This window comes from Sinohyriopsis cumingii, chromosome 6 (genome assembly GCF_028554795.1).
Source record: "Sinohyriopsis cumingii isolate HCF-2022 chromosome 6, ASM2855479v2, whole genome shotgun sequence".
NCBI classification, from domain to species: Eukaryota; Metazoa; Mollusca; class Bivalvia; order Unionida; family Unionidae; genus Sinohyriopsis; species Sinohyriopsis cumingii.
In genome coordinates, this window is record NC_142966.1 from 166,578,351 (window position 1) to 166,650,439 (window position 72,089).

Below are 72,089 nucleotides of genomic sequence, written 5' to 3' on the forward strand. Positions count from 1 at the left end.
GACAAGAAAACAGTCACTGTCAGCCGCGACTCCAAGCCGGGGTTGTTAACCGGAATTGACAAACCATACTATGAACGAGCGTATCCTGAAACAGCAGTTGTTTATGGAATATACCCGTTAAATAAGAAACCTGATATCGGAAAACAGAAACCGATGAAACAGTCAACGGGGATAAATTGTGTAGCAGAACGAATAATAGAGCATTTTACAAATGCATGTCGAGGAAACAAATTGACTGATTTACGACGTAGCAAAATCAACCAGTGGGAACTAACCGTAAAAGAGCGTGGAGCAACCATCAGCGACATAGCGAGATTAGAAACATCGCTGAGATTTCCAATAACCGTTACAACGATAACCGGTGAAGTATTATACGAATCGAAGTATAAATCGAAGGGAGCCCCAATCAAAATTATTGATCATAACGAACACGCATGGACGCCCGTGATCACAATATTTCCACGGGATAGAACAGTAAAGTATATACCCGAAGAATTCCTGGGAGAACAATTCTCCAAGGATGGTTTTCTTGCGGAGAGGAAACTATTTGATGCTATTGCCTACTTGTGTAAAAACGACCCTGTATCAGTGTGGTTACTTCGCAGCGCTGAAAACGATGCGGATACCTTTGATCAGTTTGTAAGACCAAACGGCGAATTATATCGCACTGAAGCATTTCACAACAGGATGAAAAAAACCGCCATAGAATTTGAGGAGCATGATGAACAACTGCTAACAAATTGTTTTACGATTCCATCGGTTGTAGCTCATGTTGCAGCAAGGAAAAATGCGTGGAGACCAACGCGCAGGGAATTTCTACCGGATGTACAATCCAGTTGTTTGGAATACTATCACGGTGGACTATGGAACACTGAATACAACCGCGACGCTATGATCTCGGTTGATATGGTTGCCTGTTATCCAGCGAGTTTTCTCGGGTATGGATCCGCCGCTGAGTATTTCAAACGATTTGGACACCCCAGTCATGAAATGACTCGTGTTGCTATTAATGGACCACTGCCTGATTTTGATTTAACCGGATTCGCTCGCATAGTATCATTTGAATTCGCGGCAGGACTCCATCGCTGTTGCTATATTTGGATCGGTAGACACATGGCTGAAAAGAAGTGGCTGCCAATAGCGCTGCTACGGTATATGATTGATTGTAGCATGCTAGTTTATATCATACCGGGCACAGACTGAAGTCTGGTTACCAGAACCGGAGCGTCTAGACAGCATAATTGACGAGTCCAGAAAAAACATTGATGCCGACGAGGAATATATCATCGAATGGTCCAGGAGGATATTTAACCAACGAAACCGCGAGGCAAAAGATCTCGGTAGAAGAATAATCGGTAAGTTCACACAAGGTGGAAAAAACTGCGACTACAAACGATATTGCTCACGGCTGATTATAGATGACGCAGAATATGATTTCGTAATCAAGGACGCAGTGGCAAAAAATAGATACGTGAACTGCAAAACAGCTTTCTTGTCCAATGGAACGAGGTTGGGTACAGTTGTTACCTACAGCGATGGAGACAGCCCGGCATACCCGCATTTGAGGGCGTCTATGCTGGGTTATGCCGCTATTAATTTATTCTCGATGATAAATAGATTTCCCGATACCGCGGTTAGAGTAGCCGTTGATTCATTTTATATTGACGTAGCGTATAAGGGAAACGTAGCCGAGTTTACTAGTCCGGACGAGAGTTGGGGTACATGGAGAATTAAAAATGAAATACGACGCGATTATTCCCCGTCAGCAGATGTCACCGTTGAGAACAACTACTTACGCGGTGATAAATTGTCAGAATGGTCTAATGCACCATCGTGTTCTGATCCAATTTGTAGACACAAGACGGTTTATTTAAGCGGCTGTGGCGGGTCGGGAAAGACGACTCGGGCAATTGAATTATTTCGAACGCGGGCAAGTATAATCGTGCTTACACCGACCCATAGACTAGCGCGAGAGATAAAACAACGAAATGTTGACGCCGTTACTTATCACAGCTTTTTTCGATACAGCGGCGGTGAGTGGACTCCTGATCGAATGGGTGAAAAATTTATTCCCGACATTATCATCTGGGATGAGATATGTACTGTTTCGTTAGATACTTTACAAATGTTTCTTGAGTGGTTGTTGCGCGCGAATACAGCGGTGATCATGTGTGGGGACCATGGCCAACCACCACCATTTGTCGGCGAGGGTCCACATGATTGGTTAAAGGGTTTTGTGGACTATTATGAAGAAACCGATACTGATTACCGAGCACTTGATGAACAACTGCGCGAGGTTAAAAAACTAATCAGATTACAGCCGGATAGAGTTCAATGTGAAATAATCCGCGAGGTGATTCCGGAAACGCCGTTGAATGAATTCTGGGAAACATGGAGACCAAACGATTTGATTGTAGCGAGTAGAAAGATAGTCAGAGACACACTTCAGCGGAAGTTGTTTACGTTGCATAAGGAAAAGTTTCCAACGCGCCCAGTGCCGTTATGTTATAGACCCGCGGACACACGGCGGCAGAACATTGAAGTTGAAATTCCACACCGGACAGAAAAACAAATTCTCGTGCTGAATGATATCGTGCTCGTTGATATCGGTGTCGTCGAGGACGCGCTACGTGCTGATAAATCCCCGTGGACGCTAGGATACGCAACAACAATACATTCCTCGCAGGGACTAACCATCACGGACACAATTGTTTGGATAGTTGATAATCGCATCGAATGGTCAAATCTAGTCTATCTTGCAGTGTCCAGAGTACGAAGGATAAATCAGCTTCGAAGAATTGTTATTGACGGAGCCGGTGACGAAGCCGGCGACAAGGTCACCATCGATGCAAGCGTCATTGATAGAAAACTCTCGGGTTACCGCCAACAGGATAAAAAAAAAACAGCGGCGTTTTGATATTGATGCCGAATTAATAATCTCGCTACGACAACAACAGAATAATCACTGCGCAAGTTGCAATTGTATAATGAGTTGGCGTTATTCGGATAAAGACACTCGCCAATTTACCGTGGATAGGATCGATAACAGTCTCGGTCATGTCAAAAACAATGTGAGGTTGACCTGTCTTGAGTGGAATAGACGCAACGGCGCTAGTTAAGACCACGTGGGGGTAATTGAGTATCGTTAGGTATCACTTGTAGTTGCTCGCGTGTAAATCCGCGCTGAGGAGCAGTTGAATCCAGTCTGTAGATCGGTGGTCTACCAGTTGGTGGTGTTATCGTTGATATGTTATGTGTGGTAACACTCCAAATAGGATCGGTAGCCCTTTTTTTACCGCCTTCAAGCTCTCCTGGTTCATATAGATATCTAACAGTGACATCGCCAAGAATCGGCTTGGAAACGCTATTTATTTTTGATTTTCCGGGTATATACTCGTATTTAATCGCGTCGCTGGGCTTCATGTTGATTGCTCGGGTAATCTCGTTATTTAACGCTGCAATTACACCTGGCAACCTTTTAACCCATTCACGAGATCGTTTTTCTTGGATGAATTCCTTCGCGTATTGATATCCAAATAACCGTTCAGCGAGAGTTCGATTGAATCGTTCAACAATTGCCTGATCACGATGTAGCGCAGTATGACCTCGTCGTATCGCGACGCTATGATGTTTCAGCGTTGATAAAACAGCGCCGCGAAATTCACTACCAGGATCAACTTGTAATAGATTTGGCCAGCGCAGAGGGCCTCTTCGATAAATTCTTTCAAACGCAGCGGCTACTTCAGTTGCCGACTTTGTTTTTAACGGCTCCGCTTGTTTGTATCGACTCGCAACATCAACTACGGTTAGCGCGTATTTGTAACCGTTGTCATGCGGCAGAAATAGTATATCAGCCTGATGAACTTCATTAGGCACGCCGACATCAAAGCGAGAGAAGTTGATTTGTTTAGGCGGTGGTAGATAAATTTGCCATATAGCCTGTTTGGATAACCAATTAGCCGCAGTGGTCTTTGTTACCTTTGAAGCGCTTGCAAGCTTACCAATTGCGGCCTTCCCCTTCCAGTATCCTCTCGGAGAATAATAGATGGAATCCATCGTTTTTCTTGGATGATTGTTATTAATTACCAGCGCCAATCATTAATTTACCTTTCATAGCCGATTTTACCAACCATGAGGCCAATTTTTCTTTGACGGATTTGTCAGGAATAGCATTTAGCGCGTGAATTAATTTTACATCCGCGATATGACGCTGTTGCAGATCGCTACTTTTGTAAGCAACATCATGAGCATGACACGCCTTATCGATAGCGTTTATTGGATACTCACCGGGTTTGGGCTGATTTTGATCATCGAGTCTAATATCTAATCGTGTTCCGGGGCCACAGTAGTTATATCCTGGGAGGTGTTTTTCTCCTGGATACTTTGCCCACGGTGTTCCGGGGAGTTTTGCCAATTTGGCTGCGATGTCACCTCCTCGCTTTTTTTTAAAACATCTCCGGGTCTAATAGAAATAAATCTAAATTTCTTTGTACCGCATTGTACACACTTGCCAGTAAGGGCCGATCTGTTATTTCTTGTCGTAACGGTTGTCATATCATTTGTGCCAGTACGTACTCTACACTTCACACAATATAGATCCATAATTTATGTATAGAGATATGAATATAATTGATTTTTCGGCGACTAAAACAAGAGAACCAGTTAAGCATGTTGCAGCGTTACCAAACTCGATCCGGATGATTATCATCGGACCATCTGGATCCGGCAAGACGCAATTGTTACTCAATTTAATAATGAGATGGATGAAGTGGGATAAGTTGTATTTGGTTGCTCCTAGCGTAGATGATCAACGATGCTACGAGGTGTTGAAAGATTTCAACGAGAATGCATCAGCGATCGCTAAAAAAAATGTTATTGAGTTTATTACGGATATCAATGATGCACCGGGTATTGATGATATTGATGGCGACGTTAACAATCTAGTCGTGTACGATGATGTTATGTTAGACAATCAAAAAAACCCAGCTAGGATATTTTCCAGAGGCAGGCATAAAAACACTGACGTGATATATGTCACTCAACGATACACTCAGATTCCAAAAGTAATTAGAGACAACTGTAATATTCTTGCTGTGTTCAACGGCGTTGATACACACACGCTACGAAATATTTGGCAGACATGGTGCGGCGGTGACATGGACTTTAATGTTTTTCGAAACTTTTTTAGTCATGCTCAGTCGACCCCACATGGATTCGTAACGATAAATTTACATGATCCTCGGACACGATATCGTATCGGACTTGACCAAATATTCGGTTAGTTGTAAATAATTTTCATTGTAAATAACCACTTAGCAGCAGAGGGGGGCGATGACATCGACGCGGTCGTCGACGTGCTTACCGGACGCTGACGACGCTGGGGATCGGCGCGCAGAAGGTGTTAATTAAACCAAATGACGACGCGACGATCCCCCAACGACGTCGTCGTTTTTTTTTTACCAGGCGCTGACGACACTAGATCGTTGAGTGCAGAAAGTAATAATTAAGCAAAATAACGATTGGACAAAATGTCCGATTCGCCCCCTCTGCTGCTAGGTAACCGATGCAACTGCTCAATAAAATGGTCCACAATTGTTTGTCTCCTTGTTGCAAACTTAGATTGGCAATGGCTGCCCCGATGACGCAATACACCACGAAGATTTGGCAGAAAAAGACGATTTGCGTTTTAGGCACACGTTCTCCACACCCCACCCACAAGGGTTGTTTTTGTAAATCTTGCACAGAAGAACTAGGGTAAGAAGGAGTGGTCGACGTAGCTGCGTCTGCTGTGTGAAAGGGCATGATGGTCACTTCTTCTTTTTATAGTCGATGACTTGCGAAGCGTCGATCCAAGAATCGAAACTTTGTGGATATCCTTTCCAACGTACTTTGACTTCTTTGACACGTCGTTTGCCCACTTTACGGGTTCTGCGTTCGAGAATGCTTTCGATGTCGTACACGTCGTCTTCTTTTTTGGTGACACGTTGTAACTCGGGTAAATAAAACGTTCCTTTGAGTACTTCTCCGTTCATGTCTTCCAATTTATAGACGGCAGGATGACGGCCATGCACTCGTCCAGTGACGCGAAACAATTCGGTCGTCCAGTTAGGTAAGTAACCTTTGTCGAAAGTGCGTTTGGTTTTGCCAATGCGCACCCAATCTCCTACGGTCAACTCTCCACTTTTCTTGGGGACAGCCCTCGTCGGGGATGTACCAAACAGACGCTCAAACACTAGCACTTCGTTGTCGAGAGTCACGTCTTGCGGGGCACGTCCGATGCTTCGATGGTAAGATTGGTTGTACGCTTGCACCAGGTGCGGTAAGATGTCGATGTACTTCAGAGTGTGGTGATGCGTAAAATATTTCCACATGCGTTCTTTCAAAGTGCGTTGAAAACGTTCCACGATGCTGGCTTTGGTTTCGGGATTCTCGGTGGTAAAAAAATGAATGTCACGTTTCTTTAATTCTTTTTGGAAAGCTTGGTTCAGAAATTCGGTGCCTTTGTCCGTTTGCCATCGAAGAGGGTGACGACCGCTTTGTTTCAACACCCGTTGTAGGGCTCGCACTAACTCGCTGCTCGATTTGGAAGTCAAGGGCACGACCCAGGCAAATTTGGAAAAGACGTCGATGACACAAAACAAATATTTGTAGCCACGGTTGTAGCTGGCCAAATGAGAGACATCGGCTAAATCGGCTTGCCATTGATGATCGATGCCTTCCACTCGGGTGCGACTTCTGGCAAACTTGCGTCGAATGGGTTTGTGTAAAGTGTAGGTAGCTTGTTCTTGTAACCATCGTTGATGCGAGTCATCGTAGTAAATGCTGGCTAAGACTTTTTCCATTTTTTGTGTTTGTGTGTTAATAAGGCACCCACTCTTGGAAGAGGCTACTCTTTTTCTCTTGGGGTATTTTCTTGGATTGCAAGGCTTTGCGTGTGCGACCGGCAATAGGTGTCGAAGAGGAGGAGGATGTCTGAGCAGGGGATATCGGTTCTTGTTTCACTTCTGTCTTCACTTTCTTTTTCTCTTGTGATGAAGAAGGGGTGGCCATCATCTTTTTAATCCATCCAATTCTGGAGGTAGGTGGTGTTGTTAACTTGTGTACTTTTTCTGGTGGAGTTAGAAACCCTTCCTCTTCTTCTTCTCCTTTTTCTGTCTTGACCACTGGTACTGGTACTGGTACTGGTGATGGTGCTGGACTTTTCATCAAGGTCTTAAAATCTTTCAAAGTGGGTAGAGCTGTTTCGTCTAAAGCTTTCTGGTGAAAGAGTTGCAGTCGTTGCAAGAGTTGACCGTACTTTTGCGATTTTTCTGTTTCGGACAAATCTTGGCCATCCATCAAAGACTGTAATTCGTGTTGTAACTGGGACATCTCGCTCAAATTGGGATTGGGAGGTAAATGCGGGGTGCGTTGTTCTTGCCACCGATGGTATTCCATCCATCGTTTGTAAGGCACTAAAGCTAGTTTTCGTCCTTCCATGGGGTTGTCAGGGGTCGATTCTGAGATCTTGGGACTTCCGAGGGCCTTTTTATCTTGCTCCCACCAGTCCTCCCAACATGGTTCCCAAGACTCCTTTCAGTATGGGGCCTAACAAGAGAGGCAAAATGCCTCCACGTTGGACCAACATCTTCTTTTTTTGACGAATGGGAATTTTTTTTCGAACCATTTGGCGAAGAACGTGACGATGCTTGCTTAAGCAATGTTTCTGGTGTTTGGACAAAGGGATCGTGCCTTTCAAGACGTTCAAACAACATTCGCACACGGTATCGATGACCTCTTTGGAAGCCGTTTGAATGAGTTTTTTTCGTAGGGGTGGAGAAGCTTTGGACAGGACAGATAACAGGTCCCCATGTTTGGCTAAACGTGGTGGCATTCCTTTCTTTTTCTTTCCTTGGGGTTTTCTGGAGGGTGACATCTTTGAGTCTTTAGAAGCACCAAAAAAAACACTGATACCCTACTTGGTCAGAGGCCTTTTTTATACTGGAACGCGTCGCCACTGATTGTCTTTACGTCGTATCAGTTTGAGGACAGGCATGACACGTCGTGCAGGGGTATGCAGCGGACTAAATCGAGCCAGTTCTTGCTTGGACAAATCCAGTAAACTTTGTAACATGCCCGATCTTTCATGGACTTTGATTTTGGGAGAAGGTACTTTGTGAGCAGCAGCCACTGCCGCTAAATTGGAAGGTCCTGCCACTGGGGAAGTTCTTTTGGGGGTCATCAACGGAGAAGTTCTTGGTGTGATCAACGTCTCCAAGTACTCTTCAGTTCCTGGTGACATCAACGGAGAAGTGGACAAACGTGAGGCTGCCGGAGACGCAGTCACTGCCGTGGCAGGTCGTGGTTTGCGAGTGTAAGGTTGCGTCCTGGCCGAGGTGCCTCTCTTGCGACTAGTTTTCTTCTGTGGACTTTTCTTTTTCTGGGGACTTTTTTTCTGTTTCTTTTTCTGGGGGCTTCTTTTCTTTTTCCGGGGTGGTGGTGTCTGGTAAGAGGAGGGTCCCGCCACTGGAGAAGTTATTCTTCTTGGGGACTTGGTCTTTTTCTTTTTCTTCTTGGGGCTTCGTTGGACTTTTGTCTTGGGGATAACTTTGGGGGCATTAGGATCCCATCTTAAGAGTGAGCGAATGATGACCCCTCCTAGAGTACCGCTCCCTCCAGGTTTCAAAATGATTTGTTTTTTGGTTTGAGTGTCGATGCGGGGATCGGCCAGTTGGACCAAAGCGACTTTGTTTCGATCGAAAAAGCATTGGGTTTGATGAGGAATCTGAATGATTCCTTGGAGTAATTGACGTGCCGTCACCGTGAACCATCGTAAGACTTCTTTGAGACTAGCTTCTAAGACACGAGCTCGTGTTTGTGGATCTTTTTCTCGACTGATGCCATACAAGGCACGAATCAATTTGACGGGAAGATGCGACTGAAGGGACGTCATGTTCACACTGTGTGAGGCAGACGAGAAAGGGTCTGAGGTTTTTATAGATTTTTTTTTTCATGGGGAGTGAAATGAAGTCGAGGACGGAGACGTGTATAGGACAGGCCCTCCGTCTTGGCACCAGTGGTGAAACAAGTGGGTACGAAATCGCAAATCCTTGGGAGTCGTAGGTTTCAAATCGACGAGTAAATAGGCGTGTGGAGTTTGAGTGGCATCGTCGTACGCCTGAGTCAGCCAAGGCGTTCCTAACTGTTTGGCTAAGACTTGCACTTGCGATTTATCTCGAGGGCTTTTAAACAAGACCACGTAATGCGCATTGAGACTGATGGTGCGATGGGCTTTACTTTGTTGAAACAAATTTTGGGTGATGTAAACGACACTGGCATTACGGTGATGCCCTTTGCGCGTGAACCACAGTTTAATTTCTTCTTCGTCTTCTCCTAACATGTCGTCGAAAATGACCAAATGGGTTTGACGGGAGTCAGAGACGATGCCATCGTCTTCTTTAGGAATGCCTTCCACAAACACGATGGAATCGCCTTGACTTTCTCGCAAGAGGCTGTACGCCGATTGCCACTCTTTGTAACACCACACGATTCGTTGAGGGGGCCGATCGATCAAATGATGTTTATGTTCGATCAAACGTTTGACGAATTCGGTTTTGCCTGAACCGCTAGGTCCAGCAATGAGCATGTTAAACGGATGGCGAAGATACAAAGCCTCCCAACTGGCACGATCTAAGTGTTCGTCGATGACTTTGACAGTAGAGGAAGAGGGAGCAGAGACAGCAGAGGTAGCCATGGTGTGAGAAATGTCACTTGTGACACGATAAAGAAACAAGACAAGAGTTTATATACTTTTTCAGAACACGTTTATTGAATGTTTTTTTTTCAAACATGAATACGAAAGACAAAAATACATAAAAGCCAAAGGCTTAAGTACAAGGATAAAAGGCACATGATAACTATGAACGTGGAATAAACACAAGTGTCTGTACAACATGTTTTGGGTAATGTTCTAACCAGTTCTATAGTAGGGGGTAAGGTCAAACAAGTGTCCTCCCGAAAGGGTCTTTCAGGCCTGTCCACGACAGTCCTGTCCTGGGTGACGGGTTCTTCTGGCACGGGTTGAAAAGTAACTTTTTTCCTTGAACAACTCTCGTGCATACTGGGCCACTTCTTGGGTCCAAGCCTCAAAACCCCATTCTTTCCAGGCACGGACATCTGTCCAATGGGGATGTAAGTCACAAGCTACACACACATCGTCATACACGTCTTGGGTAGCTAAAAGTTGACGAATCTTTTTTTCCTGTTGAGGTCGAGAAGTATCCAGATGAAAACGCAAGGCTTTGAGTAAAAGGAGTCTTTCGTGACCATTTAAGGCCATTGGGGTGGTAAGTACTATTTGTAAAGAGTCCACAAAGAATCGGCTGGTAAACGAAATCCCAGAAAACAAGTCACTAAGACACATTCCACTTGTCGTCCCAAATTGAATGGATACAGTTCTTGTAATAATCGATGGTAATGATCCACAGTTTGAATATGGTCATTGAGTTCCTTCCACGGAATCTGTTGGATTACTTACGACATAAGTCGTGGAATAGCAGCCTGTTTTTATAGTCTCTTTGTTTCGAAAAGAATACACGTACTTTCTAGCCAGAGATCTTCGTTCTTCAGTTGGGAATGTAAATCTTGCATACTGTAACCGAAACGTCAGTGTTCGATTAGAAGTTTCCTCTTCCGCTAAGTAGATTCCACGTAACAAATGTTGGTAATCCTTTACCTTGTCTTCCTCAATGGGTTGCTCTAGGTGAATCTCGAAGTAACCAAAATGATCAACACGTGAATCATCGGGGGCCTGGAAGTATTGAACAAGGTCTGACCACTGAAACAATTTCTGACGAATCAGTTCTCTTATACCATTCAGGTACCAGTGGTTAAAGATCTGGTGACGTAACGGATGCAGTTGTTCTTTACGTTTCACTTGTATTTTCACCAGCTCTCGGTAAATGCGTTCTCTCAACTCCACAGGCAAAGCACGAATGTTCTCTAGCAAAGTATCCATGAATAGGTCATACTAAATCCTCTTTGGTCTGACACAAGAAATGTACTCTTTGCACAAACATGGTTTCACTTCAGTGTCGAATTTAAATCGTTGAGTCACTAATCTACACGTTACAATTCGTTCAGAAGTTTCCTCTTTCACCAAGTTGACATTGTGTTCAAGATGTTGGTAATTCGTTAACTCTTCCTCTGGAATTCGATGCAGTACGTTTACAATGATGTAACTACAATCGTCCATACCAAACCAATCCTTTTTAAAACTAGAGGATCGTTGATCAATGTCTGTCCGATGGAACACTTTCAATTGAATCAATCCTTGTATAGCCTTCAGGTACCAGTGGTTCAAACACCGGTGACGTAACGGATGCAATTGTTCTTTACGTTTCACTTGTATTTTGACCAGCTCTCGGTAAATGCGTTCTCTCAACTCCACAGGCAAAGCACGAATGTTCTCTTGTAAAGTATCCATGAACAGATTATTATGGTAAGAAGTTACTTCAATGTCTCGGTCCCACTAAGGGTAAGTAATGACAATTCGGTGACCATCGAGCATGTTCAACGTAGGCCGAATCTTGCGGTTCCCAGTGGTGAAGTGACACACCGCAACTGAAGCACTTGACTTTATCTCCTTCGCCCAAGTAGAAAAATCCGGCTCTGGCTAATTCTTCGGGGGTCGGTCCTCCCAGATACTTAGGCCATTTTCCTTTGAACGATTGAAGACGATTTTCAAAGTCGCAGTATTCCGACAAACGCACAGGGAACGAATATTCGTCTTTCACAGGTTCGTTTCGATGAGGGTTGAGTGACATGGGCAGGAGTTTGTTCAGGGCTGGATGACATCCGTAGGGGGGTAGACGTGAAGGTGAACATTCCCCTTTAAAACGAAACCCAGTAAAATGTCCAAGAGGACGAGCGGCATCGCTTTCGCATCCCACAGGTTTGACACGCACAGCATCACTTTCCATGATAGGGGTAGGGACACTAAAGTTCCCATGATGCTTTACGGCATCGCTCAAGTCACAAGGTACAGCATCGTATCCATCGCAAGGCTCACAATCGCACTCATCTGCAAACTCCGTTACGCAATTACAATGGTAACCACATGGACAATCGCAGTTTCCTTCCGGACATTTTCCGTCGCAATGCATGGGTCTTATCCATCCAATATTAGTCACACTAGAGGAAGATACAACTTTTTTACAATCCCCAAACTGGAACGATGCCTCTTTCAAAGTATTCATCTTGTTCGCTCGGTCTTGGTAGTCACAATGAACTATCGATCTTGCCTAGGGTTCCTTTTTTATATACAGACCAATACCGACGTGACCGTACGGCAACGTAAAGTGATTGGGAAGTCGCACTCGCTTCTGGTACACGATTTGATAGACTTTTTCCAAGGGTCGACTGACGATGTGGTGAGTGGGTAAACGTACAATCTTGTTCGGTTGATAGGTGGTCACTTTAAAGTTTCCATCCTCTCCCGATTGCAAGGCTTCTTTCAATACCCCAAAGTTGACCACTCGACTGGTACGATAATTCAGAGTCAGTCCTTTCACTTTGCACGTCGTGTGCACTTCTCCTTGTTTGTCCCGGTATTCGTAGCCGTAATTTTTGGGACCACCACTGACGAAACTTAGAATCTTGTCGTCGGGATGCTCGTCTGTCCAGGCTCCTAAACGGTCTCCTTCGATGTCAGGGTGCTGTTGAATCGGGTGATGGATGTAAATGCAACTGTCCGTGTCAAAGTACAGGACGCGTTCCCCTAACAGTTCTAAAGCTTCGTACAATTTTAAGCGAGCATGGGCTGTCACGTAAGCCGCAATGATGACATTTCCAAAAGGGTCGTCTTGTACAAAGTCCAGATCTTCTTCGTAATTGACCAAGATCAAATCCTCACGAACGACGTCCACGTGTTTCATGTATTTGGTTTTGTCGTGAATCATTTGGAAGTAGCGGGAAGGTTCTGTCAAATATTCCGTCTTGGGTAAACACGGTCGTTGTGCCATTTTACCCCACAAGCAATTTAACATCACTTTGGCAAACGATCGCCTGCCTTCGTTTTTCTCGATGTGGTCTGAAGTGATGCCTTCTTGTTCGTAGTATTTCTCTTTGAATTGTATTTGGTCTTCGGGAGTGTGACACCAGGAAGGATAGCCGCTGGCTTCTTGTTTCAGTTTCAAAAAGGCATCCACGTAGTCGGCGAAAATGCCTTTCTGAGTAGGGTCACCCTTGCGGTACTGTTGTGTCTTGGGAAAGTGGCAAATTTCGTACACTTCTAACAGTTGGTATCCCATGTCCAGAGCTTTGAACAATTCTACGCTGACCCAGGTTCCCGTCAAGGCCCGTTCTTCCTGGCTGTGATGGCAAGGTTGGTCCTGGTTGCACGTTTCGGCACAAGTACGGCACAAGGGAAACATCAGTTTGCCTTGACAATGGTGAGGTAAGACGGGATGGTATAGGTTCGTGGGAGGCAAAACTTTACACTTGATCAAGCCTTCGTATTGTCGAATGTTTTTCTGGTCGATGTGTTCCGTCAGCAATTGCGGGTGCCCTACAGGAAAGCGACAATATTTGCACACGTAGGGATACAGCGAACACACGTCCAAGTATTTGATTTCTTCTCCTTTCTCTTCGTCGGCTTGGTACAGCAAACAGGTGGCATTGGTCCTTCCTCCGTACAAACTATCCCTCGGGTTCAGCGGGTCCATCAGCTTGTAACTTTCCACGGCACGTTTAAACTCGGGATCGATTTTCAAACGGTGATCGTATTCGTGTTCCCACATTTCCACCACTTGGTATCCTTGCTGTTCTAACTTCAAGCGTCGCTGACAAGTGTCCTGGTACAGGTCTTCCATGGTCCGTTGTAAAAACTGATTTTTAGTGTCACGGTCAGGGTAACAGACGGGACATCCGTGAAATAAGCAACCGTTAAACTCGTACACGATCTTGGGGTTTTCTAAGTCCCAGCCATCGACCGAACACGTTCCGATGGTCCTTTCGCCCCCTCCGTTGCGGGCATGCTGAATCCACTTGTCTTCCTTGTCGCACAAGTAATGTAACCAACGTAGGGCTTTGACCGAGTATTGACGTTTGACATAGTGGGTCGTTTGAGGACTGATGACAGCCACGGTCTTTTCAGGCATGAATCGTTGGCGGTACACTAAGGAACACGCTTTGGCAATGGTGCAAGCTTCTTTCAAAGGATCGACCCCTCCGTGTTCCATGAACAGTTCTCGAAATTTTCCACAGCAACGCCGTAAAATGTCCACGTCGGAACGACAATACTTTAGCATTTCTTCCTGAAATTCGAAAGGGTCCGAGACGTGAGCCTGGTACCAAGCGTAGAAAGCTTCTCGTTGTTCGGTACGCATGTTGTCGGGGTCGTAATAGTGAGCCTCTGGTAAATGGGGTAGAACGGCGTGTTGATTGGCTTCCGTATTGAAAAAGTGTGGAAAGTACCCTTTAGCCATTTCTGTCATTCCAAACGTTTTAGGCATTCGACTCAAAGGCATGGCCAAATAGCTCATCGAATCTTTAAACTGTACTTGTCCCACTTGCATGAAAATGATTTTGGCTCCGTTCAAAGTCACTTTAGGACGCTCGGTGCCTTGTTCCGTATAGTACCTCAAAAGAAACTGTCCATCGTATCCGGAGAAATTGTGAGCCATCACTGTGGCATGACGATGACAATCTCGGTAACATTCGATGTCCTCTTGGCTCCACGTCTTGTCGACGGGGTCTAAGACCCATTGGGCAAAATCGGCTAACGTGTTCGGTCCTCGAAAGACTTTTTCACGCCCTCCGGGAATCTTGCTGCAGTGAGGGCAATGACTGAAGATAGGTTCTTGAATGCACTTCTCGCACGCTCGATGAGCCACGCAGAAATTAGGAATGTGAATGCCAGTCTCTTGCATGCATTCGAAATCAAAAAAGATGAAATTGCCTTTCTGCTTGTGACCGTCCTCTTTCTCTGGTGGGGGTTGGTATTTTTGCACGTAACATTGGCGTTCCAAGTCCACGATGTGGTGACAAATGTGACATTTTTTCTTTCCTGAACATACCTGTGCCTTGACACTATTGGTACGTATGCCTTGTCCACACGCGGGGCACAATCTCAGCAGTTGACAAGCGCATTTCTTCTGTGAACCTTGCGTCTTCAAATGTTGTTGGTAACAGGTAGGGCTGACAAACGTGCGCAAACAAGTTGAACAAGGCACTGGTTCTTCGCTCAGACAGGGTGGAGAGGCCAAACATCCTCGGCATTTCGATCCACAATGTTTGTGTTGCTCTCGATTATTATAACCACGGTCACATTTCTCACAATAATAAACATATCCCAGGAATCCAGTGATACTGGTAATGGTATCGAAATGTTCATCGTGATAATAGACATGAATGTATTTTCCGTCCTTAAAGTCTTGGCCTCGAAACAACAGAGGTCCGCGCACTTCTTGAGGGTGCACTTTCAAGGTGTATCGTGGAGCTAGGACATCTTGCAATTTTTGCATTTCAGGAATGCCACAGGGTGCGTCTTTGGACAGGCCAGCTTGTTGCAACAGGAGTTCTGCTTCGTTTCGTTGTTTGGCTCGGTCCGATTGTCGAATAGTTTTCCAGGCTCTTTTCCATTCTGCCGTGTCGTTCTTGTTGGCATAGGTTTGTCCCACCACGATGGCACGGGCTAAACACATCTGGTCTTGAGGGTTGTGAATTTGGACGAGGCTCTTTTTGGTACTGCGAAGTTCGTTCACCAATAACACCTTATTGCGTTGTCCAGTCCCTTGAGGAAGAGAGACGTGAGCCATTTTCAGTGTGGCTTTACCATCGGTGATGTCAAACTGGTCATTAGATTGTTGTACGTGTTGAATCTTGTCCATGATTTTGGAAGGGGTTAGTTTTGCGGGTCTGCTAAACTCGATCCAAACAGGGGATTTCAAACCGTCGTGATCTATGGATAGTGTCAAGCGATCGTCTTCTTTGGGTTGACATTGTCGCTTGAGTGAAGTGAGCAAAGAATCCCACATCTCGGTGATGAACCCTTCTGCTTTCTCCAACGGTACGTCGGCCTTGAAATCTTTAAACTTCACCGTGTAGGTGTAAGCCGTGGTTCTAAATTTTCTAGAGGAGCGCTTTTCTGTCTCTCGAATGGAATAGTATTTTTCAGGGTTGAGTAAGGGTGACGAACTTGGTTTAGAGGGTTCGGATTCTGGTTCACTCATGTCCTCTTCAAAATCACTGGCATGAATTTGTGCCAAGATTTCAGCCCTGGTACGAGGCGATAGATCGCGTTTCTGCCTCTTACTTTCTTTTTCTTTCCTCTCAAATGAATAGGATCGTTTCATCTTGAGTGAAAAACGTCAAATGACTCAAGTTCAAACACCATAGACTAATTTATAGTCATGGCAGACTAGCGTATATAAAAGGGTGTGTGTCTTGTTCTTTCACTATTCATTTCACTCTCAAGCCGAGCACAACGATGGAAGAGACTAGCCAAATTGAACGTTTCGTCAGAGCTTTGCGAGGGGTCATTAGAAAATTCTCTTCAGACCAGCCTACGGACTACTCTCCTTCCTTTCGAGATAAAAGTCAGGATACTTGCTATATCTGTCAGAAGAAAGGGCATTGGTCTTCAGAATGTCCTGACCGTCAAAAAAGAAAAAAAAACAGGGGATAAAAAAGACAAAAGTCAAGATACCTGTTATCACTGTAAAGAAAAAGGACATTGGTCTCCAGATTGCCCAAAAAAGAAACAAGAGGAGTCAGAAGAAAAGAGGAATTCTTCAGAAGAAGAGAAGGATTCTTCAAAGGAAGAGAGGGATTCTTCAGAGGAAGAAGAGGAAGAAAAAAGACAATTCTATTTAAATGAGGCAAAGAAACACGAGAAGAAAAGAAGAAGGGAAGAAAATGAGAAGAAAGAAGAGGGAATGACGGTGAAGAAATTGAAAAAACAGAGAAACTAAAGAAGGAGAAAAGAAGAAGTCAATGAACTTTTAATTAAAGTGTTGTGTTATGAATTGTGAATTGGATTGTAACAATGGAGAAAAGAATAAATTAGGTATAAAAAGGTAAGTGTCTTTGAGTTATGATTTTAAAATAAGAACGTACACTCACGCACTCATACACAGACACGTACTATAGGGGTAAAATGGGCTGTTGAATATTTTTTTGAGTTATTGGCAATTTGAAATTGTATATCTTTTCGAGAAATGTGGCTGGCCCTGAAAAGGGCCTTTTTTTATTTGGTGCAGGGGTGAGTTTAACCAATCAACTTTAACTGCCTTATGCCTTTGCCACGGCCAAGGCCTACTTCTGAACTGCGTAATGTTGATGATTGGGTTGAAATCACTAAGGGTGGTACAGTAGGCTTAGTCACAGGGTTAACGTGTTTAGCTCGGGAAGGTCGTATTCTCTTCGGTCGTGATAAAGAAGTCTGATACATTTGTTTCAGACTTCTTAACTCCGCTAAAATGTCCAACAGTACCGTGACCGTTTGATTTTCACCCTCTTGTTTCTTTGCTGCTACTTCTTCTTGCTGTTGCTGCTGTTGTTTTTTTCTTACCTCTTCTTCTTGCTGCTGTTGCTGTAGGAGAAAAACTTGTTCGGCTTCCTTTTGTCGTTGTATAAATTTCTCCAATTCTTCTTTCTGTCTCTGTCTAAAATTCTCCACTTGCGGTAATGAAGAAGGTAACACAGGTTCCGGAACAAATTCTTGCGAGGAGAGAAAATCCACAAAATCCCAATTCACCTCTTCTGAAAGTAAGTCCGGGTTCCCTTGGGCGGTCTCCCCTGCTGGTGCACCCCATTGGATCGTTTTCTGTGTTTCCGTCATGTTGAATCACTGTCGCATAGATTGACTGCACACAAGCGCTAGCGAATCTATATTGACTACGTGACGTCACAGACTGCTCTCTTCGGATTGGATGCGGGCTGACTGAATTCTGTAACGCGTGTTCGGATTGGTGAATGAACTCAATCCGTTTCAATCCTTTCTGTCCCTATAAATAAGCGCAGTTCACTGCATTGATTCACCTATTCTCGGAGCCTCAACATGTGGACCGACGTTGAATCTTCAACCCTTGTGTCAACAATGATGTTCAGGACGGACATGCTCATGTATGTCCGATCCAAGTGGACCGTTGTCCACAGGACCAGCAGCAGCCTGTGGATAAGAAGAGTCTATATAGAGAAACAAGGTTGCCTCAAGAGGACTCTGATGTATGGCCCTGCTGTAAGACGAAGTTTGAGGAGAAGAAGATGTCGCAAATGCCCTTTATGTTAAGGGCATATTAACATAAACCAAAGGCCCTTTTCAGGGCCAGCCATATATCTCGAAAAGAGATAGCCTTTCCATTGCCTACCCCTTTTTTAAAAAAAAAAAAATCCCATGTTAATTTCCCTTGACGCTAATCAGACCCAAGATTTTTCTTCATGTTAAATTTCCCTTGAGGCTAATCTGACCCACAATTTTCTCCATGTTAATTTCCCTTGAGGCTAATCCGACCCACGATTTTTCTCCATGTTAAATTTCCCTTGAGGCTAATCGGACCCAAGGGTGTTTGTAATGCTAATTCCCATTGAGGCTAATCCTACCCCTCTTACTACTAATGTACATCTTCCATTTTTCCTTTCATAATAAGACTTCTATTAGCTCAGGGTTACTTTTTATCCTCAGTTGGAACAAAGAGTCGAACAGAATTGATACTACAATGATGTTTTTACAGCATTGAATGAAACTGGCTTCGAACCCCATTCATTTTTCTACAGGGTGGTGGCTTCATTTGTAGAACGAGCATACACAAATGTCTAAACTGCCAAACATATATATATAAATAAATAAATAAATAAATAAATATATATATATATATATATATATATATATATATATATATATATATATATATATATATATATATATATATACAATTTTATTATTATTATTATTGTTATTATTATCATTATTATTATTATTATTCAGCATCCGATTTACGTCGGTAACTCTCCACTCTTACATGGAAATGACATCGCAATCGTCCAGCTGAATGAAAGCGTCCTGGTAACCGAGCACGTGAAACCCATTCCCAGGGTGACAAACGATGTGGCCCAGGCTAAAGTTTCCCACCGCTGTTTTATGACAGGATGGGGTGTTTCTGATGTGGGTGAGTAATTTAATGTTGTGGATAGTGAAACTAAAGTATCACTTTTTGATCTTGACGATTATGTCAGCAGTATTTCTTTGAGAAATTGATAATTCTGAGTATTGCTGATTACGTATATCCTGTGTCATTATCGGCAGGAATTCGAAGAAAATGAAAACTTTGTTTATCCTGGAAAACCTATCCATCCGTCATATTTTTGTATTCAATTTTAATTAAATCGTGGGATAAAACATTCTTTTCTAAACGAAACTTGTATATTTTATAGAACAATACGCACGAGTACAACGTTGTGAAATAAGTTCCACTGTAATTTTAAATGACATACTATTATTTCATACTATATTTTTTCAATACAAAGCATCTAGCAAGTGAAAAAGACAGGCGGAGGTCCAGAGGGGCAACAACGATGATGATTATCTTTTTTATTAAACATTTGTATATTTCCTCCCTTGATGAAAATTCAGAATGAAACCTGTCCAAACCGACATCTGGTTTTGGTGGAAAACGAGCCATATTTATGTTACTGCATTTGTATAGCAACATATGAAAGAGGTTCTTTCCGCTTTTTGGAGTTCTACTGCATGACGTTAGGCCTTATGACGCCTTTTTACGCTCTTCTCTCCAGACTCGGAAAGCACGGTTCATAGTCGGAACAATTGATTTGCAAATGGTTATGAACATTCTGCCAAAAGTGTTTATATGATCAGGAATGAAATTTCCAACACAGTGTGTCTCACGTCTGTTATCGTTGATCTATTGATGGGAATTGCGGATATCACGTTCATTCGCATGCATGACTGAAAGATGATTTTAGGACTCAATAAACTCACACACATCATCAAATGTATCATCTCTACCTTAAAATTACTCAAATTTAGTAGATCCAAATACAGCTAAGCTAAATCAATAGCGTCAGCGTCTTCTACAAGGTCATCCGTTATTTGTTTAGAAGATTTGTTCCAGATCAAAGGAGGATATCCATGTTGTGTGTGTGGCCAAGTCACTCGTGAAACTACATTGTTTTCACATCATTGTTGAAACATTTCCTTATTTTCACTCAATAAACGTAGATTTATTTTATTAGATATTTTGAAGAGAAAAATCTTTGATTTGCATTGATTTGTGTCATCATTCTGTGCCAATACCAATTAACATCTGTTTTACTACATCGATAAAAAGATGTTCCGACATTTTATAATAACTTTAGGACAATGACATTTTACACATTCAGATTCTTCATACAATGCTTCACACTGTGCATTTGGTTAAATTAATGAATATTTCCACACGAAAATGAAAGCGTTTTTGTTTTCGTTAATGCAATTTGTTTCGCGGACTGATACAATGAACGATACTGAGGTGGAGGTCTTTAGCAACATGAAGAACTCTTCAACATACTTCAGGGCTTAACATCATTAAGCAGCATATTTTAATGATCATGGCTTCGCCTGTAAGGACTTTGGCAGTTCTTTTTACTGCGTGTTTTGTTTAAGTTTTTATTCTCAATGTTTAATCTTTTTTATTTATATTTTTTTTCCATTGCATTCAGATGTCAATTGTTTGTTTTGGCAGGCTTTCAGTCTATTTCGGTGACAGACGCTGTACCCAGGTTTCAGTTGTTAATTTAATTTCAGTTTGAAATCAACACTCATCAAAGCCTCATTTTCAGACATGATCATGATTATAATGACAGTTAAATAATTTATTACAACATGTATGCTAGAGCATTTATTAAAATGTGTAGCATTTGTCATTGAGTGTAACACGTATTCGATACTGTACAGGTGAAACAAAAGATCGAATAACAATTCAGTCACTTACAATTTGTATGATTCAAGTGGAAAACTAGTTATAAAGCATTAATACTTGATAACTTTTTGTTGTCATGAATTCATTATTATGCATTCTTAAAGGGGCCTTTTCATTAATTACATAAGCAAATACTAAAGGATCAACGATCTTACTCATTTTAATATATAGTGATCCTGAGGGTGGTGGGTGGTGGACAAACAAAAACAAATGAAATAGGCCTAAATATTGATATACTGGTTTTAAGAACAGCCATAAGAAAATATAAACTTCCAAAATGAAAAAGAAAGTAGTTCCAAAAGTGATATCACCAATGTCGTAATAACAGTGATTCACCACTTAGCGTTATTATTTTTCTCCCACTAATATTTGTCAATATTCATTATCAAATATATGATAAACTACTTAATGTTTTCAAAGGAGCAGTTTTATATAATTCCCTAGCACGTCGGTATTGATGTCAGAATGTTACGCTGGTGATACGAGCTGGCATCATAAAGAGGCATTTGTTGTGAATGATAAATTCCACTTTTGCTACCTACAGTTGTCTAGGAAAAGCGAAATGCGTTCATTTTATAATGAATCCTAGATATTAAAACGAGTATGGGAATTCGACTGGGAAGATGTGAGCGAATATGAAGCAAGCGATACTGTACTTCTACCGTCGTGTAGTATTGCTCAGAAAAACTCTTTTTTTTTCTCATTCAATTGTTTTTTCCCTTTCATATCGCATGAATCCGATGATGTAAATTAATGGAGTTAAATGTGTATCTGCCAAAAGACAGATTTTTGTATAATTTGTTTCTATGTGATATAAAATACTAATTTTTACATCATCTACCTAATTGTAGCAAGAAAGAATTAGTCTATCGAATGCCAGGAATGCAAAATATTGGTTCAGTGTGCGTTTTTGTTCTTCTCAGCGGACCTTGTGAAAATGTTTAGTAACTTTATTGTGCGTAGCTAAAAATGCAAAACTGGCGTTCTATTCTTGGAAACAAATTTGCCAGATGAACAACGTGCAACTTAAACGACATGCTGAAGATGCACTAATAAAATAAAAAGGAGAAATGTCAAATAGATCTCAAAAATATTATGTATTCTTTGGTAAAAAAAAAACAACCTGGAGGTGTACGACCGTTGAAATACGCCCAGTCCTTGTATGATTACTTGATCATTCACACATAGGAGGAAAATGGGACTAGCCAGGAGCAATTCATTATCATTTATGAGTCAGTTTATTGACATGCTGTCAATGAATGATCTCTGTTTCATATTTCAAAGTACACATGTTCCTTATTCAGCATCAGTAGGCAAAAGTAAGCAGCCCTTGCCGACTAAGCTGGTGGTAGCCGAGATGACGATTATCAGCAACAGAGAGTGCAATCGGCGGGATCAATGGGACGGCATTATTGTTCCAACCCAACTCTGTGCCACAAACAGACGGACGTCTGCATGTCTAGTAAGTCATCAGTAATTGACCTATCGACTAATACTCCACATGCCTTTATAAACTCAAATTGAAAATGATTGGAGCCTGTATCTTTAATTTTATTTTCGAAACTGTATACATAATACATAATTTACATATATTGGTAAATAGTTAAACTTTGCTCGGAATCGGATGAAACAGTAACAAACTTATAAAGATGTGAATTTTCACATATCGTATAGTAAAATGTTTTAAGATGTCAGAATGCTCTGTTTATAGTTTTCGTGGGTAAAACAATATGTAAACAGAAAATTACGCTAGGCGGCACAAGCAGTTATTATTTTGATTGGTGAGCCGCTCACGTGATCACTGATAAACCATAGTTGATTGACACTAGTGATAAGTCAGTTGACGTGGAACGCGTTTTGGCCGTCTGACCAAACGAACATGTTCTGACAGAGTTTGTGACCCAAACATGTTTCAGTTTTATGCATGAAAACAGGCTTAGTGGAATCAGATCGAACGTACAAATTTTAACAAAATATATTTCTATTTTAACTTCCTGTTTTTCTCCACGAATGAAAATAATATGTTTTGCAAGCATTATTGTTTATTTGAAGTGAAAACTTTTCTTTGGGTTTTGTATACAGGAACGCTAACCTATACAAAATCTTGCCAATATTTCAAAACCCAGTGAAATGCTCGATTGCACTTTGGCATGAACAATGATGTCATGCAACAAAGATCAGTTCGCTAAAACGACTGATCAATGATGAAAGGAGACAGGTTCACATTCAGAGCACGGCAACAACATAACCTTGACTTGTTACCTACACTTATTAGCATATCTTTTTTAAGGAGATACAAAGTGTTTTTGCACCTTCTTTGAAATTATGTTTTGTAATTAGAAAGCTTTATTTGGCATTATATATAAATGTCATTCACACTGAGCGAAAAAGAAAATGATCGCTTAGATCTGTGTACGTGATGTGTTGAACGCACTGGTACAAGGATCGAAGAGGTATTGCAGATGCGATTGCGCAAAAATTCACCTGTGGATTGGATGGTGTCTGAACCATCCTGCCAATATGACTGCTCATAGTGAACGCTGAGAAGAGGATCAGCACAGTCGAGTTGTCAAATGTACCATTAACAGGATGAATATTTCTCCCATAATAATCATTTATTTATATATTCTTTTTCCTAGGGTGACAGTGGCGGTCCCTTGTCATGCTGGATACAAGGTCAGTACCATTTAGTCGGTGTAATTTCATGGGGACCTAAGACATGCCGGGGAAAACCGTCCGTCTGTACGAGAGTGTCGGCGTTTAAGACATGGATAGAGGATACACTTTCTACTTTGCACACCACCAATGGAAGTAAACAACAAGGACATTTGTAACATTTGGCGAATTATGTTAAAGAACTGATATAGTTTTCGTTCAATTTATTGTCACAAATAAAAGACAAAGTACAGTATATGTACTGCAGTGTTAACATTTCCTTTGCATATATTATTAATATTCTTGTCTGTAAAAGCAAGTCACTCGTATATCACCCGACATGATCCACTCACCTTTCTCCGATGAGAAGATAAACACATGGCAAGTTAAATACACGTGCAAATCTTGAATGTGTGATTCATGCTCTCAGTCAAATTCGAGCCATGTCTATACTTCACACTTTCATTTCCTATCCAGAAATCAGAATTAAACATATGATATGCTATAACCATATTTACTCGTCATAATTAATTGAATGATAATGAACTGTTTTGATATATCAGGTGCACCGTTAAATGAAAGGAGACACAAAAGGCCTTCATATGGATCAGAATGTTTAGAATGGATCACCCATACATATTATGATTGTTGATTTAAACAGCTGAGGTGTTATTTAATTAGTTTGGGGACTGTTACACACTAATCACTATGTACCTTACAGTGTCTTGTGCTCAATCGAGAGCTTTGCCTCATGTAAGCAATGCATATTTTGACATGTCATGTAATCGTTCATATTTGAAAGAAAGAGAATCTGTCTATGAGATATAAATATATTCCTAAAGGTCTAAATAAACTAAAGTCTTATGCGGTACAGAGAGAACTATTTGTGTGTGTAAGAGTGTGTGTTGGCGTGTGTGTGTGTGTGTGTGTGTGTGTGTGTGTCTGTGTGTGTGTGTGTGAGAGAGAGAGAGAGAGAACACTTGACACGTTCTACGGAAATAAATCCATCATTCAGTACCTTCGTGAGTAATTGTTACATTTTAGTTGTAAAAAGGAACACTGTGGCGAACTGTCTTTGTTTCTATTTTTCTTCCATTCCTTTCTGTCGATATATGTATAGTATAGACAAAATGAAAAATGTCATCCCTTTTTCTTTGTTGCCAATTTTCTAATGCAGAGTCTCAGATCTATTTGTTGTAGACAAATATTTTACGTTCATGACATGGTCTGTTATGGTACACTCCACAACGTCACGACGGGCGCTGATTCCTTGTAACATTTATTTACCTGTTAAATCCTAGCAGAGTTTTTATTACTTGTACTCTATTCTAACTTGGGTTGCAAAATTTTATGTTTACTTCTGGGGCTGTCGTATTCTTTCACAAGAAGATGATAATATGTTATTACTCAATGGTCATAAACTACAGAAAGAAGCAAACCCATTAAGTTTTGTAAAACTTAACAAATAATTTAATTATAAAAGCTATAAATGAAAATGTGAAAGGAACATAGAATATTATGAAGTTAATCCAAAATAATCCTGAAAAGTTCTATTAAAGTCGAAAAGAATGAAATATTCAGTATAAACTTCAGAGCTGGAAATGTACTGGTGAGCCAAGAATCAAAATGGCGTTGTCTAGAACTCCTTTAAGTAATTCAAAATCGTTCAATAAAGTATAGTCCAATAAGCACTTTTTATTTCCACCGAACAATCCAGACAAATGTTTTTCATATCAAATAATATCGAAATACAACATAAAATACGTCTGCAGACACAATAGGAATTATTGTTGAGTTCTCTTCTTATATTCACATTCAAGAGTCTATTACGACTATATGACGCAATATACCCCACGTGACATCTCTTACTAATCAATATAATATTTGAAAATGCCTATTCATGTTACCTAACTCATCTAATAGGAATTAATTTTATTCTTCTAAAATATCGCCTGAACGACCTGTCCATAGAAAAAAACATTCGTAACATATTAAAATAAACCCTATGCATGTACATCCAAATCCAGCTATAGATAGTCACTACAATTTGCAGCCATGAATAAAATATACAAAAATTATATATATATATATATATATATATATATATATATATATATATATATATATATATATATATATATATATATATATACATAGCAACAAAATATGAGCGATTTATTGATTTGAAATTTTTAAATAACCCAATGTTTTGCTGCTTTTCTAATATTAATTCTTTTACGTTCTCTCATCCCTATAGGAGATGTAAAATCACAAAAGTACCAACCCTCCAACCCTCACAATATGTATGTAACTTTGGATTACTGTTGTCCTATACATAATGTGAAAACTCAGATATGAGTGGCACAATTTTGCGACCTTACTATTCGTAAGGCTTCCGAGATATCGAGAAAAATGTAAAGTACTGAAAGTAAAGTATTAAAAACTCTGTAACACGTCCGAGATCTAAAAAACGAGTTAACCAAGGAATACCTACGTGAGGCTGGCACGAGTCCGCTGTTTTCCATATTTGCAAAGACCTCATGACCTTAGCGGTTGTAAACTGAAGTTTACTTAACTCGCAAAAACCACAAATAATTGTCTTTTGCTCTCCCTAATGACAACACATTCACACTTATAATTATTTTTAAATTCTGCAGTAATTTTAGCATTTAAAATTGGTAATGCCTTATTTTTAAACATTTTGATTTTGTCGACTAAATCAGTGGTAGATAAAAAGCTGTTTTCATTCGTCCAATAATGGATTCATTTTTATTCATTTAGTTTTTGCTGCTATATGTATCTTGTGTGCAAAGTCTGGCCTAGACGCCCCGCTCGCCAAAGGAAAGTGAAGCGTCTCTCATAGCATCTCCTTTCCAGGTGTAGTGATCTTCGCGCTACCACTGTCTAGCTCTTCTGTGCAGGAGGTTACTTGCATATGGCCTCTCCTACACTATTGTGTCCACAGATGCACCTTCATGCTGGGCCCCCTGTTTTCACAGGGCTTGGTGTGTGACGCGACCGAGTGCTCGGCTTTATAAGTGGTGGGCAGACTGTGCTCGGCAGCCTTGGCAGGCAGCCAGTCTAAGAGAAGGAAAACCTGACTCCAAACCCGGGCAGGTGGAGCTCGTTAGCCTTGTCGGGCAGTTCATACAGGAGAATGAATCTCTGATGCCAAACCCACCAGGTCCGAGCCATTGGATGCCTTGTGGATATCTTCGCGAGAAGGAAAGGCTACGGACGTAAACTCAGACAGAAAATCCGGAGTAGAGCCTCTAAGGCGGCTGGGTGTCAACTACGACTTTCTTTCGGCAGCTTCTGGATCCGAACTGGTGCCAAATGCCATGCTCAGCATACCTTTGGACTCCACCAGCAAGAACGAGAGGGGAATCCTGATGTCGGGGCAGCCCAGGATCGCCATACTCCACGCCCAGGCTTGATCCCTGCAGTGGCCACTCCAGCCTTGCATCTGAGTGAGGAAACAACACGGAAGCTGGCAGTCTACGGGTTATAAATCCCACCTGATTGGCGTAGGGAACGGTCGCCACGGGTCAGCTCTGAAAGTGGGAGGGATCATCGCGTCTGACTGGCCGACTACTACCCGCATCAAGCCGGGCAGCCCCGGTCAATAAGGTGTTGGACCGCCAACGTCTGTCTACTCCAGTGGGTTCCTGGAGCTCTGTGTGTTGCTCAGCATGACAAGCAATCGAAAACCCCGCACCAGACAAAATAAACAAGAAACCAAGAAAGTAAACTTCAGCTCTTCGATTCGCAAGCAGGAACGTATGCACCATGCGCACACGCATATCTGACGACCTCATGGAGGTGGACGAAACCAGGAACACGGCTATTATTGACAGAGAGCTCACCAGACTAAATGTCAGAATAGCTCCACTCCAGGAAACAAGGCTCGCCTTCAGCGTCTCCCTCAAATAGGAAAACTACATCTTATTCTGGAAGGGTGGACAACCTGAGGGACCCCTCCATCAAGGAGGTGGCTTTGCTATCGAAAACACCCTCCTGGCATCAGTTGAGTCTCCATCAGGGGGCACTGAGCGTCTCTTGTCCATCCGCCGCAGCTCCTGTCAACATCTTTAATGTCTACGCCCCCACCCTATGTCTTCAGAAGACACAACTGATCAGTTATATGGGCAGATCAAAGATGCCCTAAAGATAAGCCACTATTCCTCCTCAGCGACTTTAATGCCAGAGAAGGTGCGGACAACGAGTCAAGGACTACCTGCCTCGGACATCATGGCACTGGCAAGACCAACGAAAACGGTCAGAGACTGCAGAAGCTGTGCACCTACCATGACATTACATTACAAACACATTCTTCAAGCGTGTACCACAACACAAATTGTCATGGAAACACCCCAGGTCTCATCGCTGACACCAGCTCGTCTTGGTCATCACCAGGCGTTCTGCGCTGAACAGCGACCTCTCCACCAGAAACTACTATAGTGCAGACTACGATTCCGACCACGCCCTCTTGATCAGCATGATGCGCCTACAGCCACACGCTACACCGCTCATAACCAAAAGGTCGCCCTCGCATCAACACTGCGCAGACGTGGTCCCCTCCAAGGTGGAGGAGTATGTGTCCTCCCTGGACCAGGCTCTCCAGGACCTGCCAGAGCACAATGTCACAGCCAAGTGGAATGCCATGAATGGTGCCATCAACAGCACATCCATGTCCCCGTTTGACAAGAAGGAACGGCCCAGCCAGGACTGGTTCAACGATCACATTTCAAGGATGAAACCAAAAATCGAGGATAAACGAAACGCTTCATAGCATACAAAAATGCCCCAATGAACAGACGCTTTCTGCCATCAGAAGTACCCGAAGCATCACAAACCGCATCGCTAGACAGTACACAGACGAGTATTGACAACAACTGTGTTAAGGAAAGCAGCGCATTGCCTAGTCTAGTAACAACTAATGTATAACAGTGGCATCAAGAATGCTCTAGGCCGTACAGTGAAAGGGGTCTCCCTCATGAACTCTCTGACGGGAGAGAAGGTCACAGACGATGAGCAATAGTTAGCCAGAGATGTGGAGCACTACTCAGAGCTATACTACCGAGAAACGTCAGTACACCGTTGCGGACCTTAGCACCATACAGAAATCGCCCAAAATGGTGGAGCTGAAAAAAGTGCCAACGTTAGAGGAGCTCAGCAAAGCCATCGACTCCCTCCGAACGACAAAGCACCAGGTAGCGACAGCATCCCGCCTGAAGCTATCAAACGTAAGAAACCGACATTGCTTCAGCCGCTGAATAAGCTATTCTGCCTCTGTTAGAAGGAAGGAGCAGGCCCCCAAGACATGTAACAATTACAGAGAAATCTCGCTCCTGAGCATCGTTGGCAAAGTGTACCTACACATGATCATCAACAGGTTGCAGCTGCTGACGGACCATGTGTACCCGTAATCGCAGCATAGATTCAGAGCAGGCAGGTCGACAACAGATATGATCTCCTCCCTCTGACAACTCCAAGAGAAGAGCAAAGAGCATGGTGAGCTACTCTGCATGATGATCATCAACCTCACTAAGGTCTTCGCAGTGATCAGCAAGAAATGCCTATTTGAACTTCTCAGTAAGATCGGCTGCCCCCCCCCTAAACTCCACAGCATGATAATCTTTTTCCATGCCGATATGAAGTTAACAGTCCTGTACGATGAATCCTCCTCAGACTCCTTCCCCATCAACAGCGGCATGAAGCAGGGCTGCGTGCTGTGGACGAACTTTTTCGGGATGTTTTTCTCCCTTTTCCTTTCCTACGCTTTCGACTCGTACCCTGATGGCGTATATCTGCACACCAGGTCTGACGGGAGGCTGTTCAACCTGGCACGACTGCGCTGGAAGACCAAAGTGAGGTCGGTGCTCATCAGGGAGATACTCTTTGCAGATGACGCGGCTATTGTGAATCACACCGAGGATGCCCTCCAGAGACTGGGAGACCGTTTCGCTGATGCCTGGAAGAAGTTTGGGCTCACAATCTGTCTGAAGAAGACAAACAAGATGCCACCACTACCCTTTCCATCAAAATCGACGGTGTCACCCTGAAGCAGTCAACAACTTTACTTACCGGGGGTCAACCATCAGTAACACTCTCTCGCTCGATGTGGAGCTAGACAGAAGGCATGGAAAGGCAAACGCCATAATGGCGCGACTAACGAAGAGGGTGTGGGAAAACTACGCGCTGACAGAGCACACCAAAATCCAAGTCTACCAGGACTGCGATCTCAGCACCCTCCTATATGGATGCGAGACCTGAATCACCTATATGAGGCAAGAACAACTCCTTCCATATACGGTGCCTAAAACGCATCCTGAAAATCAGCTGACAAGAACGCGTCCCACACACTTTGATCCTGCAAACTGCAAGTATCTTAAACATGGCTGGGACACGTCCGACGCATGGAATATCGGAGGTTGACAAAAGACATCATATATGGACAGCTGGCCACTGGTATTAGAAGAGTGCGCCGCCCATCACTCCGTTTCAAGGATGTGTGCAAGAGGGACATGAAAGCATGCTACATTTCAGCCGACGGCTGTAAAGTGCAGGCCGAGGACCGAGGCACCTGGAGATAGCTGTCGCTGATGTGAGGAGAGGCCAGTTGGCGGCAGAGAAACATGAGAGAAAGAAGAGCTCGGCAGCAACCACAGCAACTCAGACTTTTCAGTACGTCTTCAACAACTGCAATAGGTTTTGTCACTCACGCATAGGCCTGCAAAGATACAGCAGACATTGCCAAAACCCCAGAGACAGACAACACTCCAAGGCACTACTCGCATGGTCTCTCGAGACGGAGCCGCCAAAGATGATGTATCTTGTCTATTATTTCGACTAATTCAGTTTTCTTTGGAAACTTTGAGAAAGTATTCGTGTTAGGAGTTTTCTTCGTTTTTAAATTGTACAACATTTAGTACGCTTGTTTTGTTGAATTTAATTATTTACGTATTTTCTTAACTCTCAAGTTGTGATTGTGATTTATGGTAATTGAATTGTAATTGTAATTTATGGTGATTGTAATTTATGGTGTTCTTCCTGAGATTTTTGTATCTTAATGCTTTTGTCTTTGCGTTAATATTTGGTTTAGTCGATTCCAGAATTGCTGAATGTTTAGGATATTAACTAAATGATAGATTTATTCTTCATTCACTTGTATGTTTCTGATATCATAATGCAAAATATTAAATCTTTGCATAGTAAAGACTTGTAGATCTCATATCTTATTTTGTCGTTGATCTTTATGTTGTCTCTCCAAGACATTATCTCTTCCAACTTCGTATCATCCATAGTCTAATGTTTTTGAATATCAACTCGTCTTTTGAATATCAACTCGTCTTTGTATAAACTGTTTAGGTACTGAATCAGAATATTTGTGGATAAGTTGATGCTGTAATACTTTTATTAAGTTAGTGTGTATTGATTGATCTAGTGCAGAATACTATCATCGTTTTGTCTCTCGATTTTATATTGAAATCACTAATTGTACTAAGCTAATCTCAATATGCATATATCTTATTATTTTCAATACAGCAGTTCACCGGTTTTAGATATAAGTAAAGTAATAGTGAACCGCTGTTTCATACCGTTTTATAGCATCGTTAATCCGGTATCGTTTAGAAGCGAACATGTATATAGTGGTTAATTTGTACAATGTCATTTAGCAACAATATTTGGAGTGAAAGTCATTATCTGGAAAAGGCTAATTGGTGCCGGCAATTTTAACCCTTTGTATACACTATTCATCAAAGTGAGGTTGGAGTATTAAAGAGAGTGTCCATAAATAGGCTGTTGATTATGTACAGGCGGGAGGCCATGACCGGTTATGAAACAATGAAGCACATAACTGGGGTAATGCTAATATTCACATGTAAAAGGATACTCCCAGTTTTATATACCATACGTCTTTATGCCGATGGTAGTACGAGAATGACATCTAAGGAGCTCACGTGTACTTGGTCAGATGGGTGCGTGGATTTCATTAGGGCTCCACTAGAGGCTTGCGTATGTACACGGACTAAGAACTAATACATGAAAGCCAATGAACGTAGTGCGTTTAGAAGAAGTTTGCGAATCTCGAGTATATGCACAGATACCGACAAAGACGATAGCTCTACAAAATATAAGTATATATTCTGTCATAAGGCTTGTATTGCTGTAGCATAATGCAACGATGGATATTTCCTGACATTCGAGAACTACAACAGTTTCCACTCATGCTGCGAAAGGCGATATGGTTATCCTTCAGCGGGTATGTGATCGTTTTAGGTATATCTCATAAGAATATACACATTCGATATGTTTAAAACTATCTTGATATTCTATTCTACAATGGTTTTCGAATTAAACGAGAGTATACTAAATGATTATATTAAAAAGTAGATCCGTGTAAAATCGTCATCAAAATATTCGTGACAAGTATTGCAACGAAGTTTTAATTAAAAACCTACGGTCTTGGTAGCAATTACATTATCGGCCTTGTAAATATCTGAAGCAAGCAAATTTAGAGTCTTTGTCTTCTAGTGATGTAGCAAATTTCTTTCCAGGTCATTGAAGCAAGAAATGTTCTTTATCACGCTGCATCAGGTCAACTTTAACAGAGAATCCACATTTACCAAGAACGTACTTGCACAGGTGTCACTCACTGGTAATGTACTAGGGGTATAATAATACAATATGTTGATGTTGATCATTATTTTAATTATCACACTTGGAACATGTATATCTGACATTGGTTTTGCAAATCTAGCCTTGAAAAGAAATGCAAGAAGATCAAAGTTTGTTCCTTGTAAGTTTTAGGGAAGACAAACGTAAGGTGGAACAGCGCTGTTACTTTTGCAGGTATCTAAACGGAGAAAAGGTCCTAGTGCATTCTTAACAGACAACAGTGATTTTTATATTGAATGATATAGTTGTTAACTAATAGTTTCCATAATAGGGAACAAACAGGTATTGATGTAAATTTATATAGTTGAGAGAAGATGTATTGGCAATTATTCTATTAAAGGAGAAACAAAAGAAAACAAAACCAAAATCTTGAATTAAAAGAAATATATTGTTCAGAAACGATGTGCCAAAGTAAATAAAAAATATAAAATTGTACAACTGACTGTCACGCGACATAAAAATTCTGGGTGAAAAATATATATTTTGAGTGAAAATGTATTGTTTTGATGTCCATGGCAATTTAGAACCAATAGATGTAAGTTTATGAAATTTAATAATATTGCAACAGAAAAGAGAAATAAGAGTCAGCTGAGGATACTACAAAAATGTGAAAATGAATTGCTTGACATCGCAACGAAGGAGAAAATTAAGGCAAAAAGAGCAGGCTTTTTTTAACAGAGAACATGTTAAATATTCTTGTGATTGGTGGCTATGGCTAGATCATGTATAAATTAGAGACCTTCCAACTTCATAGCATATTTGATGGAAAATGCTTGTATACACAGTACAAAGGCTTAAATTGTCTTATCTTCTAGTTTGTAGACAGAGGATGCGTAATGGAGGCTTGTTACAAAATTTTAATTATTACAATGATATACCTAACATTTGATAGTTACACAAGTACCGATTCGCGTGTTTTGTCTGCTTATTTGTGTTTTGGAGAATGTTTTGAAGGTTCAATGTATTGTACATAAGTTATTTCAAATTTGGTAAGATGTGACTGTAACTTGTTCATGGCTGTAATAGTGTGTGATAACACCTCAATACATTACTATTTTATCCAAATTAGTGTAAAATATTTATATAATTGGATGCAAAGTGCTATAAATTTATCTCTTTTTGTGCACAAAAATGTAGATGATGGTCACTGTTTTTCAAAGTCAAAGTCAATTAAATTAAAATGTATTGAAAAGATAAGTTAGATTCTTATAAACAAAAATGACAAATTATTAAATATTTGGATGAAAACATCTTTCAAATGGTTAATAAATCATTCAATACTTTAGTCAATCCTAATGATTATAACCAAAACATAAAAGGATATTGTCAAGTACAGTACTAAAGATAATAATTGGATCGCTATACGTATTCGATATCTTTTCTATTTTACAATACATATTGTCATTAAATAGGTTATAATCTTAATAACTTTGTTGCTTATTGACAGGTTTTAACACTGTTGACTTAAACACTTGACTAGTAGGTTTCTTTCGTAGTTTCAAACGCAATATAAAGCGGGCATTGTATTTAGCCTGTGGAAATGTCATCTATTAAATTAAAAGCAAAAGGAAAAAATCAGCATCTCGAATTTAGAAAAAAGATTGTCCAGGAAAGCTTTGCAGAAGCAGATTAAAAATGCAGATGTGTATAATTTAATATGTCACATACCTTTTTCTTGATCACATGATCACCAAATGTTCACATGAATATTTCGACATAGCAATCGGGCATCTTTTGAGGGTGTATTTTCCCCACCAAGGTTATTGCACCATGTATGTTGGCCATATGTTAATAATAAAAACTATAGACTGCAATTAATTCTACCGGCTTGAAGCACCTAAACTAACAAACGTATGCTGCTACATTTCTACATGCCCCTTGAAATTTATACAAGATATCACCTTGCACAGTTATTGCAGTTGTTTACTTACCCCAGCCAAGTGATACATATTGTTGTATAGCTGATTAGCTGTGCATCCTTGTACCTGACACATGGCCTATCTATATGACTCGGCTAGTGATACTCGATTTAGTTCAAGAACGTTAATCTAATCACGGGAAGACTTAAGTAACTTCATGTGTACCTTCGCCCATTCCTCTCGACTTTGATAGCAGAGGGAAGAGTAGCACCTAAGAGCTTAGTCGTAGACTGTATTCAGCAAAATTTGGTATTTCCTATTATTGCTGAGGGATATGTAAGGTAAGACTTTAAGCATGGACGTAGTAACATTTTCTTTGAATATCCATACAATCGTTTTTGAATCATTTCCTATTTGAACTATTAGCCACTTTAAGTATTTGAAAATATACGATTGGTAGATTTCTTTATTCCAAACAATTTGCTCGATTCATCTTAAAACATAATTCTTTGTTCTCCGCTTTAAATTCATCATGCGCAATAGGTGACAGGATTCTTTTCTCTACGTTTGTAGATAAAGAATAATCTCGCCATCATATGTATGTAAACATTTCGTGAAGTAACTAACGGAGTAATCTTTTTCTTTTATCAACATCATAGTGCCCATGCACAGATTCTCTATTCTTGTTCTAAGGTGTGTAGGAATAACTATTTGTATACCATAGACTTTTTTAAAAATATACAATAACGTGCAAATATGCATACAAATAATAAATATATGGTAAGTATTTACGTTTCCCGCATTTTAAAGGGAACTGTAAGTGAAATAATGCATATAATTTAATATCCCGTATTTAGCGTTTTATTTGAAAGGAACATGTATTGTCAAAGATACATTTATTCCATGTATTACCCGTATGTAAAGTTGCATGACCGTACACACAACTAAATGCAACGGAATAATTTTGACGTTAACATTACGAATAACTCCGTCGGAAATGTAATCCCTGTGGATGACATATGCATCGCAAAATAAGTCTACCGCTTCCGGAAAATTCGGTTGATGATTGTCATTTTATTCGTTTTCCTTCCTTGTCGCATGCAAAGCATAATCGGGACGTATTCTGGCATCGTCATTGGCGTGGAAGTCAGTAATGAAACCTAATGAGTATATTTACCTTGGAGGGTGCCACTCATCATGGATTAAAAGTTGTCGCAGCTTCTCTGAAACTGCTGTTTACATAACCATGAAACTTGGTTTATTTATCACAGAAGGTATTATTCATTATGGGCAAAACCAGGTCACAATGACTCATTCATAAGGATATTGATTATATCAATTTTTATTAAACATCGATTCGTGACATGGTCATATTCATGTCGCAGAGTGCTAATCAAAACAGATAAACGTATTTCACAGTGATTTTGTTTTAGTTTAAGTGCTTGCATTTACATTTATGTATCTGCCATTTTTAGCTTTTTGTCATTCCGCACTATACATAATTATGAATACGATACAAGATAATAAAGCCTAACTGGATGGATGGATTGTAAATTGCAAAGATTATGATATTTATCCATTTAAATGTTACACTATTAGGATAGTAAACAAGAACAACTCAAAAGATGAGTATTTTATGTATGTATAAGGGTCCCTATTTCTAAGAGTCATATTTTCACATAAGTTAGAATGAGACAGCGGGTAGTTTGGCTTCCACCCTGGATATCACAATAAATATCAAAATGAAAACTGATAACACTGTACAGTACCTTTGTCACTCTCTACATGTAATTGTATGTTTTAATTGAACACATGCACCATATTAAATAACTTTACGTTCAAAAGGGCCATCTGCGATATCGATCGAGAAACGTGCGTGGGAAAAAATTCAAACTTACATTCACGTAAAATTGCATTTCGGGAATGTGTAGAAAATGCCCATTCAGTGGCTTAACACTCTACCGAGAATACAATGTTTAGTGTTATTGTTATTATTATTATTATTATTATTATTATTATTAATGCAGCTGCTTCTGTTGTTTCAGTCTTTATATTCATATATTTTACCATGAAATTTTCTTTTGAAACAATTATCTTACAATAAATAATATATCAACATTGCTGATACTTTTTTCATGATGTCAAAAACTTGTACACGTATGCTAAGAGGTCAAAATGTAATATGTCAGTTCGACTCATTTACACATTGTTAGCTTCAATACCTATATGGTTCGGAGTGTTGTAGAAAAAAATAAAAATAGAATCTTATTCTATGACACATTTCATCATAGGAGTATTACTAGCTGCAAATTGTACGATGTCATGGGTACTTCTTACCCCGTAGATGATTTATTTGCTTGAAAAATATTCGCCCACTTTCATTGATGCCACCATTTTCCATAGGTATGGCGCCAAATGATATATGATAACAATACAAAAACGATTTATTAGCTTCAGAAAAATTTTCTTCGTCAATTTAACAAATAATACATTTAGTGCATGTATTATCATAGAATAGGTTTTGTACTCGTTGAAATCATAAACTTAGAAATTAAGACACACACACACACACACACACATACATACATATATATATATATATATATATATATATATATATATATATATATATATATATATATATATATATATATTCTAGCAGCAGTTTGCTGTAGTACTGCAACCACGTTATTCATTTGACAGCAGTTATCAGATCACGTATTTCGTGATTGCAGGACACTTAGTTATGGGCCACAATGCCAGCCTCCAGATATTTGAAAAACAAGAAAGAGCAACGAACAATGAAGACTCAGTATCTCCAGAAAAGTTTACAAGATTAGACTCATCAATTTACGTCATAGATGAAAGCAAGGCGAATCATCCAATCAATGCTGTTGTAAGTAATTAGGAACAACACTCTTTCTGATCAATATTTGTTCCTTGTAATTGAGATTAATTGCTATGCGGATATATTATTGTATCTAATTGTTACAATTATTCATTGTATTTGTCCTAGTTCCAAATGTTAAATGGGTTTGTCTGGGTCAAAATTATTCCATGTATATGTTTAAATTACAATTATTCAAAATGCGAATAACTTCCATGGTATCATAATATAATATAACGAAACTTCCAACCCAAAATGGTGATCAGTGGTTTATAATGTTGCACCTGTTTATTGAAAATGTTATTTTCATTCTAGGCTACGAAGCAGGCGAGCTCTCTGGAGAAATCAGACTTAAACGGGTATGTTCCTATATATTCATTCGCTTTATCTCGAGCCATGATGATAACTAAATGTTTGTACACATGAACACGGCGTGTTAATACTTCGTTAGTGTAACAGTGGGTCCTTTTACCGTATCATTGAGATGCTATGTATAACGGCTGTTAAACTGTTCATATACAATACCATACATTGACGAATTGATCTGAAATTCCACAAAGCTTAGCTCTGGTTACCTTTGTATGAGGTCTTGAGAAAGTTGTGTCAATATTAAACATCCATAATGACGAGGCTCATTTGATAAGATTAATGCAAACGTGACAGGCCATACAAAGGCAATTTTCTAAATGTTCATAATTTACTGCATTTCTGTATATGTTTTAACTGAAATGGTAAAAATCCTAAAATGCTAACGTCGTCATTTAAAAAATGACAGCTGTCATATTTACAAATGATATAAGAGTTTAATGTTGGACGAATACTGCTTAAAAGTGAATGCTTACTTAAATAATGCATTCCTTTAAGTATTTTTTCTTTCTTTCAAGATCTTTTACTTATGCTCGGTATGTTATGACCTTGTATGGAATAAATGTGAAGAAATAAATGCACATATTAACTCCAAATTACACATTGATAATTCGTTGACAGCCTGTTTATGCACCGATAACAAAAATGTAACATTAGCTACGATATTTATAATTAAAGTAGTAATTTACTGAAGTGCGAGTCTGAAGCACCGATAAACATTTCAATAATTTTTTCTATTGTAAGGATCTAGGGCCATTAAATAGACCCAGACTCAGTACTGTAAATGTAAGATAGCTGTAAATGTAAGATAGCTGTAAATGTAAGATAGTTCATTTCCATCTTGTGGGAGGTTTAAAATTCCCTATAACGACACAAATACATTATAAAGCCAAATTTCACAATTAAAATGTCTCCTACGCCAGCAATATCGCGAGGTGTACTTCCTTAACAACAATGAACGTGTAATTAGTTATTACCTTAAGGATTTTGCTCCTTGCCGGACTACCATGTCATGAACCAGGTAGATAATTTCACTTTTTGTTGTACATTTGTAAAAATTTTGCTTCAGACTACAGCAAACATCAATATTTTCGTACCAATACGAAATAGTTCATTCACTGGATCTGAATAAAATCGTAATTTATTAGTTGTTGTATTTGTTATAGTTTTAGATTTAAATGTTATTTTTCCAATTCTTAAGATAGTACTCTCTGCAAAAAGATACTGCACAATAACAACTATTTCTATTTGAGAACCGATTTAAAAGCTTAATTAAATTCAACAATTCTGCGTGCACGGGCCTTTCTATATGAATGTTAGAATGCAAGAACACCAGCAATTTTTAAGTATTGCTGACTACGCCCTACTTGCCGGATGACTATAGCATTGGAAAGATTTTCCGATATAGCTTAGAACCACTTCACGGTCGACAAGAAGAGTGTTTCATACCAATAGCTGATCCAACACAGTCGTTGATAAAGACAATATACATATTCCGCAATTAGAATCAGTTTTGTATGGCATTCAGTAGAATATATAATCGGCTATTTGAACACACGAAACCTATGGAGTCAGAAAGGTTTCAGGGAAAAAATAGTCTTGTTTGGGAATCATACCTTAAGTTATGTTGTTTTTCTTTTTCTTCAGTCTCAAAGCCCGTCTGGAAAAAATATCTAGAGAATAACGTATGGTTTATATATTGTCTTTTGTTGTTAAAAATTAACATACAAGGGTGGATGTCTGTAACATGCTTTACGTTTTATCAATTTGTTTATTCAAGTCTTTCAATCCCAGGAACGAACTCGGATTTATGTCAAAATGTTCCGTTCGTAGGGTTGAATCTCGAACATCTATTTCGTATCCTGAGTTAACATGTAACCGCTTAAATAATAACTTTCTGTTTCATAAATTCAATTTCGGTTAATACATTTGGAGGTTTTCTAGGTAAATCCTACAATATCTTTACTTTGTGCTGCGAATTTAGCCGAAAACAAGTGTATGTATTTACTCATATCACATTCGTAACCATCGTGCTATCAGGGTTGATGCTTTATGATGGTGGTTGTCGGAGTTCTTTTTAATTTTTACATTGTGTCATTATTGATAATAACTGAAAATATGTATCTATTTACGCGTTGAAGGATCTTATTTTATTTCCGAAGCTCAGAACTCAAACAGGTTTATTCTAGGGAATGCTTTCGATTTGCTTTATATTATTTTGGTTCACATATGAGGATTTTAAAATTTTGGTAAGGTATTTCATATTTAAGCTGTTTCTTATTTACACATAATATGTTCTCAACAATGATTAAAAGATTCTATTTAGTTTGTTGACATCCTGCGCTCTGTGAAATGCAGTATCATTCATTGATGTTTCTAGAGCAATGTATTCCAAACGTCCGTTTTCAAAAAGCATCACCACAGACACTGAGAAAATGTATTACGTAAGATATATTTCTTCATGCTTCAATTTTGAATTCCAGGTTTTTATATTCATGCTCATCAGAATATATTTAATTTCTAGGAGACACATAGAAAAATATATGACTGCAAGGTAAGATACATTACTAGTTTAAATATAACATTTTTTTTACAATTCATTCCTTAGAGTATTTATGTTCATTGAATAACAAACTTGAAGTTAAATTGAAAAAGCATCAGACTAAAATTTCGACACCAACTTACTGACCACATACATATTGGCTAGACTCCAAAGAATTTAATACACACTAATTTGCATATTCTCCAGTCATCAATTGTTCATTATTTTGATCTTCTAAAATTATATGATATTATATTGTCTGTTATTTATAACATTCATTTCTATGCAGTAAATAAAATAAGACAAAATACTTACAGTATTAACGTCGCCGTCAGCGGATATGATGATATTCTAAATGGTTCTTGAGCAAGTAGGTAAATTATGGAGAATACCCGTGTCGCTTTTACCTACAACTTTCAAAGGAAGCTATTAACTTGGATCCTTTTGTGAAAATATTGAATGATTGTAAAATATACTGAACAGCGTTAGTTCTGTAATCGATAGCTCCATGGTGATTTGTACAGAGCATGACCAAATCCTAGCATGTGGCACATGAAATAGTAAATTAAACCTGTTTGCAAAGAAAACCTTGACACTTATTTTCTATGATGTTGCTTTTTATGCCAGGGTCATACGTGCAAGTGGTTGTGACATAATTAATAGTAATAGCTTCATGACCCTTCATTCCAACTATAACCAAAATTCATCAAGAGAGTTTAAAAACATATACAAGTCACCAAAAAAGTAATGCAAACATTATTTACAGTGTCCTTGAACGAAAGTCAAAGGAGATGGTGATCATTTTGCAGAAATACCTTTTTTAGCTTCATAATAATTCATCTTTAGCACGAACAAAATGCATCAGTTGGCTTACAAATACATGCAAATTAAGATTATTTAAGCATTAAGTATTTTATGTTAATATGGCTTAGTAGCGCTATAGGGTTTGATATTTTTGCTCAGGGTTATAGTTTTAAAGAAATTAATTTGCGAGGTTTTCCTAACTGACGGTTTTCACCACGATAAGCTAAAAAACACATTAAATTCTTATAATTGCAATTCTTTATATGATATTTATTCTATTATTGTATGTGCTTTCTAAAATGACATTTCCTATTAGTTTTTAGCATTATTTAAGAGTATGAATTTTCGTATTCGGGCTTCCACGTGGATATTTATAGAGCAGTAGATTTTCTATCAACAACAGCAAACAAACTCCACCAATGGTAGGGGAATTAAGGTTTTGAACATTACACAGCATGGTCTTAATCTTTCATCTAAATTGACATAAGTGTTCTGAGTTGAAGTTCAATATTCATTTCAATGGATGTATTGTTTTGTTGGACATACACATGACTGTTGAACGTGATGCTTTCATGGACAAGTCAATGTGCACAGGCCGATTTATTATTGTCCAGACTTGTGAGTAACCAGTTTTCATTTCTGTAAATCTATTTCGTCTTCATTATTATGTTACTAATGTTTCTAATTACAATTTGAACTTATATTATTGGTAAATAGTTCTAGTCATGGGGTACCAAAAGTCAAATAAAGTAGGACATCGACCCTGAGAGTTACTCCCACCCCCACATCGTAACTGTCAGGGTCAGCGTCTTACCTTGTAGGACTAAGGGTCCAATTGTTATAATGCCAGTCTTTGAAACTCTCTTTCCAATCCCCATTTCCATTTACCAATAGTCTTATTTTCATTTGTAAGGAGCCGTAGTGAAAGTGTTCGTTGTATATTGTAAGTATGCCATCTCTGCGATAGGGTCGGTAAAATATGTCTGGCTGTTTTATTTCGTTTTCAGTATATAAATTCAGCGACATTTTTATTTCATTTTAAAGGCAAGCAGTGTGTATGCCTACTGTTTAATGTTTACATTGTTCTCTATTTATAAAAGCTGGTATAAAGTAGTTCTCTGTACATTTTATACAGAAATAAACACAGTTCGGCCTAATCACATTGTCATGTTCTGACCAATGGCAATCTTGACTATACCTAATACTGTAATTCTAATTATAGTTCAATACGTTTCGAAGAATGGAAGCGCGTGGAAAGATTTGCGTCCACAAAGCGTGGAAGACCCTTGAATCAAAGGTATATCAGTCAAGATATATTATTGTATGTAGCAAAATAAGATATTCATTTTTAATAATTACCAATCACACAGTATGCTTCTGAAAATGTATATCCTTTAAAGAGATATCACAGAAATACAAAATATTCTCAATAATACCACGAAAGTAATCCATATTCTCTGCGATTGAAAAAAACCCCAACACTATTTGATTTAAATGTAAATCCATTAACTTCTCTCTTTGGCCAGATTGTCAGTGTGGATTAGGTTTGCCACATATTGACTTGGGACGAATCCGAATTACAACCAAGAAATTGTCAAATATTAGTATTATTATTGTTCACTGAGATTTCGTGCTCGCATCATTAGAAACGTCCAGGTAGCTACATGTACAACAGAAACATCGCTATCATGTCTAGAAGAGTAGAATTATATTGAATCTGCACTCTGCTAAGACCGGATACAATACACTGACTTCAAGATTAAAGTGGAAAGGATTTGTAATCCTATCAATTAAATAAAGTATCAAATTATGTGTCAATTCTTGTAACCTGTTATTGCATTGACGGTTATGACTTTTCTCTGCTGAATTATACACCTCATCTATTTTCACAGTTCATAATTAAGTTTGTATTGCAATGTACCAGAATATCGATCATTGCAACTGGTTTTACTCTTGCAGATCAGAAAGGCAACATCCATCCATCCAGTCATCCATGCATACATGCATACATACAAACATGCATGCATGCATGCATGCATGCATGCATACATACATACATACATACATACATACATTACATACATACATTACATACATACATACATTACATTACATACATACATACATACATACATACATACATACATACATACATAGTGATTTCTTAATGCATTTCGTTTGATTGAAATGCATCCATAAGATAGTCAATGGAATACACCATTTGATGTACACAACGAGATTACACGACAACGAGTACTAGCAACACGTCAAAAGAAAATACAAGCAAAATAAATGTCTAGATTTAACTTAATATTATTAATACACTTACTTCAACACCCCGTATTATTCAAATTTGTTTTCTGACATTTCCTGGAAGATCTTTGTTAACTACATGAGGCTCAATATAACTGTGATAAAAATATTAATGCTATTGTCGGACGTTTCTTAGTTTTCGAAAGAGCATACACTGCATTGCACAAAAGGAATATGGGATAGTACTACCTCTACTACTACTACTAATAATAATAAAGTTTTCTTCAGTTACACAATTTATATTAAGTACAACGATGTCACCCGTTTTCTAATGTTGTGCATTCGCAAACTTGGAGAGTAATTTATTTACTAATTGATCTTTGCTGCTAATGCTGTTTTTTTTTTTTTTTGTTTTTTTTTTGGCATACTTTATGAATATTCCTTTTGTTATTCTGAAATTCCTGTCTGTAGTTTAAACTATAGAGCAGATGATGAAGACGGAACATGCAAGGAAGAATACGAACATAAAAAAGCAGCTTTGGAGGCCGAGAAAAAGCAATTAAGAGAAGAAATTGATCGGCTGACTGCAAGGTAAGCAATGTAATATAATTATATGTAATAAATTACAATAATGCGTATTCTTTAAATGACGATGAAATGTAAACAAAACATAATTCAAATACGACCCTTTACGGTTGTGGAATGAAAATAGCTCATACCTTGAAAAGGCACGGTCATCCACTTATTGCTTATTTCAGATCCACTAGTAATTTGGACAGACCCGAAAGCCGTGAACACAAGTTTAAAGGAAGAATAAACATTTTGGAAGCAGAGATTCAACAACTGAAAGACGAAAATCACAAACTGTTAACAAGGTAAAATATATTAGGGCTGAAAAGTTTTACTGCAAGGCTTGCACATGTTGCTAATCAGTTACATTATCTCTAATCTACAGAAAGGAGAATATGATATAAGTATATTTTATTCTTCCAATTCTTTAGATGCACTGCATATGTGTGATTTCGTTCTAGGCTATGGTTGACAAAAATGACTCGGGAAAGTACATCCATCCTTTTTTACTGCTCGAATGATTATATGTAAGTGGCTATGTGCATAGACCAGGTGAAAGTGCATCATCTAATATAGCTGCTAATTGGCTAACAAAAGTTGTATTCTAAGCTCTTGTTGTTATTAATAAGTTACCCTAATGTCTTAGTAAATATACTTCGCACCCGATGTTTCCATAACGTATCTGTTTAGGACATTATCTGTAGAACTTGTCAAAATTTGTACATGAATAGATTAAATTACACCTCACAACGTGGCAAAACTGCATTTATGAGAAACTTGAAAATAATGGTTTCCAATATCAGTGCAATTATTTTTGTAACCTGTCCAACACAGTCTAGGTAATTTCGGTAAAGCTTTTGCATCCTTGGAGTGTGGATATGAAATATGAATTAGACGTACTTAGTAAATGATTGGCATCGATTGGGATCGACATCAGATACAGGACTGATGATAAGCTATTCAATATGAGGATACAGCCGGCACAGACGAAGTTACAGGAAGTGACTGTTTGTATTTGCTGACGTCTTTTCCCTAAATGATAAGCCTGAGTCTGACATGCATCAAAGTATGGACCATTTCTCTGTATCCTATGATAATTTCGATATAACACATTCATTATCGAGAAGTCATCCTTAAAACAATTTACCATTGACCCTGGGGCATAGGGAGATCTCATCAAGGATAGTTAGACCTGGCGCTGTCCCATCCTTACTGGTTCTACAAATTATGAGCTGAGGAGAATTGCAGAGGCAGTATAGATGCGCAAGCGACATAAAAACTGGAAAAGCAGCATCTCCTGTTGTATTGTTCATTATACCACAGACAGTTCTGCACTCAAATTGGCCCTTTCAGACACTAATGTGCTCAAAGAACCCAAACTGGTAACGTCATGGTCATTTCCGAACTCGAAAGACGAACACAAACCATGGCTACAAAATGTTTACCTAACACTTCTAAAGGTCTCGCAGGATTATACTATTTGTACTTTAAAATAAATAATTCCGCAAACTAGTTTTGAGGACTGAGTATTCATCTGAAAGAAAAAACGTTTAGTGACTCTGGACGTTTCGTATCCACCCGTTTTCATCCATTGTTAGGAGAAACATGCTTGCCTTGGTTACCTCAAAATATTTAATTCTTTCCCACTCCCCAATATAATAGGATTGTGACTTATTCCGACCATGATGGTAACCTTAGGTTAAAATCGACGATATTCTTTCTTTACTGCGCCATTAAGGATAAGTTGTAAATTTAATTCCACAAAAATACTTTTAATTTAAGGCTTGTCAGTGCAATGTAGTTTAACTAACATTATGTGATTTATTCATATTTTACATCATTGTATACAATTAAATTTGAAATATGTAGTAAATGTGTTTAGCCTTGTACAAGGTGATTTGAAACATTATCTGTCACTGTTTAACAGCTTTCCCTCGAAAAGCCTGTTTTAAATTTAAACAATGCATGTGTTCCATAATTTTGAAAAACTATCATTTACATAAACTTTTTTTGCCATCACAATGAACCCTACGGAATTCTCCAGTCATTCTGTTTTATGATACATGGGCTGAGTTTACAGTATGATGAATGACACAAAAAATCGAAACCTTCACTCTACATGCCCAGTCTACCTTGAAAAGGTATACTGTTGTATATATTGCCGTATATGTGAGCAAAACAATTCCTTCAGATCACGGGCACAGTATGTATGTACCACATTATCTATTTTATGAGTGAATTAGACGTTGTTAACTATGCCACTGTGAGGCTTAACAGACAAACCATTCTTAATGGTATATACATTGAGAGGAAGCTATCTTAAATGACCAGAAGTATAATTTTTGTACGGCTCGCCCTTCAACCGTTTTGACTTCGCATGTGGAATTAATTATATATTGACACTAGAAAACGTATGTGTTCAGCCACACGCAGATCTAGTGGAATCACATTAAAATTCATGATAAAGTAAGATTTCCTACAAAGACCAGTATCAAATATTAAATACTGAAATGTCATTAGCAAACAAACGATGATTGATTATGTTACCTCTTCATTAATGAAGCTTTTAGCGATATGGCTCACACGTTCGTTTTAAGGGATGAATTGCGTTCATGGAAACGTCTGCTGTAACATTTTGATAATAATGTCTAAAATATACAACGCTTACATAATACATTCGATAAATTGGTTATGGACACATTGTCAAATATTAAACACAGATGTAATAATGGGTTATTGGAAGAGTCGAATAATTAATTTGAATCATTCCCAGACTTAATACTGGCACTGCAAATGAAACATTTATGATTATATATAAGCTGTACTGTACTAATTTTATTTGTTTAAGATTAATTAATCCGACAAATTACTTAATCCGTCCATTTTATTTTAATTTTATTTTGCTGACGTTCGTGCTTTAGGTCGGAGAACAAAACCTACGCAGTAATATTTATTTGCAATTAACGGTTTTCATATCTGACTTCATCATCCATCGTTTGTGGATCCGATTTTCCACATTGCTTGATCCAAGTCTTAATTATTCTGTTGAATTTTTGTGATAAAGGTTAAGTGAGATTGGTGCTGTTCGACTCACAAAAAACAATCCAAACATCGCGGATCTGAGTGATGCCAACAGACCTCTCAAGCTGGCAGAACAAATTTCAGAGCTCTACAACAATGAGTGGACTCATGCCTTCGAATACCTTACCCAAACTGAAGGCTTACATGATGAAGAGACAGTGAGGCGATTGTTAAACATATTAAAAGTAAGTCATAGCGGTCCCAAATTCATTCCTGGCGCTAAAACGCAATCATCCATTGTTTTATGTAATGGAAACATTTCATTCTGTATCTAGTAATATACAAAATATCGAAGACCAAAGATTAAAAAGCACATGCACGAAAATGTCAATGAGGTACCTTTAGCACAGTTATGTCTCTGTCCTTGTGGGGATAATGGAACTATATTTCTCATCCTTGCGACAGAAAACAAAACGTCAAGTACATTTGCTAACATTACTCTCTCAACCTGGTTGTCACAGCCCGGTTGTTTCAGTCATATTATTCCTTGCGTTAGAAACTTGTTAAGGGAAGAAACCTTTGTTGTTTTATGCTGTGTCTGACGGAGTTGATTTAAGGTCGAACAACACCAACAAGAGCTATATAAGAAAAAGATCACTCATAATCTTAAGGTCTCTACAACTTATACAACACACCATTCAACACATTTTGATATTGACAGACATACACACGCACACGAAGTCGAGCTATTGGCATATCTCATTAAATCAATCGTATCATATATACTTAAGTTAAAATATCTGACGACATCAGTGCGGATTACACGAATAAACTGTCTGAATCCTCGCTGGTGGGCTCTAACTCATTCTCATTTTTATTAAGCACTTTATGGCTTACAACTGTAGGGAGGGGGTGAAGAACACTGAAACATGAAGTGATATCATTTTAAGGTAAGATTGTTAATGTAATTTAGAATATTTAGAGTTTAACGAGAGACAGACGATGAAAAGAGCAGAGGAGAACGTACAAACACAAGGAATGAAAACCAAGAATTTACACTATCCTCAAATTTCCAGACTGGTGTAGTGTATCTACGAATGCTATTAGAACAAACGTCCCAATAACGTTTCATTACCTTACCATGCATTCTACGTGGCCATTGTAACTCCTGAGTTTGTTCCTTGGCCAAATGAGCAAGAGATTGTTACAGGCACCTGTTATGGCAAGAAAGCTAACTTTCTTAATGTTAAAAAAGGTTTTTAAAAAAAACCTTGTCCAAGTTGTCTTCTAAACACATCACATAAACTCAAGCGTGTGAAACATATTTATCCTAGACACTAAAAGAAAACACTGTTCTAGACACACATACTATTATACATTACTAGCTACAAAAGTCCAAACACTGTCAAGAGCTGCCGAAAAGCCGACAACAACCAGAAATGTGTTAGGTCGAAACCGCTTTCTTCACACATTGATAAACACACCCAATGCGCACCAGATGAAATGTGTGATGTGATTTGGATTTTTAACGTAGCTTTAACAATTTTTCAGTCATATCGCTACGATGTCTGCAATGTGGCAGTTTATAGTGATGTCTAGCATTGGGGCATCATGCCGCAGACATGTAGCATGATGTCCCACCCAGTCACATTATCCTGACACCGGGCCGACCAGTCCTAACACTAACCTCTTAATGCTGAGCGCCAAGCGAGGCCGCTGTAAGTACCGTTTTTGTAAGTCTTTGGTATGACTCGGCCGGGGATCGAACCCACGACCTCTCGCATCCGAGGCGGACGCTCTAACCACTAGGCCACCGGAGCGGTTCCAGATGAAATGAACACAATACAACTGCAAAATAAATTTCCTGAAAATTGTAACTTGGCTATACGGTTGCGTTTTCCTTTTAAAAGCGGCTTATATACCTAGATTCTACTTAGATAATCATTCAGATTTTCATTAAAAATATAAATTCAGATGAACATTAGAAAAACGTGAGAGGTAATAAGAGTACCTGATGCATGTTTTTATTTGTTTTAAGCCTACATACTATATTGCAAATATACATGGTTATTTCAATTTGAATTTGCGTGAAAAATGATCTATTTTGGTGTTTTACCAAAATAATGAATTTCAAAGTTTTAACTCTCACTATAGCTAGTGCTTAGTTTATTAGCCATGGATGCATTACAAAGGAATCTGTTACAATTTACTCTAACGATCTTAAACAACATAACTTTGGAGTTACAATAAAGGAGTGTATGAAACAACATTTGGTCATATCCCTAACAGCCAGAATGTAATAAGGGCTGATTTAGCTCTCCTCAATAACACATTCTGTGGCCTCCATCAACCATTGTTAATATTATTATTGTCATGCAGAAAATACCAAGTTACCCGTATCCGTGCTCCTTTCTGGATAACTCAGCTCTTAAGCAGTTTCATTATATATTGGACAGTTACACGAAACCCGACTCCATTTTTACAGGCTCATAGTTTGGACAGTTACACGAAACACGACCATAGTGTTACAAGCTAAAGAGTTTGGACAGTTGCACGAAACACGAACCAATGGTCACAACCACAGAGTCGCTTATCAATGCGGTTACCTATTTTCTTTCTTTTAGAAATGGCACCCTTGCTTTTGTCACTGGGCTTCCTGTTTCAGTGATTCTTTCTCGTCAGAGTGATAGTTATACGTATTGTACTTTGCATGTGCGCTCAGTGTACCAAACAGGATTATATGAAAGAGTTTGGCAGTGAGGCTATTTCCACCAGGGCCGTAAAGAGCGACCACGGACCCTGGAATTAGAAACACCCTGGCTTTTATCTTTAATAAATTAAAAAGTGTTATTCGGCCCTGGCCCCCTTAAGAGCCCTGGCCCCAGGAATATATCCCCTGTTGTCCCTCCCCCATTATCGGCCTTCAAATTGCCACTACAGTTGACAAATACTCTTATTTCAAATAGAGGCATGTTTCGTTCCCAAATAGCTTCAATAACTGACGTCAAAGCATAGATAGCGAGAAGACAAAACACAGATCTAATTCTTCAACCTTAAGGTACGAGCTTTGCTGTAGCGTTCAATCGTTTCTTTTCCTGGGAATATGTCTTTTTCTGATCCATGCCTATCCTTTCTGTTTCTGTTTTGCCCGTCTGTCGGCTTCAACATTTTTCATTTCTCTTTACTAAGTTTATCCTATCTTTTCCATTTCAGTTACTTTTCTTTTGATTATATTATTCCCTTCTGTTTTTTTTTGTCTGTCCCTTTCTGCGTTTCTCTCTAAATATATTCTTTCTTTCTCTAATTCCAGTTTTTTCCTGAGTCAGTCTTCTACGTGCTTCGTCTGCCCTGTTGGGCAGATTTCCAAAGAAACCTTATCTTTCACTTCAAAACATACAAAACTATCCGGCAACAAAGTTGCAGCAAAAACATCAGAGCGAACATTAATTGAGTTTGCTAAGTTTAGCTACTCATTCTCATTTCACAATTACCTTTGTCCTTGGATATATGTTTTGTCTTGCAACCGTACGGAACACACATTACACAAAATTCCAGCCTGTAATTGAAAAGGTACATATTAACATTTAGCACCCCTAACTAATTGCATCCCATTTCTGACAATGAAGAGAAACGGATTAGTGATGAATCTAAGGTCAAGTTGGCAAAAGTAGTTTCAGCAATTTGATAACAGATTGCATTAAATACCCCATTCAAATAATAAAAAGCAGAAATATTAACATACTCTATGTGGGCACAATACTTTGGGTATCCGCACAGGTGAATTCTCGAAGGAGACCCAGCCATTTAAGAGTGAAATCATGTGTGCATATTCTTGAGTGGGGCACATCCGTCTAAGCATTCCAGTACTGAACTGTTACATAAGCAAGCCATACGTATATTGCTTCGAAAAACGAAAAAGATACAATAGTCCCTGGAACTGTGAATAATACCTAATTACTCCAGCATGATATAATGCTATGTTTTACTAACATACCGACACTCTAACTGAATCACGTATATACCAAAGATGCACATATCCTATTGATCAGCATCAGACGAAGGAATGAAAATATTTATTTTTAAAAAATATTGCATGCACCGCAACAACTTCAAATTGGAAACAAAACCTTCATGACAATGCCAATCAAGTATTTGTACCAATGCTAGAAAGATTAATTTTGGTATTCATGCCGTACACTGTAAAAGTTAAATCATGGACAATTGATATTGACTCACAGGGATTGTGCGAAGTCAGTCAAATATAATAAGGCCGTACACTCTAATCAGTTCAGGAGGAAATGTACTGACCTCAAAGAAAAGATAGTTTGTAAAAGATTTCCGGCAATAAAAATGAGGTTGTGTGTATAAATGTGTTTAGTATTGCGTATCACATAAACAAAGCAAGAAATGACATGTTTTTTTTTCGCCTCAAATGTTATTTGTCCATTCATTCTTTCTTATAATCGATATTACTAATTGATATATCCGTATTCGTTTAGTTTGGTGGTTTCAATAAGTGCATTCGTGTTTCTTATATAAGCTATATGTTATTCGTTTCAGAAAATCTACAAAATATGCCTGAAATTCACGAGAAAACAAACAGAGGATTTAAATAAAGCAATTTTGGCGTATCTCGGATTATCTGAGGAGGTAACAACCATCATTCCACATCAATCCACGTCGTTTAGTACGTGATGACATGGTTACAACACACGTAATAAAAACGTTTCGCTTTTATATTTTGCGATGAAAGGTTTCTTCAGGCTTATAATTGGAAAGCTTGCCTTTGAAACCGTCTATAATATTTCAAACTGACTGCGTATTCTTCACTTCCAGATTCATTCAATAATAATAATAATAATAATAATAATAATAATAATAATGATAATAATAAAAAGAATGCGAAGACAAACAAAAACATATTCATATTTAAAATCTTCATCGATCTATAAATACTCTTAAGGTTGTCATTTGCTGTCGCAAATAATCAATCGTAGCAATGTTGTCGAGTTTATCGTGATGACTGCTGTTATTTATTTAAGCACCTTATTGTGGACGATCTGGGGCCCCGAGAGGCCGAATGGTCGAAAGCGCTCTCAGCCACGGATCACTGCCATCTCACCTCTGTATGTGTGGGTTCGAGTCTAGGATTCAGCCAATGTGGGTATATGAGAAAGCTTGCCAGTAGCTTCTCGTGGGTCGGTGGTTCTTCCCGGGGTTTGCCCGGGTTCTTCCTCTGGCCGCCATGCATAGCCTATGGTGTGCTGATAAATGGCGTTAACAACTAAAACAACAACTATGGACGACCAAGCTGACAGGCACAATGGTATTTTATACAAAACCCTGTAGGCACCACTATGGTCAGGGCCTTGGTGTCCATATTTTCATAATGTCAGTTTTGAAACTTCATGGTTTTCATATGCCACAAAAGGGAAGGAATATTACAGATATCACTCAAGTAACAAACATACAAACTTTCTTTGATATGGTCTTATGTTACGTTTCTAAGCTTGAATAAACAGTAACAAATTGAAGGAGTGAAAACAACAAGCTTTGACAAATTTAACAAATAATTTATTTCCCTAGAAAAACTCTGTAAAATTGAAAAAATAAGAACATACTGTTTTAAGAATCAAATCCAAAAATAATCCAAGAATAATCCACGAATCAAATTGTAGAAGTCCTAATAATAAAATGTAATAATGAAATGTTGTAATGAATTCAAGTTCGAATTCCCAGGAAGAATCCAAAATGGAAGGCAATGACGTACACTGTAATCAGTACGGCATTGTATCGTTTACATTTGTTTTTTATTCCACCGTCAATAATATTTGTTGTGTTAGAAATTCAGAATAAAATTTAAATAAATGTCTTCGTCCAATAACTTTGTATGAGCGCTTAGACATTTCCAGGAAAAAAGAATTAATCTTTTCGAATCCAAATAATCTGAAAAACATTAACATATAACTTGAAAATGAGCTACAAATAGAAGAAAACGACTTGACATCAAGTGTTTCAAGCCCAGACTGAGATTATTTCTATAAAACAATGGTTCTGCAGTAATTTTGATACGCACAACAGGTACTCGTATGAAAATCACGTTATCGTGTTTACATCACGGACTCTCAACATGGCCCTGACAAAAATCAATCATTTAACTCTTGGAATAAAATGATAAAAAGTTGTTTGCTTCACTGAAACTATTTACAAGTCAAATGGTCACGTATCGAATACAACATCGATCTCACCCTTATTGTTCCCACAATAAAAATAAATTTAAAAAAGAACTTGTTCACGTGGCTGTTACTAATTTTGAATTAATATCACGAACTAGGTCAGTCTTCGGTGTTTACTATTGAAGAGTCAAGCTCAAACTATTTTAAGAAAAGATATCGAGTTCCTAGTAAACAAAACAACATTATTTTGACATGTAATGAAATTAAACATAATTTGTTAAACTTGCAAACGATTAAATCAAATATAAATTAAATCAAATACACGTAACAATCTTGCATTAATTCATGTATTTGATATTGTACATTTATTCCTGTTTTTGATGTGATACAGTTTTTCCGTTATTGCAAAACGTATATGTATTCTTTTACATCACTTGGGATAAAATTAATGTATATGATATTGCACATTGTTTACTGAATATTCTTCATGTACAATTAATGCAGACTACAAAGCTAATATCTTTTCCAGAATAAAACTGATATTACAGTGGAGGAAGCAGAAAAAAGACTGAGAGAATACAGATCTAAACAGTTGGAGCCTACTCTTGGCTGTGTCATAAAGGTTGTTTCCAGTGAATTTCTTCTTCACATCTATACAACAAGAAATGATTTCATCACGCACATAAACATATACTATTGTTTGCTAGTTAGGGTGTCTATGTGTCAATCGTCATTTCTTCCAAAACGTTTTATTACTTCCATACAACATCAGAAGAAAATGACTAATTCATTGCCAAAAGGTTTTTACAGGGGGTATGTGTTGCTGACACCCTTACATTTTTCAAACCATCTTACATTTATTAAGCCCTTGCATATTTATTTGTCACGTTCTCATTTTGTTTTTCCTTTCTTATTTGTTGTGCTTAAATAATCAATCATTTAATTTAATATATTGCCAACGCATCCGCCTAATTATGTTTTGTGAGAATGGAAATTTCTCAGAAATTATTAAGTAAAAAAAATAGTAATCGATTTAATATTCAGGTCGATTTTGGATAAGAGTTTTCTTAACATTTTAGCCGTTGGATCAATTTTAAGGTTTCGTTTTTTTTTGAACGAAGCTCTATAGCAATGTTTAGATCGCAGAAAGTTATTGAGAGCAATATCGCAACCTTCATTCAGATCTGGGAAAGTCGTGGATATATTACTGTTTTTGCAAACATTTCTGGCAAAGTTTTCATCTGCATGAATGACTCAACTGCATTTCTAAACTTTGCAAAAGAAACAGGGAAAGAACCTACAAGACTTTTCTGTTATCTATATATCATTTTTAATAAAGATAGGTGCACTTTGAAAGACTGTAATAGACTTCATGTATGCTTACGTTTAGTATATTCATATTTATGCATCATTTTTTGCAAGCGTATTATTGATAGAGTCCTCGAGTAAGAAAGATCTTTTCCACATATTTGTTTTCACATGTAGCAAACATTTAATTTGGGCGTAGTGTAATAAATGCAAAATATTCACAAATCGTTTTAAGATACTTTTTCTATAAATGTATCATTACATTATTTAGTGTGATGTGATGTGATTTTTCAGTCATATCGCTACGATGTCTGCAATGTGGCAGTTTATAGTGATGTCTAGCACTGGGGCATCATGCCGCAGACATGTAGCATGATGTCCCACCCAGTCACATTATCCTGACACCGGGCCGACCAGTCCTAACACTAACCTCTTAATGCTGAGCGCCAAGCGAGGCAGCTGTTAGTACCGTTTTTGTAAGTCTTTGGTATGACTCGGCCGGGGATCGAACCCACGACCTCTCGCATCCGAGGCGGACGCTCTAACCACTAGGCCACCGGAGCGGTCTTACATTATTTATTGTTTGTGAAATATGAACGTCTCTGCGCAAACTGTTTGTTTATTGCCAATTTCATTTCCAAGTATAAGGCGCCTCAAATTTTCGCTGTAAACTAGAGATTGTAATTTATAAATATATGTTCATTTTTTACAAAGTCTTTCTTCTAAATAGGATATCAAAGATCAACTGAAGGATGAGCTTGAGGGGAAAGTCCACGATACTCTCGACAAATATATTCAGAAATGTACTCGTTTATGCTGGTTTATGGGTATAAAAAAACCTCAAATGCATCTAGATTTCTACAGAAGCCAAAGAAAGGGGACACCAGAAGATGACGCAAACGACTTTCGTTCACATTTTGACACAACAAAATTTGTAAGCTACACAAAGTTTGGCATGTACGTGGAATATATTGTGTGGCCTGCAGTATGCTTATACAAGGATGGTCCAATCATAAAAAAGGGCGTTGCACAGGGATTAAACACAAAACCAGAAGTACAAAAACCAAATGTCCAAAAGAATGGAGATGCATCCAGCAATATTGATGAAAAAATTGTTATCGACGTAGACCAGGGACAGGACGGAGATAATTCCAAAAGCGATATTACAAAAGACAAAGATGAGGACGACGATATAAGCCGGTGTCTTCCTTATGCCGATGATGCGGTACATAATACAGTTAGTGAAAACACAGTACATTTAAATTCTCTTAACTTTGATGGACACGTTTTATCCAATGAAAAAGAGGACGACGTTTCTCTTGATGAAAATATGGACGCTAAAATTTCGGATGATAGCTGTCAGAATGAGGGATTGTCAAATGCAACGAAAGAGTCAAAAGAAGACGAAACGTTTCGAAGTCAAGATGAGTCCGACACAGACGAACTCATCTTTGGTAATGATGATAATAAAGAGAAAAGTGCATTTGCTAGTTGTAAGGGATAGCATGACGAAGGGGAAGAAAGCAGAAAAGTAGAAATAGAAACAGAAGGAGAAAACGAGTAGCTAACTTTCTGTTCATTTTTCGTTTCACAAAATGCTTCCTGAAGAAAATGATGATATATGTATACATTAATATATGTCGACAAAGTGTCAAACATGAAACCATGCTTTATAAAATCTCAGCTATCTTAGCCAAGAAACTATTGTATTCTCATCTAGATATCAAGGGTCAAACTAAGCACAAAGACAGAGAGTCTACCTTTTTGAAGTAATTGAATAATAATCGAATCAGCCTCCTATCTCGTGAGCAGAGTGGCATAATTAATTTTCAGTACCATGTCTTTTCAAACGATGCATGCATATTCGTTGCCATTGGTAGATTACTATCAGTATTTAAGTAATCATATTTCTTGTTTGGTGTTCAGTTTGGATCACGTCATCCGACCTCCTTGATTATTATTTGCACTATTAATAACTCGATTCTGATGTATGATGGGCAATTGCGCAATATATTTCTAACAGAGGTCAGTATCATATTTTTTGTAGTGGTTCTAACAATTATCCCTTGAATAGCTTGGTTAATAGCTATCAGATTTATTAGAATGTCATTATGTAAAGTCATATTGCATGTTCCTACAGTATCGATAGGTCTGTCGATCGAAAGCGAACAAATTAAATTAAAAAGTGAAGTGGGTAGTTGTAGTAGTAGTGGTAGTATTAGTACCTCATAATTATAATGCAGCATACCATTTACGCCAACCAGCCTATCAAGACCGATTGGGTGCGGGTTTGAATCAACGGTTGGCTACCGTGGAGTGTAATGATATTTTTACAAGTTAACAGTTGTTGCCATTGTTTTTCCTCCAGTTGCAATATGGTCATTGATGATTAGTATTCAACAGTCATTTGAATTTTGGAAATAAATTACCATACAAAGTAGAAAGCATTCTTTCTAAGGAAGAAACTAGAAGGGGTTGCAATTTTAATTCACATAAAGTTTAAACGTTTTACACTTTTTGTCTAAACCTCCCTCTTACATTGTAAAAATTACAAGTGCTCATTTTCTAATATCAATACTTTGTTCATTTCTACTTCTACCAGTTTTCTTAGTTATTTCAGCTCTTTGTATTCTACAGTTATTCCATTATTTCTCCTTAATTTTTTATTCCTGTATTATAATTAATAAATAATTGTAGACCCAACCTTAAAATATAATTACTTTTCTACCCTGAAATCCTTCTCTAGCCTAGAAAAACATTGCAGAAAATTACTATATTCATATCCCAAAATGACATATTTGAAAAATGTTTGCCAAAAGATGAACAGCCTTCTTGTAATGTAAAACTAGTTTAATTATTAAATAAAATAATCGGTCGTTCTCATTTAATGAAAATCTTGTGCATTCGCCTCTGCTTCTAACATTATTTTCTTCTTAGCTTTCAACCTTTTGTTTATTTCTTTGCTTCTAAAAATTGATTTCACCTTTACTTTTGTATCCCTTCTTATTTTCGCTGCTTTAAGCTTTAGTGTTTCCAGCTTCTAATATTGTTTTTCGTTTATGTTCATCCTTCTGTTTTCTCCTTTGTTTCTACCATTGTTTGCACCTTGATTTGGGTGCTTGTCCTTCACGTACAGCTGTCTGACCATTGAGGTCAGGACAGGACGTCCCACTTATAGTTGGAGTCCTAACATAGTGAGAATAGTCTATGCCATTGTTTCAAAGAGGAGACATGGAAATCTTCAGAAGCATCAGCCAGAAGAACATCCGTCAAAAGGTGGAGATTTTGAAAGGCTCCCATAGTTTTACAGCTATATGTATCCCACACGCTGTGGGCGTGCAGGTTGTCCTTGGACGGTACACCTATATGGCTAAAGCTACTGTTGATTGTCTCAATGGCAGTTAGCTGCACATCTTCTAGCCGGTCCCAGATGGCCTCGGAAAAAATACCATATATTTCGTCATGATGTTTGGGACAATATTGATATATGATGTAGAGACCATTCCCAGAGCTGTCATTACCACGTGGCTGTCGTAGTTTTACAGATTGTGGATAATGTCATATACTTTAATTTCTCCCAGGCTAAGCCGCAGCTGGGGTTTGAGTTTTACGTGTATCTCCTTGGTATTGGCAGGTGATGTAGCTGTGGTCTCTCACCTGATTTTTTTCGCAAATGCTTTCCAGATATGTCAGACCCTAGCTTTGTTGAACAATATGATGTTTGCTGGTTGTCAAAAGCAGAGGCCATTCTTTTTGATAATTCTCCTTGGATGCCTACCAGTTCTTTCTCGAGGCTTTTTACTAGTCTGACTTCCGCGTTAGAATATAACGAGGGAGGTGGTGGTTTTTCTGTAACTACATTTGACTATGAAGCAAATGCAAATAGGGACTTGGCTAGTCTCGAAGAAAATCTTCTTTTCAATTTAGTGACTAACATAACAGTACTCTTTTAATTTACTAAAATTTAATTTTTTACTATTGTTTCAGATAAGAAAATAGTCTTCTATAGTAAAAGTTTAATTTACAAATACTTTTATTTCTCATTTATTTTCAATCTCTTGTTTGTTCATCTACTTCATCCATTGTTTTCTCTTGTATTTTCAATCTTTCATTTTCTCTTCTGACATTGTTTCCTCCTGTAATTTCAATTTAATAAATTATATTTATTAAACACCCATAGTCACAATCTTTAAATAAATACACCATGCAGACTTGACAGACTTTTATGCAATCAGCAAATGCATAGAAAAGTACTCATTTAATTTACAAAGTTATAAAATTGTTAAAAACAATCTCAAAGAGAAAATCCACTATTTTATTGCAAAAGTTAAGTTAGTTATAATTACAAGTCATTTATTCTTCACTTACTATCCTATCTTGAAGCTTTACGTGTTTATTAGCAAAGTAATAAAAATTCCTGTTTTGATTTAAGGAGAACTAAAATTTTGATCAAAAGTTAAAATTCTTCTATCATATCAGTTGATTACTTTCTTTTTTATTTTGAACATGCTCTTTTCTCCTTTGTTTCTACGATTGTTCTCATACATTTTCAATCTTTTATTTTATTTGTCTGCTTTTGCCATTTTCTCCAGAATTTTAAATTTTGTTATCGATAATTAATAAGCATCCGTGTATCTCAACCCTGGAAGAAAGTTGAACGTTGAAACTTTTATTTTCAATGAACAAATTGACATAAAATCGGTATTTTACTGTATCAAAACTTGACACTTTTAATGATTAAGGAGATAATATAAAACCACTCTTGCGTTGTGAAAGTTAGTTTCATTACTAAATAAATTAATTTTAATCCTTAGCGTTCTCTTCTATTATCAAAGTTCTTTGCTTTATTTTGAATTCTCTTGTTCTTCTTCTTACATTCTTTTCTTTTTTCAGTTTTTTTTAATGAAAATCAAAACAGCAAAAGTCTGCAACCTGGAAAACAGTTACTACCCTATTTTGAATGTCCTCCTTTTTGTGAACAAAATAATAAAGATTGATTAATTTATCAAAAGTTGTAATATGTACAGTTTGGTCTAAAAAAGACAAATTATGGAAAACGTTATATATTATCATTTGTTTTTCACTATTTTTGCATTCTCATCTACTTGGGCCATTAATTTGTTTTATTTTTAATCTTTAGTAATTGCTAAACCTCTGCTGTAGCACCATGTGAAATTTTGCTATTAAACCTCAATTATTTTAATCTTATTTTCTCCCCTAATTTTACCATTAAATACTGCGATTTCCCTTAGTCAATATAACTTTCAATTCCTCTGGAGATGTGATATTAAAATTTTAAGATGGATGCTATTGTGCCCATATTTGATATCAGATCCGCATCATTTTTTATCTAGGACCAAACGGCAATTAAAGCCTTGTAGAATTAACGAATACAGTTATTTTAATACAGCTTCTGGTGGCCTTCATTTGATGTCAGATAAGCACTATATTAATTTAGGACCAACCAGACATCAGAAGAAGTCTTTCAGTGAAAACTCAATTTTGATACAACCATCCATAGAGGTGGATGAGGGATAACACGATTTTCAAGATGATCAATGTGTGATTGCTATATTGGATTTCAAATCAGACAATTGGACATCTTAATAAGTCTTTCTGTGACAACGTCCATGTCAAAATTCCCTTTGCTCGGGATAAGTGATAACAAGTTTTTCAAGATAGCCATCAAGGGGGCTTTATTGTAAGAAAGATCATCGAAATTTTTGTTTGTAACCAACAAGACAAAAGGTTGACTTTTAGTAAAAAGCCCATGTTGTTATGACCAGGCATGTACGAAAACTGGCGATAACACTACTTTCAAATGGCTGCTGTGGCAGAATAGATGTCCATTTTTATTGAGGACTAACTTGACCATGCAGTTTAGCAGTAGTCATAACAAGCTTACTCTATAGGACAGACGATGTACGAAAGACCGTTCAATACGTTCTTCTGGTTTCTGCCAGTAGCATAAAAAACACCTTTGTACCGTAAAATTTTAATTGTTAAATAACCGAGGCATGTTTTCTCGATCAATTTCAATAATTCTGTTTCTTCCTCTGCTTCAACCACTCTATTATTTGATTTCATTTATAATGATAATTAATTACAAAACAATATTCTCAACCACTGAAAATAGTTATCACTGAATATTTAAAGTCTTCTTCTAAATGAACAGCTCATGGACAATTACTACTTTTAGTTGCCAAATATCGAAAATTTGAACAATGTGCGACAAAATTAAAAAACAATCTTCAAATTTAAAAGTTACATTAATTATCAAATAATAATGTTTCCACATTTTACGATGGTGTCGTTCCATACCGTACTATTCCCATGCAAGACCATTGTTTTCTCTAAGCCAGCCTATTTATTTTACATCTAGTTGCGTTGCAAGATGTCATTTTTCGTGTCTTGCTAAAAGAAATTGGTCACTTATATTTCCCTAATCATAACTGGCTATCCGTCTTTGCATACAGCTGAGGCTATTAACTGTGTCCATTGATTAAGACCATGTGGTGATACGTCAACATAATAGTAGTCTTTGTTTATTGAACTGATGTAGCAGTGTGTCTACTCGAAGTGTCTATTTCCCACAGTTGCTTATGTCAAATTTTGCTATACGTGTTCAGGGCACTTAAAACGCATCTATAATATATCAAGAACAACATTTAACAATGAAACAAGTACCCCCATTGAGAAAGAAGAGAGTTTAAGATTGCCATTCTATAATTATGGTACTGTATTCTGGAGGAAACACTGAGTGAAAAATATCCTGTTCCTTCTTTTAATTTCAATCTTTTGTTTTCTCCTTTGTGTCAATTATTTTCTTCTTTTTTCCTTCTTTTAAATTTCAATTAATAAATATATAGGTACTCAAACTTCAGAAAAGATAGCTACCTTGAGTCTTCTTTTTAAGGAACAAATGCAAGGCAAATTAATATTTTTATTTTAATTTAATTTTTTAAACATTAATTTAAATCTTTTTACATAAATAAAAATCACTCTTGTTCTTTCGTTAGTTATAAATAAACATCCTTTATGAAAAAATAAATTGTATTGCTGTACTCGTTTGTATGATAGAAAATAGGGAAGACTAGAACGACTGGAATTAAAACACTCCAGGAAAAAGGAAAAAAAAAGTCGAGATGCAAAAGTAAAATACAAAATGCAGTTTTACTGCTAAACATTTTACATTCCTTTTGTCTTTTTTACGAGTGAATATGTATTCTAGCAGTACACCATGTTTACAGAGTGATGCATTTTGGTTTGATTAAAAGTTCTCTTTTGATAATACCATTTCGAACCTCTTTTTCAAGCTTCTTTTTTCCGGTATGATCCATCCAAGTCTTCCAATCTTTGTTGCGGTTTGATACTACCACTAATAATCATAATACACTGGTATCAAAGGTTCTATTTTCAAAATACCATCCCGTGTATTTTTTTTTAAAGCTCTTTCTTTTCCGGGTTCACTTCAGTTCTCTCTGATAGGATCCACTTAATTCTTCCATTGGAATCCATGGTGCGGTTTAAGTCAATCACTTCCCAACACATTTTATCTGAAATGGCGTTTTCCAGCGTTTCTTTATATTTGATAGCATAGTCTTTGATTGTGTTTGTCTGCATGATTACAATATGACGTGTATCTTGACTATAAGGAGAATATCACATCATTTCACTGTAATCGTGAAATAGTGAAATGTTCCAGCTATTGTACCTAGTAACCACTTCTTTTTCTGTTTAAGAACTATCCACGTTCGAAAAGCTACTTCTTCTATGTGATCATAGATGTGTGGTTTCTCATAAATGTAGAAATCTTTGTACGATCTATAGACGGTGACTTATTTTCGTGCAGTACAATAATAAAGTATTTAACACGATCAAGACCTTGCAGATGCTTAATTTGTCTTGTTTCCTCCATTTCCAATCCGCGTGGCAGTGAGATCGATCACGTGCGATGTCGCTGAAACCAATGGTGTAATAGTATTCAGTAAAATAATTGTAAGAATGACTCTCATTCGTCATTTCTCGTATTACTTATAGCCTGCTAAGTTGTTTCCCGGCCAATATATATCAACCACCCATATATGATAATTATACTTACAAATACCATAGAGTACCAGTCTAGTGGCGCGACACAGACGTATTGAACTTCTGAGAGAGTGGCATCTTAAAGACCCATGGTATTAATTCAGTTACCATTCTAAACCTATGCAAACACCATGATATTACAAATTCAATACCTTAAAATTACTGAGTGCTCATTATCAAACCTATATTTATCAATATAGACGAAACCTGGATATCAGCTTCAGTGTAGAGGAAAGGACATGAGCCACTTCTTTTTCTGGACCTGCACGTTTTTGAAACGTGCTTTCAATTCCGCACCAAAGAGTCATTTGTTAATTTTAGTAATGAGTGTTCTAAACTCAAAACTGTTAAGAGTCTGAAATTCCATCAATAAAACGTTGCCTCTATTTGTAACTTACAACTATTATTAGCTCACAAAAGAATCTTTTCGGAGTCCTTCGGCCGTTACTGTAGAACTCAACATATCAAGGTGAGTGTTGTTGATAAATTTGTGGGAGAAGGCTACAGGTGCTCGAAGCAAGCTTGATGTCAAGAAAAAAAACAATCATGTAAAGGAAAAAAATCATACAGAGTGACAAAAATACCTTAAATTACCCTCATGACCCGTTCTGACATTGGACCCTCTATTATAATATATAAGAGAGAAGGTACGGAACTTCCAAATACTTCGCTCCACCCATGACCCTCGATTTCCTTCTGTTATGTCCGTCTTTAAAGGAACACGACCATATTATATGGCTTGTTTTACTTCTGAGATATTTTTCTATCCATCAAGCCATATTGACTTTTCTGCGCTGTACCAAAGTGAAGTTACGGGCTCCGAAACATGCGATTTTCGCGAGGTTTTTTCATTGTGGACACTTCCGTGCTCATGTGAAAACCGGTGACAAGAGTTATATGGACAATGTTTTAAACTCTATGGTGCATCCCTTCTTGAATTACAGAGCATTGGCAGATGCAAAAGTAAGTTTAATACTTATCATTAACTCGAATCAACTTTGGGAATCCTGTTCCATGCAAAAACTCACATGCGGAGAAGGCCACATAATTTTGACTGGTGTTTGCTGACTCGTTGAGGATTAATTTACCTTTTCCATTTCATTGATTATTTCAGTAATTTTAGTTTTGTGTTGTTCTCGTTAGTATTTATTTTAATTTAGTTGGACTTGATATTTGATTTGACCTCCTTGGACCGAGCTATTGCTAGCAAGAACAGTAACTCTTCCCGGCACTTGCGTCCGTGAAAATGTAATTAATGGCAATAATGCGGCATAAATTGAGTTCATAAACACAGAAAAACTCCTTTTATGACAAAATGAACATTTATGCCAAGAAATCAGATGATGCAAACCTGTTTTCATTTATTATACGAAATGTGTTAAATACATTTGGTACAGTACTTTGTAATGTATTTTCGAGGTTTAACTAGGACTTGTATGTATAAATGACGCGTGATATATAGAAGCATTGGTAGGCCTATTTAATTTAAAATTGTACTGTTATAGGCAAAAAGAGGTAGAATTTAAATTATTTTGAAGAAGAAAGAAAACCAATTCATGGCATCTATTGTGAATATCAATCTGTTATGAACATTGATATCTTAAAGAACAAACAGTCGATCTGTACATGTTATCACTTTATTTAAAAACATAATCATAAATATTTCGTGAGAATTCTGTGCCAGTTACTTCTCTCGCAGACTCTGATTTTACATTTTCATACCACTGCATGAACTGTATGATATTGCTCAGAATTTATCAGAATTATTAAGAAAGTAAAAAAGAAAAAAAAAAAATGATTGAGAATTTTATGTTGCAACGTACACATTTTACTCCATAGAAATGCAGATTTACTGTAATAATAAATTAGTGGAAAACCTGCTCAATATGAAAGTGAATGAGGAATTTTTCAAGAATTGTGCCCATGTGACTGAATCTTTTGTAGAATTGTGGAAGTATTCTATATAAGTATTTTTTTTTGTTTGTTTATTGTTTGTCATTAATTTTAAAGATATAACAAGTAACCAAACCTATCTCATCATAATTTAATTCTAAAGTGGCAATTTCTGTTTTCTAAATTGTGATTTCATATCAACATTTATGTGTACAAGAATATTGTAATGATTATGCACTATTTTAAGACATCATTATGATATTTCATGAAATAAATGATATTGGAAGGTCACTGAAACAAGGCACAGAAAAGCTTTAAGAAGTACCAGAATCAATCAAAAAGTAAATTTATTATTAAAGCGGAATGTTCACAAAATAATTCTATATAATACCATATGTAAGAAATAAGCAAATTTCAGCTTGTAATAAAGACGATGTTAGATTTTGCAAAAAGGTGACCAAAGACCAATATTAAAATGGCCGATGGTGCAAGTGTTTGGATGCACGGTGTGAATTAATTTGAAACGATATCATAAAGATGAGTTCAGTTTTGAATTCTGTACACATAAATTGTGCATAATACATTAAAATTTAAGAGCAACATATAATTTCAACATAGTATATGACTCAAGAATATAGTATTTCATACAAACATGTTGGGTAGGGGCCACTTGATGAAAATGCGCAGGAATGCTTCCGATGTACCTGGAACACAGGAAAAGTCTATTTATTCCTACAACTGAATATTCACCCAATATTTTTATATACCCATATGTAAGGAATATTCAAATGTTAGTTTGAAATAACATGAGGTCAAGATTTTGCAAGTGACCAAGAAAAATATTAAAAATGGTGGACAGTGCATGTATTTCAGTGCTTCGTGAGACTTTATCTGAAAAGATATCATGAAGATGAATTCAGTTTTCGATTAGGCACACTCGAGTTATGCAGAAAATTGTTCCAATTTTATCTATTATTAAAGTTTTAAAAATGTATCCCACGTTGTTATCATTAGCCTTTGATCAATAAAGTTGTCACATCGTTAGGTCTGGAAATTATTATTTTATGGTCTGGAATAGTTCTTAAATCTTTATCTAACTTTGGTGGAAACACTGCATATACTACCCAATTTTGACGCACATAAACACTTACTTTTACCTTTTCAGAAATTAATATTTGAGAGTAATATCTCTCATTATTTGGGAAGCATTAATTATTAGTAAGTTATGGATAAGAAATGACAAGTTTTATATTCACTCGGACTATTCTTAACGAGCTTTCGTTTAGAACATTATGCATTTTCACGCACCTCCATAAGAATATTTTTTCCCGTGGCACTATTGTATACTTGCTAATAAATATGTGGCAGAGAATTTGTGAAATTCTGTCCGAAAATATCTTCTAACGTCAGAATTAGGCCTCTATTTAAACACATGAAGATACTTTTCTAGTTGATGTTGTTCTTTAAGGGCACTTTTACTATTTATTATGGATCCAAGTAGTTAATAAATGTGTTTTGATGGGTGATTATACGAGAAGCAGGTATCTGCTTGTATGGATTTTAGTAATTGCTTGAATACTTCTTAATGAGAAGATAGGGATAATTGTTAGCAAGGTATGGATAAGAAATGACAATTATATATTCACTCAGACTATTCTTAACGAGCTTTCGTCCAGACGACCCCTTGTCCTAAAGATTGTGTAGTACATTATGCATTTTCATTTACCTTCATAAGTATATTTTGTCCTGTGGCACTATTGTATACTTGCTAATAAACATGTGGCACAGCAGCATCAATAGCACATAGAAAACTCAAGCTTATCATTGAAATGATATTGCAAAATAATTTTGCATTCCTAGACTTTCTTAGTAACGAGATCTCGTCCCACTTACGAATTGCAGATGTTATTTGTGAAATTATGTCCGAAAATATCTTTTAAAGTCAGAATGTGGCCTCTATTAAAACACATAAAACACTTTTCTAGTTGATGTTGTTCTTTAAGGGCTATTTTACTCTTTATTATGGGTCCAAGCAGTTAATGTATGTGTTTTTGATGGGTGATTATATAAGTAGCAGGTATCTGTTTGTATGGATTTTAGTAATTGCTTGCATAGTTCTTAATTAGAAGATAGGGATAAAACCCTTTTAGTACAACCTTTTCAAGTTGTCTACTACGCTATTTTATAATATCAGAGAATGAAAAATATCCAATAAATATAGGTCAGACGGATAAAATAAACCTTCTCCAAGTCTATTATCACTGCATGTAAGAAAACATCAAAATGATGTCTATCTCGAAATACATTCCTTTCTATTATTTATTTTAGTTAATACATTGATGGACGAAGTGTGGTATAAGCTGATATTCCATTGTAATGAAACATTTTACTTATGCATTATTAATTGCTAATAATAATATTTAACTCATTCTTAACATTACACAAGAAATGTTCAACTTTTTTGAATTAACATTGTCCTGCTGATCTTAACATGGTTACCTATCTCACATGACTCAAAATATTTTAGACTGTCTGGGATCAGAATTTGAAAATTGTTAAAACTATGTTAAAAATAAAAATCACACACACATGAACTAATTGTTTCACCAATAATCAAACCTTACAATTCCCACATTGCCTTAAACTCTATGATAGCTAGTGTGCCTTATTACTATTTAGCCTGTAAATGTCTGAACATAACCTACAAAGCATACTTCTGGAAACCTCGTATATTTTAGGAAGAGTAGTCACTTTAATACAAGAATAAAGCAAAAATATTTGAATATATTCATAATGCATGGTGGACTGGAGAAAAAAAACCTTTTTAAGAAACATAATCAGAAATAATTCACCATGTCCAATATGCAAAACACAATTTGATAATAAAAGACACATTATATTATTCTATAAAAAATAGAAATACATAGAGAAAATATAAACAAAAAATAATACATAAAATAGGTCATTTGGAAGATTCCATCTTACTATATACAAATTTAGTTAATGATTAATATTTATATAAAGAAGTAACCAACTGCATAATTATATTAATTGAAACCTGGAAAAAGTAAAATATGGCTTACTGAAAATGAATAAATAAATATATACAAAATAACAGAATATGGGAAAGCTGTCGAAAAATGAGCTATCTAAAAAGAACCTATAACTGTATATTCACAACTAGAATATGGGAAAGTCGTTGAAAAACGAGCTATCTAAAAATGACCCATAACTGAAATTTCATAGCCATACTCATGGGAAAGCCTAGGCTATTTAAAGGAACCCATGAGTTAACACCTTTGCCACCTTAACTTCAGATAACACTATACTGTAGTAGAACTTTCCTAATGTACTCTATTCGAAATTTGATCACAAAGAAGAAATAGAACCAGGGCTCTTTAGGTGATTAAGCCATTGATAAGATCTGCACTTTAAAAATAGATCACAGGAAGAGCCTTGTAGCTGTATTTAGAACTTATCTGACGGATCCAACAAGTACAACACAAAATCCGAAACACAATAAAAGAAAACGTTACCTTACAAATTCTTAATAATAAGGACAAGAAAAAGGCGAGTGACTGAATAGACACGTTTTCCTTCACGTTTGAAGTCACAATTATATGGGATGTGATAATGTACCTCAATATTGAAACTGCCAATATTAGTATGTTTTCCGGGCCTTTACAAATTTCAATCCGTTTTTCTTATCTTATCATGCTCGGTACTTTATAAGCATTATGATGCTATAACACTACAACACTTAAACCAAAATCAATGTAGTATAACTTGTGGTGTAGCTTTCAATTTGCCGAAACTATACCGGCAATCCTTTTCTTTGATCTAAAGAATACAAGATTTTTGAAATTATTAATTTTGCTTAAAATAAAAATACTTCCTTTGAATTCACTACAGCCAAGTATGACTTTAATTTTGCCTAAATAAATGGTATCCAAACTCTGCGCATAACAGAAATTGAATGAAGCTCATCTTCCAAATAATTTAAAAAGAACATTATTTCTAGAAAGAATAACCCTCTTTATATAACCTCAAATATAGATATGATATTATCCAAAGACAAAAACAGTGATACAAATTGGTTCGCGTGATGTTGATTTTCAATCCCTACTAAAGTGCTTAGGTACTTCCACAACAGAACTAAAGACTTAAATACGCTACCTACATGTTTTCTATCATGTCCGTGTGATAGAGATTTTCTATCCGTTTTGGGATGCTAAGGTATTTCAAAAATAACTATGAAATGACTTGAAACATGCACTAGAAAATTATACAGCTTTACTAAATCATAAATGTAACTGACAAAATAATAACTCTCTCTTGATAATTATGCATACATAAATGTGCACTCTAAAGAGAAATTGCTAGCGATAGATTTAGGACTAACACAGAAAACGTCAACTCCTATATCAGGTGATAATGCACTTTCAAGTACAAGCGTAAGCACAAAACAATGTTTTCCATTACGTTTGAAAAGTAATAAGATAGTTGTTTAAAGAGATCCAACATCTGATGAGGATGCTGCAACACAAAAATAGGTAGACACAGTAGATACTAAATTATCCACTCTACGAGCTGAGTACGATTCTCACGTAAGCGCGTTTACAAGACTTCGTAGAAACTTTCAAAAACTTAATGAAATTGCAGATGATTTCTTTGGCATCCCGTTGATTGCTATCGTAAAACTCCTTGATATTAACTTAAAACTTGGTTATATTAATACAGCTATATCAGATATTGAAACGATTAGAAAAAAACTAGATGTTATGAGTGGAATTCCTGAGATCGTTTAAAAAAATCTGATTAAAATTCCCCACATGTAAATTAACAACATGGTATATACAAAAACATTAAACATCTCCCTGAGGTTACCGGAATATACACTCTCTCAGTATTCGGTGTTGTAACATTTATACTATCTACCGCGATTTTTACGGCGTTATGTGTCAGGTGGATCCATGTTAGTGATGTTAGATCAAAAGGACGAGGTAATATTTACTATGGAACCTAAGGAAGAACAAATCGGCTTGATTTATTGTTGGTGCCTTGAATTAGCAGCTAAATTCCACCTAATTACAATACAATGAGTATTCCGATCAACGTTCAACGTGATGTTACAGCGCAACATTATAGATATAATCAAGCACGTGAATGGCAAACAAAATTGAAGAATATCGTTCACGAGAATATAGTAAAACTAAAGAAATATCCCAGACGTGTAGTTATTGTTGATATAATTGTTTATTCAGCGCCTGCTGTTATTGTTGGAACCTGCATATTACTGTCAACGAAAACAATGATGGCACCAGCAGTTGCAACAATTTGTGTTTCAAGTGCAACAACGATTGCCGGTATTCTTAATATTGTTGCAAAAAAACATGCACGTGCACAAATGCAAAATTGCATGATTATATAATAAAATTACACACAGCGACGTTAGCATACTCCAAATTATCCTCGCTATTATCAACGAGCCTTAGTGATGGAAAATATCAGATTCTGAGTTCACGGAGATTATCAAAATCTACAAAGAAGCAATAACTATGATTGATTTAAAAAATCAAGATTTAAATAACAATGTCAAATCCAATGACATCGCCAAGAAAGCTACTTTAACAAATCGTAACAATCACAACTCCGTTAAAAACTACGATGATATAAGTGAGTTCAACTAATCCAGAATTTAGTGTTAACTTTCCAAATGCAATTCCAGTGAAAGAAATCGCACTAGCACAATTACAAGTATATTAAAACTGGTCAAATACCAAATCAAAATCATTTGGTGGATTACAGGAGAATAATTCGCTTGTATTTGCAAGTAAAAATAGACAAGATGGAACTGCCGATTGGCAAATTGTTTCCATTCCTACAGGATGTTATGAAATCGTTCAAATAAATGATGAACTTCAGCTCAAAATAAAATCTATAACCGAAAAAGAAGCAAAAATAGATATTTCGGTTCACGAACCAACATTGCCAGCTGCAACTGAAATATATTCTCCAGATTACGTTGTAGATAGTTATCAATCGTCAATTAGATCTATTTTAGGACGGACTGAAATTCCATCAAATGAACAACAATATCGAGACGTATATCCATGGCGTCATTATGCAGATGATCGTATTAAACTTTCTGATCTAAGATTATTTCCTAAAACACCGTTTTCAATAATTAACTTTGATAGAAAAAACTTCCGATCATATTATTTATGAAAAAGATTTCAGATTATAGCTAAGGAAATTAAAATCGAACATAGACTACATTCACGACCTTATTGCAATTAGTAAAAACATATATTCTGGAGTATCCTAATAACGATCTAAGAAAGAAAATTACTGAAACGATACAACATTTAAATAAAATTATATCTGATATTGAGTTTGCTAATCGAGTTATCATCGAAATTATAAATGCTAGTACTTATGATATAGGGAGTAAAAAAATAACAAATATCAGACAGTTATATATTAATCACTACCAAATAACTGAATCAGCTTTACTAAAATGTATACCATCCGGATTTGAAACCGACAGGCTAAAACGATCACTTAACGATCTTATTAATGAAAATCATTGAATCAAGGAGAAAAATATTGCCACCATCATCTCTTCTCAAACATAACAATGATCCATATTTCACCAGGAATCGTTAATATAACATCAACATTCGCAGTCAATCTTGTATGTGACGTAATTGATGGCAGCTATCAAATAGATCTTGAACAATCAAATCAGGTTCAACAAGGATATATTAAGTATAACTTTAGTCCGCAAGTACCTCCTGGATATTTGATTGTATAAGAACCTATTAATCCTGTTTATCTACTTGTCATACTAATTTATTATCAAGAATACATTTTAAACTTACTGACCAGTCCGGACACTTAATTGACCTGCATTGAAAATTTCTTAATGTAAATTTATAACTAAGACTTAACGATTGTCAACCTTAGCGTGAAATCAGATTTATTTTATTCTGATGACAAATTATTTTTTTGGTATAAAATTGTCTAGGAAAATCTATCAGATTTCGTAATTATTAAGGGTGAAATAACCAGCGTTTCTCTAAATGATTAACCGATAAATCGATAATGTTTCGATAAATTCTTGTATAACACCTAAAAAAGATGATTTTCATGTGGACTTTTTTCTCAGTTTTTTTTAACTAGTTTTCGAGTAAAAAAAATATTTTATCGAAAAATGGTAAAAATCAATTAGTTAATCAAGGGGGTTTTCAACCTCAAAAATTTCGAAATATGATATTGTTTCCATGACAAAAATGACTAAAATGGTTGAAGAAACGATAAATTTTCACCAAAATTCAGAAAAATAAAATATTTCAGGAAAAGAATCATTATAATAAAAATATTGTCCGTTGATTTATATTCATGAAGTTATTTTTACAGAGTGTTTTACAATTAAAATTAGGAGATATATTATATAATGTATCAACACGTGAGGGTTTTATACACGACAAGAGCGAGGTACTTGAAAACGCCATCAGAACAATATGAAACAGCCTCCAGTCAACACAGAACAATTTAGTGTTAATATAATTATTGATGAATACGGCAACGAAGACTTTCTATTGACGCAGGAACAATTAAATCAAATGCGGCGAGAGCACGTTTCTATGATCACGTGTGATAGAGATCAGATTCTGAGTTATGCACATTCCTGTATTAAATTTGACCAGCTTAAAAATATTGTTTAATTCTGAATAAAAATCTAATTTCATTTATTCTGAAGGAAAATATATATTATAACAGCATATATGTTTTACTGATTCTCGGGTAGAATAGAAGTCAGATGATAATTAACCCCGACATTGCCTTAACTTTCATTTTCATCAGTGACGTTGTCATTTTCACTGTTTTCATTTTCAAAATTCTCACTATTTTTGCTTTCACGATATGACATAATCTGTCTTAACTATCTCACGCGTGTGTGAATAATTTTCTTCATTTCGTATTCGTGAGCTAAATCTGATCTACTTTTTTCCATCACGCTTG

The 72,089-nt window shown here is 37.2% G+C and overlaps 2 protein-coding genes across 2 annotated transcripts; both read left to right on the forward strand.

Moving 5' to 3' along the window:
- The first annotated feature begins 18,972 nt into the window (after positions 1–18,972).
- Positions 18,973–24,515, forward strand: LOC149798480 (chymotrypsinogen B-like). Its single transcript, XM_089960611.1, has 3 exons — positions 18,973–19,148; positions 22,262–22,419; positions 23,597–24,515. Exons 1-3 carry the CDS (start codon positions 19,121–19,123, stop codon positions 23,789–23,791), a joined length of 381 nt encoding a protein of 126 aa, XP_089816737.1. The 5' UTR covers positions 18,973–19,120; the 3' UTR covers positions 23,792–24,515.
- A 9,828-nt stretch (positions 24,516–34,343) lies between these two features.
- Positions 34,344–58,768, forward strand: LOC149798481 (uncharacterized). Its single transcript, XM_089960878.1, has 11 exons — positions 34,344–34,494; positions 36,889–37,049; positions 37,356–37,399; positions 39,931–39,960; positions 41,975–42,049; positions 43,477–43,596; positions 43,764–43,880; positions 46,640–46,841; positions 51,157–51,246; positions 53,302–53,394; positions 54,811–58,768. Exons 2-11 carry the CDS (start codon positions 36,900–36,902, stop codon positions 55,582–55,584), a joined length of 1,695 nt encoding a protein of 564 aa, XP_089817004.1. The 5' UTR covers positions 34,344–34,494; positions 36,889–36,899; the 3' UTR covers positions 55,585–58,768.
- Positions 58,769–72,089: the final 13,321 nt, after the last annotated feature.

Bases quoted from the DNA above. Each gene is read 5' to 3' on its own strand.
- LOC149798480 (XM_089960611.1), top strand. From the start codon at position 19,121: ATGACAGGATGGGGTGTTTCTGATGTGG. The intron at 19,149-22,261 runs GTGAGTAATTTA...TTCCTTATTCAG, and splicing joins ATGGGGTGTTTCTGATGTGG to CATCAGTAGGCAAAAGTAAG. The intron at 22,420-23,596 runs GTAAGTCATCAG...TCTTTTTCCTAG, and splicing joins GACGGACGTCTGCATGTCTA to GGTGACAGTGGCGGTCCCTT.
- LOC149798481 (XM_089960878.1), top strand. From the start codon at position 36,900: ATGGGCCACAATGCCAGCCTCCAGATATTTGAAAAACAAGAAAGAGCA. The intron at 37,400-39,930 runs GTATGTTCCTAT...TTTAATTTCTAG, and splicing joins GAGAAATCAGACTTAAACGG to GAGACACATAGAAAAATATA. The intron at 43,881-46,639 runs GTAAAATATATT...TTTGTGATAAAG, and splicing joins AATCACAAACTGTTAACAAG to GTTAAGTGAGATTGGTGCTG.